The sequence below is a fragment of the Neolamprologus multifasciatus genome, chromosome 7 (genome assembly GCF_963576455.1).
Source record: "Neolamprologus multifasciatus chromosome 7, fNeoMul1.2, whole genome shotgun sequence".
NCBI classification, from domain to species: Eukaryota; Metazoa; Chordata; class Actinopteri; order Cichliformes; family Cichlidae; genus Neolamprologus; species Neolamprologus multifasciatus.
In genome coordinates this window covers 276,043-345,243 of record NC_140445.1, presented here as the reverse complement: position 1 = coordinate 345,243, position 69,201 = coordinate 276,043, and the positions used below count along the sequence as shown (strand labels likewise).

At 46.7% G+C, this 69,201-nt stretch overlaps 3 protein-coding genes, 3 long non-coding RNA genes and 2 pseudogenes across 9 annotated transcripts in view; 2 read left to right on the top strand and 6 right to left on the bottom strand.

The window, feature by feature from the left end:
- LOC146513343 (zinc finger protein 609-like) overlaps positions 1–3,631 on the top strand; it is a 7,821-nt pseudogene extending 4,190 nt beyond the window's left edge. Inside the window, exons 4-6 of the transcript XR_014875437.1 lie at positions 1,932–2,246; positions 2,469–2,547; positions 2,862–3,631. The product of XR_014875437.1 is annotated as a zinc finger protein 609-like (transcript). The remainder of the gene's footprint in view (positions 1–1,931; positions 2,247–2,468; positions 2,548–2,861) is intronic.
- A 7,763-nt stretch (positions 3,632–11,394) lies between these two features.
- LOC146513342 (uncharacterized) lies at positions 11,395–13,649 on the bottom strand. Its single transcript, XR_014875445.1, has 2 exons — positions 13,544–13,649; positions 11,395–13,289 (listed from the first exon to the last, which is right to left on the bottom strand). It is a non-coding gene; the product is annotated as an uncharacterized LOC146513342 (long non-coding RNA).
- LOC146513341 (zinc finger protein 277-like) lies at positions 12,098–19,515 on the top strand. The gene is made up of 12 exons (XM_085168986.1): positions 12,098–12,189; positions 13,603–13,816; positions 14,085–14,173; positions 14,287–14,369; positions 14,603–14,694; positions 16,624–16,734; positions 16,814–16,946; positions 17,071–17,138; positions 17,386–17,482; positions 18,542–18,587; positions 18,668–18,842; positions 19,037–19,515. Exons 1-12 carry the CDS (start codon positions 12,162–12,164, stop codon positions 19,224–19,226), a joined length of 1,326 nt encoding a protein of 441 aa, XP_085025112.1. The 5' UTR covers positions 12,098–12,161; the 3' UTR covers positions 19,227–19,515.
- On the bottom strand, positions 18,039–20,060 carry LOC146513340 (uncharacterized). The gene is made up of 2 exons (XR_014875439.1): positions 19,956–20,060; positions 18,039–19,916 (listed from the first exon to the last, which is right to left on the bottom strand). It is a non-coding gene; the product is annotated as an uncharacterized LOC146513340 (long non-coding RNA).
- Positions 20,061–22,195: 2,135 nt separating this feature from the next.
- On the bottom strand, positions 22,196–33,633 carry LOC146513339 (zinc finger protein 609-like; annotated as a pseudogene). Its single transcript, XR_014875275.1, has 9 exons — positions 33,486–33,633; positions 28,735–28,801; positions 27,377–27,429; positions 27,015–27,299; positions 26,287–26,758; positions 25,825–26,189; positions 23,549–23,863; positions 23,248–23,326; positions 22,196–22,965 (listed from the first exon to the last, which is right to left on the bottom strand). The product of XR_014875275.1 is annotated as a zinc finger protein 609-like (transcript).
- A 957-nt stretch (positions 33,634–34,590) lies between these two features.
- On the bottom strand, positions 34,591–40,429 carry LOC146513338 (uncharacterized). 2 transcript variants are annotated; one of them, XR_014875443.1, is made up of 3 exons: positions 36,629–40,429; positions 35,615–36,333; positions 34,591–35,480 (listed from the first exon to the last, which is right to left on the bottom strand). It is a non-coding gene; the product is annotated as an uncharacterized LOC146513338 (long non-coding RNA). The 2 variants fall into 2 exon arrangements; XR_014875442.1 differs by having other exon boundaries at positions 34,591–35,835; positions 35,919–36,333.
- Positions 40,430–45,050: 4,621 nt separating this feature from the next.
- On the bottom strand, positions 45,051–59,321 carry tph2 (tryptophan hydroxylase 2 (tryptophan 5-monooxygenase)). The gene is made up of 11 exons (XM_085168975.1): positions 58,774–59,321; positions 53,065–53,199; positions 52,796–52,979; positions 50,160–50,260; positions 49,578–49,645; positions 49,302–49,498; positions 48,949–49,084; positions 48,680–48,806; positions 47,924–48,019; positions 47,705–47,838; positions 45,051–47,588 (listed from the first exon to the last, which is right to left on the bottom strand). The coding sequence occupies exons 1-11, from the start codon at positions 59,206–59,208 to the stop codon at positions 47,414–47,416; spliced, it is 1,788 nt and encodes a 595-aa protein (XP_085025101.1). The 5' UTR covers positions 59,209–59,321; the 3' UTR covers positions 45,051–47,413.
- A 3,596-nt stretch (positions 59,322–62,917) lies between these two features.
- tbc1d15 (TBC1 domain family, member 15) overlaps positions 62,918–69,201 on the bottom strand; it is an 8,538-nt gene continuing 2,254 nt past the window's right edge. Inside the window, exons 5-17 of the mRNA XM_085168973.1 lie at positions 68,656–68,863; positions 68,034–68,136; positions 66,946–67,140; positions 66,296–66,424; positions 65,997–66,100; positions 65,813–65,907; positions 64,592–64,708; positions 64,412–64,512; positions 64,241–64,340; positions 64,061–64,158; positions 63,874–63,990; positions 63,713–63,799; positions 62,918–63,639 (exon numbers count right to left, since the gene is read on the bottom strand). Coding sequence (XP_085025099.1) covers positions 63,460–63,639; positions 63,713–63,799; positions 63,874–63,990; positions 64,061–64,158; positions 64,241–64,340; positions 64,412–64,512; positions 64,592–64,708; positions 65,813–65,907; positions 65,997–66,100; positions 66,296–66,424; positions 66,946–67,140; positions 68,034–68,136; positions 68,656–68,863 — 1,634 coding nt within the window. The 3' untranslated portion in view covers positions 62,918–63,459. The remainder of the gene's footprint in view (positions 63,640–63,712; positions 63,800–63,873; positions 63,991–64,060; positions 64,159–64,240; positions 64,341–64,411; positions 64,513–64,591; positions 64,709–65,812; positions 65,908–65,996; positions 66,101–66,295; positions 66,425–66,945; positions 67,141–68,033; positions 68,137–68,655; positions 68,864–69,201) is intronic.

The window sequence follows — 69,201 nt, the reverse complement described above, 5'->3', positions numbered from 1 at the left end:
AGTGCGAGGGCGGCGAGTGAAAACCAGCGAGGAGCGCGAGTGTTTTGGTTTGACCGAAAATTAAAAGCCGCGTTTCTTTGTGGTTCCCGAGGGACGAGCGAGCGCCAGCTGTTGGTTTCTGTTTAAGCTCGCCGGTCAAACCTGCCAGCTGTTCACGCTGATGAGACTTCAGGAAGCTGAACTTCAACTTCCTCTAAAATCCACCAATTTTCACTTTTTTCCACATTTCTGTGTAAACAAATGAGATCAGGCTGTTTTAGACCAGCCGACGCTTCAAATTCACTTCTGTTCATTTTCATTCACGTCATTAACCCTTTAAAGCCGGTCAGAGCAGCACGCTCTGTTTTACGTATTTTTAAATCCTTGTAGCTCTGCAACCACGTGAGCTAGCGCAATAATTGTTTTGCATATGAAACCGGAGGAGTTGTACTTACATCTTATGCCATCAGCTTGTCCTCGGTCACAGTTTCCTTCCACATATAACTTTGCAAAAACTGCATAAAAAGCACTTGCAGCAACAAAAACATAATATTCCAGAAACACGCTTTGCTGATCCGATCAGCTGTTTGTAATACTTCCTACGTTGGAATAGCCGTCAGCGTGAACTATCGCATGTCCGCCATGACCTGCCCGAAACCGGAAGTGACGTCATTTTGCAGAAATGTAGTTTTTTACCATCAGGGCCTCATGAGCCTATACTGGTGTTTTTAAAAGTTATGTTTGACTTTATGACTTTCTGTGTGGTTTCTGGGATGCTTAGGACTCATATTGCACTGCTGGAAATAGTTTATTTTGATGCATATGCTGCTTTTTAGCAAATTTGCATCATAATATTTCGTTTTTCCTGCAGTATATAAAAATTTGTGTATTTCAAAAATAAAACTATGAAGACACTCAAAATAAATTTCCTGTGGTGGGAAACTATTTTGTGCAACTTTTTTGTATTTACAGTTTTGAGGGATAAGCCTCTTAAATTTCTCTAACTAGAAATATATGTTAAAAAAACAAAAACGATTTTCAATTTTTTTGTAGTTTATTGCACTTTTTTGCAATTTATGTAGTTACTATGCACTTAATGCAGATATTATTAAAATCTAGGCTATAATGGTTGTATTTATGTATAGCAACTTGAAATGTTCCCAAAAATGGCTCCACAGCATGTAAACATATAATATAAGCTCTGGCAGACTTGGTTCTATGGTTGGTCTTAAAGGGTTAATATAAAATTAGACGAATGCGACGCACCCGGATGATCAGACTTTCACTGGCCCCCGAAAGAAGTGATGCTTTCAAAGCGCTGTAGAGGAGTCGATGCTGAGAGCTCAGCCGAACTCTGACAGGTTTAAAGATCTTTAAGCACCACTGCATGTGTAATCCTGGCTACGGTGGCCACTGTGGGACAAACATGCTGGTCAACAAAGACGCATCAAAGTCTCTGTTGTTGTCTTTACTCACACTGTAAGTGGAAACTGTTGCTGTGATCCGGCGCTGTAGACTGAGGTGAGAAGGAATAGGATGGCGTTTAGTTAAGGTGGCGTTGTCTCTTCCCTTCCTGTTGTGTGTTTGGTGAAGGATAAAACTCTCGTGTTTCATATCTCCAGTCTGAAGATGCAGGCATGAATTTAAACGCCTACGATTTCTCTCCTCTGCCTTTGGCGTCATGCATTTGTGGGCGGTCTCTAGCCACATGCATAAAATGTGATGTTTGGATCCGTCTCAGCCGTTGTGTTCACAGCTGGTGACACGGAGCTGCTGCAGTATTTTAGTGGATTCATTCTGAGTTTGTTGGAGAACAGTTACTCACTAATCACCTGAGAAATGGCGTACTGACCTTTAGAGCTGCTGCCTGAAACGTCACTGCCTCAAGCTGCCGCCACGCCATCACGTCGAACCTTTATGTTCAAACATAAACTTTATGTTTGTCTTTCCAGGCTCGTACCTGCCAGCCAGTTACTACGCCTCCTCGTACGGCGGGAAGGTGGGGGCGGGCGAGGACGGCGAGAAGCCCTCCAGGTCAAGTCCGTCTGTGAAGCCGTCCAGCGAGGCCAAAGCTCTGGACCTGCTGCAGCTGCACGCCAGCCAGTACAAAAGCAAGTCGCCGTCCATCCAGGACAGCAAGACGCCACATGACCGAGAGCGGGAGAGAGAAAGGGAGGGCGACCGGCCACGCTCCTCGCCCTCGCAGCGCATCATGCAGTCCCATCACCACCTGGGATATCCTCTGTACGACCTGTCCTACCCCTCAGGTGAGCCTCGCCTGCTGCCTGTTTAGCTCAGGTGTTCTCGGACTGGAGGACAACCTGCTCAGTTTAGTGACCAGCCACACAGCCGTGGTGAAGCTGACCTCCCATGATTCATAGCTGGAAAGGGATCCTCTGAGCCCGCCCACTTCACCCCACTGAGCCTGCAGCTGCTTTTAATGAGTGGCGTGTGCGAGTTTCAGTTCTGACATCCTGTCTTTGTTTCAGGCCTCTCGTCCTCCGCCATCGTCGCCAGTCAGCAAGCGTCCGCCCCGTCCATGTACCCGCCTGCACGGAGGTGAGAACGGTAAGACACACACACACACACACACACACACACACACACACACACACACACACACACACACACACACACAGCAGTTATGTGTGAGGCTGCGCAGGTGCTCATCACATCCATGAACATGCTTGGACCCTGCTTCAGGCGTCTCAGTGCAGCAGCTCCACCTACTGGTCAGATCAGTGAATCTCAGTGTAAAAATCCAGAGTTACTGAACAGGACATCAGCCTCCTCCTCCTCCTCATCACCTTCTTCTTTGTTTTAATTTCAAACCATTCCCTGGTAAAATCTTCTGACCCGTGATCTCCTCTCACTTTCCGCAGGCACACCTGATTGGCCAGCCTCTCCGCCTCTCCGAGTCATGTGACTGGATCACGTGAAGAAGCGTTTCTGTTCCTGTGACATCAGTTCAGTGGTGTTCTGTGTATGTTTGATATCTCTGCCTGGACGTCCAGCCAACTGCTCCGACCCTCGCTGGACCGGATCCTGGTCCCTTTGGGTTCTGCTGGTTCTGGGCGGTCCCGTTGGCCAACAGGTGCTGCTGGGATGCAGAGCTCACAGTGACGTACCTGCAGGGACGACTGGGTGACCTCTGACCTCTTTCAGAAGGACGGGCTCAGCTCCGGATGACATCACACCGTTACCTGGATGCGTCTCAGCTTCACGTGAAATAAAGAGAACACTGGATGAAGGAGGGCCGGCCAATCAGAGGCAGTATTCAGACTGCTTCCTTGTACTGACTGAGTGACAGGCTCCTCCTCCTCAGTGTGTAGCTGTAAACATGCTCTGTGTGTGTGTGTGTGTGTGTGTGTAAATACTGTACAGAGGAATTATTTTAAAGAGCTGTTGGATGATGTTGGATTTCCTACTCTTCTTTTTGTCTGGAGTCTCTGCCTCTGTTTTTCTACTGTTGTTGATCTGATATTAAACCTGTAGCTGGTGCAGCAGCGCTTGAGCTCAGCGTCCTCATTTATTCCCTGAAAACACCAGAGAGAAGCTGATGTTGTGAAACGTCTTCAGGTCCTGGGATGATGGGAGGCAGGAGGGAGTCGCTCAGATTAAAAAGGGTTCTTCTTTCAAAACAAAAAGCTTGCAGACTCTGGTTTCATTGTGTAGAATAAAATATTTCCTGGTTTAAAAACGTAAAACAAATGGAGAAATGTGCTTATGGATGTGGATCCATATATTATTCACTTTATTCAGTAATATGTGGCCTCGTTAATAAAGAACTGACCTGCCTAATGTACTGCAAAGCACATGCACATATAGTTCAGGATCACTGTAACCTCAGTGGCTTTTAAAAAACTTTATTTTGGAATTTCATATTTTGATTTTGATTTTTCTAGCCATTCACATTTACTTAATGTAATAAATTAGGTTTTGGGCATCTGTGGCACTATGACATAGATGAATACATGAAAATTGCAGCCTCCCATTTTATTTTTATGCTTCAAGTCTCTTTTGGGGAAAACTACTGTTAATGTCTGTAATATAAGTTCCGCCAGCAGATGGCGCTCGGTGTCTTACGCATCAGTAGCCGACACCTCGCTAGAAGAAGAGTGGTGCCGAGCTGGTGCACCGAGTAGTTCCTGTTACCTGCTGTTCGTCTGTTTTTACAGGTAAGCTGGGTTCCAAATAATACATATGCAATGCCGTTACAGTTACCGTTTAAAAAGGTGGTATTTAGAATACAGTTACTTTGTTGAAATAAATGGATTACACGGCGGTACTTCCCTGTTTCATATTGTGGCGGATCAGGACTGTTTGGGTTTTGTTTGACAGCTACGTTCTGTTGTTCCAGGCGGCAGCTTTACGGTTGCCATGGTTACAGGGTGACGCTCTCTCTCTGCGTGTTTCCTGGGTGAGAGAGCGCCTTGTTGTTGTTGTCGAGTTTAAGGGTTGATAACGATGAATCACCAGCAGCTGTTGCTAAAAGCACCTTTGTTAGATAGCAAAGTATTTACAAATAATTCTCCCGTTCATTGATCTGAGCATGCGCAGAATGAGCCACAGCGCTCCTTTGATCCTTTGATCTTCTCAAACGATCATTGTGACGTCACGGTCGACATCACATTCTCTGCCACGCCCACCAAGACCTTAAATAGAGCAGCTCGTTTAACAGTTTAATCAGAAGGAGCCAGTTGTTTTAGACAAAGCCAACCTTTGCATTTAAATCATTCACAGATTTAACTTTTTGACACTTTTGAGCATTAAACCTTTAAAGAAATGTCACAGGGAAGCGGAGATCACGCAGACCCACTGCAGCGTACGACAGATGAACTCAGGCATGAATACGCACAACTCAGGCTTGAAAACTTACGACTCAGGGAAATGAACGCACAACTCCGCGAAAGAAACACACAACGCAGACTAAAAAACACACGACTCAGGGTGAGAAACGCACAACTCAGTCAAAACTACACTGAACTAAGTCAAAACTACATTGAACTCAGTCAAAGCTACAGACAACTCAGTCGAGAAAACACAAAATTGAGCAAAGAGATGGAAGAACTCACACAAACTGTGGGAAATGTACAGCAGACAACAGAAAGAGAATCCTTTGGTTCGTGGTGTCTAAACCTACTTGGAGAAGGTTTAACTGTTGTCGCATATGTCTTTGCTCTTCCTGCAGCTGCTTTCTGGGTCGCCTGTAAGATTTTCGGCTGAAGCGAATGTCCCACTCTGTGAGGTCATGATTATTATCATGACCTCACAGAGCGGGGACCGCTTGCGTGTGCTTGCATGCACACGTCCCATCGACAATTGTGGATTGTTTATGTTTATGGAAAGATTTACGCTGTGTCACATGAAAATATTCCTTTGCAGCATTTGATTGGAAATAATTACTTTGATTCCATCACATCTTAAATGAATAGTGTTTAATGTCATTACTGTTTTTAAAGGGTAACTGGTCCACATCCACAATTACAGCTGTAATTGTGGATGTGGACCAGTTACCCTTTAAAAACAGTAATGATGTTTTCCAGCCACAGTCCACCGACCTGTCATAAATACGCTGTGCTCTCCTTTGTTTGATTTAATTTTGCCCCTCACCTCCCAACCAGTCATGGCAGAAGACCGCCCCTCCCTGAGCCTGGTTCTGCCAGAGGTTTCTTCCTGTTAAAAGGGAGTTTTTCCTCTCCACCGTTGCCAGAGTGCTTGCTCATAGGGGATCATTTGATTGTTGGGGCTGAATTTTTGGATTTCATTTAATTGGCTTGAACTGAAAAACCTAAAAATTCAGCTGAGGGGTTCACATAGTGCAGAGCACTACATTTGTTAACTGCACTTTTTTATTTGTAGATTTTGTAGTTCTTCCTACTACAAAAACTACAAATGAAAACAAGGCAGTTAGCAGCAAATGAAAATAAATAAAACATTTTAAAAAAATCTGCTACTGCTCTGTGTGTTTACTTCAGTGAACACTTGTATGTTTTTGTGTTAGAAGATTATAGATTGTCCAAAATATCCTACAGCTTGATGTTGGTGGGGTTCCAGAGGCACCAGCAGCTTCAAATATGTGTTTGCTGCTTTGTCTTTTAGCAGCTGCTCTCTTAATCGGATGTATTTGTCCTGCAGAAACCTTCCTCGTTGTGTCTTTATCTGCACGAACCCGTGTGTGCTCTGACTCGGCCACAGATCTCCTAACGTTACGGTGATCACGATGAAGTTTTCATGAAATATCTCAGGTTTTCACTACGTGTCCAAGGCATTTGGCTATTTCACACTTTTCAGCAACAGAGAGATCCTTTCATTTTTCAAACTGTCAGTTTGTTCATTTGCTCAGTGTTGGAGTGAAGCACAGCCGTTTCTGCAGGCACTGACGTGTCCACAGACGTGTGGATTTGTGTGCTGCTGTGTTCACTTGTGTGTTTTTGTGCACTCGGGAGGACGGTACCTGTCTTGTCGTCGTCTCGTAGACAAATATTTGACGACGTCTAGAAGACAAGTCTGAGTCGCCGTCCAAACGTCTGCCTGCAGCACAACCTCCGTCTCTCAGCGCTCGGCATGCACGCTGAAAGAGCCCTCAGGTGAACTTCTCTCACCTGCATAAACACTTTGCATCGGTTTCTCGGCTGCAGGTCCATGAAGGCAGTTTTGGAGGAATATTACGGTCTGACCTTCATCCTTCAGCTCACTCTGAACTCTCTGAGCAGCTCTCTGGCGTCTCTGTGAGGACCTGCAGGAACACTTCTCCAGACTTCTTGATTCAAAGCTCTTCTGCCTTCTGTTGATGATGTTGATGACTCCACACGGTTTATGTCCTGCTGAGCTTTGTGATCTGGGAATGCCAGACCATGACTGACAGTGTTATTGTCTTATATCACGTCACTGCTTATGTCTGAAGTCCTGCTGGCAGAAATGACCTTCAGTCAGAAAGGTTGATGGTCAGGATGAACCTGGACACTTCTTTGCACACATGTGTGTCGTATCTTTTGTATGATAAGTACTGATAGAGACAGACGTGAGTCAGTATTCATATTTCTTGCAGCCTGTTAGCACTGCACCTCCTGCCTTTCCAAACGGCTCTTCTGTGTTTCTGTCTCATCGTTCTGCTGATGAACATTTGTCGCCCGCCGTGACCTCAGCACGTCGTCCTGGTTCTGGAGAGCAGACGTGTGTGGATCTGAGTCCTGTGATTTCCAGTAGTGATTTCTTCCCAAGACAAAATCACATCGTCCTCTGCTGCCGTGTTGTTGCACAATAAAAATGATGAGGTGTCAGAAACGGTCCTGGTTATTGTCTCAGATGTGACGCTCGTCGTATCCTGTCTGCTTCTGTCGCTTTCCTTCATTTACTTCTTGTTATTTTCCTGAAATGTGCTCCAGAGTGACAAACATCTGCTGGAGTTTATGCTGCACTAAAACCTCTGTGACATCGTTGCACTCACTGCTAACAGGAAAGCCAGAGGAGCAGACACATCCCAGCAAAACACTGATGCAGCTTTTTTGCTGTGGTGCTTTATGGACAAACATTCACTTCAATTCAAAAGTTATTTGTGCAGCACATTTAAAAACAGCAGATGACGCGACGCCCGTCACGCTCGTGTCCTCTCGTGAAGAGAAAAGCAGAACTAATGCTCTACCTGACGCCCATCGCCATCACAGTCAAGGTTGGGATGATTTCTTATTGTTTTATTTTACAGGAATAAAGAATCCAAAAGAGATGAAGCAGAGCCAGAAAACACAGCTGCCCATCACTGAGTGAACATCGGGAGGATAAGCGAGCTTCTCTGGCCTCAGATCAGCAGTTTGGACCTGATGGCAGAAGCTCAGCAGGGAGCCGAAGACCTGACTGAGGTGGACACCATGACTCCAGGTTCTGTCGTCTTTCACCTTCTTAACCTTCCTCTTCTTCTTTCTTCTGTCTGAACTCAGACGCCAAACTTTTAGGTCAACTCTCACTCACATTTCAGACCCGAGTAAACAGTGACGCTGAGCTTTAATCTGTCAGGTATTCATGTGTTTGCAGCCAATGGTTCATGTCAGAAACAGTGAGGAGCTGGCAGGGAGGTGGGTTTCAAAGAGGCTGGCAGCTGCTAAAGCAGCACGCAGAGTCAAAGAGGCCACGCCCCTAATAATGCGGCCTTTCCACAGGTGTGCCAGTCCAGCAGTGGGTGCTGACTCGCTGTGTTTGCTGTTTCAGAGGACTTGCCCGGCTGTTCCCGTTTAACCACGAAGGAGCTGCAGCAGAACTGGAGGGCGGTGAAGCAGCGAGAGCGACCCGTCCGGCTGCTCTTTGAGATCCCCTCCACCCGCATCGTCGAGCACGTACTACACAAATACGTGGTGAGACACCGAAACACACCCACCAGCCGACTGCAAACACTCTGCTCAGCAGTTTTTATACTCTTGGATCCCTGTGATGTCATAGAGGTGAAATACCTTCTGTTTTTGAGGGACAGCCAATCAGAAGAGATTCTTTCAGACAGAGGATGAGGATGAGGGGCAAAGCGGCTAACCTGTAAATGTTCACAGCTAACTTTCAGTGAAGGTGAGCCCGCAGGAAGTGAAAGTTTAACCTGAGGAGGAGGGGCTTATTTTCCAAAGGTGTGGCTGTTGGAGCAGGAAGCAGTAAAGGTGAACTCTGGTCATAAGAGGCACTGGCTGAGCAGTGAAATCTTTATATGAAGACATATTTGAGATAATAAGCAACCCAAAGACCAGCTTTAACACACCTGCCTGCACTCACCTGTCCACCTGCTGTCAGGTGTGTTCATTATAAACCTCAAACATGTAAAACTCAGTCAGGGAGATGTTCATTGATGAAGGTAACCGCCGCTGTGCGGTCACAGAAGCTAATGTGCTCCATAATGAAGGAAATATTCAAACTGACACATCAGCAACTTCCTGCTCGTCTATGGTGCCCAGAGGACCAAAACACAGCATCATCATCAGGACGAAGCACATAGTTAGGGCTGGACCAGGTGACCCTGAATCGTCCCTTAGTTATGGTGCAATAGGTGTAGGCTGCTGGGTGATTCCCATGATGCACTGGGGGTTTAATCATTAGTTATTATTAATCTCTGTCTCTCTTCCACAGCATGTCTTTATCCTGTCTTCCTTCTCTCACCCCAACCAATCACAGCAGATGGCCCCGCCCCTCCCTGAGCCTGGTTCTGCTGGAGGTTTCTTCCTGTTAAAAGGGAGTTTTTCCTTCCCACTGTCACCAAAGTGCTGCTCATAGGGGGTCATATGATTGTTGGGCTTTTCTCTGTATCTATGAAGCGCCTTGAGGCGACATTTGTTGTGATTTGGCGCTATATAAATAAAATTGAATTGAATTGAATTGAATTGAATTAAATCAACGCACTGTTTACTGCAGAGTCCAGCATTTAGGTCCTTTCTCCCGCATCCTCACAGTCTGCCACACAGACCGCGACATTCTCAGGTCTCAGTGTTGCAGCATGCTACCAAACAACGAGTAAAACATTACAAATAACTACAATTAATAGAACAAGAAATTCTCAGAAATAAGTACTAAAATATGCAAAAACATAAATAACAATCACAAATATATAATATTTATATAAATATAATGGTTCTTCTTTATTTTAATGACTATTTACAGATTTTCACTGGAGGCATCAAAACTATGGATGAACACATGTAATTAAACCCTCGGCCTTCTCTCAGCGAGCTTCATGGTCACCTGACATGGTTTCACTTCACAGGTGTATTAACTCCAAAGCTGGAATCCTGGAATTTCTTGCCTTCTGAATCTGGTTGGGACTAGAAGTCAGGTTGATACACAGCAGGGCTGCACGATATTAGGAAAACCTGCGATGTGCGATAACTGTGATCAATATTGCGATAACGATATGACTTGCGATCGATTATTAAAAGCCACGCCTAGTCTTGCCGCATGTTTCGTACATTTGTGGAATGGCGACATGGGAAAAGTAGTTTCGTGAGGGGATGCGGTATCTCCGGTCCACTTTATGTATCAGACTGGTGAAGCCGTCTCTGCTAACTGTATTTATAGGCATCATGTCTTTGTCAAAAAATGTGTAATGGCCTCTGTTATTTCTTTGTAGCGCTTCAACGTTTTCTCATAAGGAGTTCCACTTGAAAAACTCTGATACAGAGACGGCTGTTGGGCTGCGGCGCTCTTTGTCTTAACATTAGCAACATTAGCTAGCCCTGTCTTTCTGGAACTCTTCAAACAGTTCTCTGTGGTTGTTGAAGATGATGGTGGAGTCGTGTTTCCTCTGGTGGTTGCCACGAGTGTTCGGCAAGTGTTGCAGAGCACCTGTGTTTGGAGAACGTCATCTTTACCAAATCCAAAGTACCTCCAAATAAGCGAGGTACTATTTTTTTAGCCACGAGTTCATAGTCAGTAGCGTTCTCGTCATGCGTCTCGCTCTCAGCCATTACAACTCCGACTCGTTGCTGCAGCGTTGTTCGCTCCCCACCTACATAGGAGGCGGGCCTCTAATCCATTTGATTGGTTAATGCCGTGAAGGGCTCTATTCGACTGGTCCAATGTGTAAAGGGGTTTCTTTGATTGGCAAATTCTTTAAAACACGTGTGTAAACATTTTAAGGTACCAAATTATCGCAGTTTACGCCGTCTTTTGCAACGGGCCCATCGCACAGGCTGATGTTGCGATGACAATAAATTTTAAATTTATTGTGCAGGCCTAGTACACAGCTGACAGCTCTATTTGGCAAGAACCAATCAGCGAAGGAAACAACAGTCTGTCAATCCAGGAAATTGCAAAAACTTCACAAAAACCATAAAGCGCTACGAAGAAACTGGCTCACACGAGGACTGCCCCAGGAAAGCAAGACCCAGAGTCCCCTCTGCTGCTGAGGATACATTCATCCACCAGCCAAGTTAACAGCTACTCAGATCAGAGCGCAGATAAATGCCACATAGAGCTCCGGTAACAGACACACTCGACATCAGCTGTTCAGAGGAGACTGTGTGAATCAGGCCTTTATGGTCAAATAGCAAGCAGAGGAGATTCGTTTGGGCCAAGAAACACAAGGAATGGACATTAGACCATCTGTGCTTTGGTGTGATGAGTCCAAATTTGAGATCTTTGGTTCCACAAAGGTGAACGATGGTCTCTACATGCATGGTTCCCACCATGAAGCATGGAGAAGGAGTGTCTGGTAGTGTGTGCGCCAGTGAACATGAACTTTTAAAACTCAAAAGATTTTTTTATATACTGGTCCAAAGTGTTTGTGAAATACTTTGTTTTTTATGCTGGACTAAAAAACAAAGACTGACTCTGAGCACTTTTCGGTGATTACAGAGTCATAATAACGTGTCATATATGAGATTATCACCATGGCATGACATCACATCATGTATGTATTTGCAATATTAAAAAAAACAGCTGACAGTGTGTTTTCATATTTTCATTCTGTGCTTAAAGGGAGAAAGGTTTATTATTTATGCAGTATTGCTGTCATTGCTTTTATCTATAGTTTTTTTTTTTTTGAGAATAACAGCACCAAACCTGAGAGTGAGTCAGACTGCAGGATGAACACCGAGCTGTTTGTGCCCCCCAGTGGTCTTTGACTAAACGTGCTTCCACTGAATTCCCGAATCCAAGCTGGATGATGAGCTGTGTGTCATCAGCAGCCACTCCACCTTAAAACTGACTTCACGTATAAACCTTGGGTCATTTATTTAAGAATTTGCACCATATCCAGCCTTCTTGTGCCCCCCTGTACAGAAACTCAAATGTTATTTTCAGACCAACCTTACACCTGTACACATGGTACACATTCACAAATAACGTTTCATTTAAAAAATTGTAATAGAGTGGAGGACACATATGCTAATGTAATGTTAATAAATGGGGATTTATGAACACTAAACTTTCATGTTCAGAGAACACTCTCAGGTATATCTTGAGGATCTGAGTGTTCATGTGATTTATATTATTTGCTATATATATGCAACAACGTCCAATGTTACATGTTAGTCAACTTCATTCACATTAATTAACCTTCAGCTTTCGAAACTTAAGTTTTTATATTTCCTTGAACCACTTGAATGCACCTTTTCTAATACGTGTTTTACCGGGGGTCCGCGAAGGCGCTTCGTTGGCATTTTACGGCCTGCGATTGGTTCGATTTGTGTTATTTGTACCACGTGACACCAGACATGGCCGCCAGTGAGCCGAGTAAAGACGGTAAGTGTGACTTTTTAAACGTGTCCGCGGCTTTAATGCTGATATCTGGTGGTCTGCGTGCAAAGGTTTGGGTGTCGGTGACTCTCCGAGTCTGTGGGAATTCACAATGAGCAGAAAAAAGGCTAAAAAAATCAGAAAAGCAGGCGGGAACCCGCCCGGCTAAGCTAGCAGGCTAGGAAATAGCTGGGCTGCTAACTCTGATTATACAGCAATCTCTATAGCTGTGTCCCATTTCAGGGTCTGCACGCTTGAAGTACGCGCACTACGCGTACTACGCGTACTACGTACGGTGCGTACTATAAGTACGAGAAGTGCGGAAGTGAGAGGCTTGTGAAATGGGACGGTCTAGCCCTTCGTTGCGCTGTTCAGGTTGCCTAGCAACCATGATACTAACCGCGAGGAACGTTACATACAGCTTTGTTTGACAGAAATGAAGGAGAAAAATGTTTTGTCATGACATCACTTTGATTAATTGAGTATCTGAGGCTGAGACCACGGGACTGTAAAACATGATTGTTGGGATTCATTTCTGTACTGACCAGTCATTTAAGATTAGTTAGTAAATAACAATTAGCTCTTGTTGTTCATGAGACTAAAATCATCTCACTGTGGTAATGTAAATATATTATGGCCAATATTATATTATTGTCAGATTATTATGATATATATATATATATATATATATATATATATATATATATATATATATGCTTTAAAACCAAGTAAACACTGAAAGTACAAACATCACTAATGTCACACAACTTTGCCGACATGTGGCCAATAGTAATGTTTTAATGTTCTTCGTTATTAAACATTCGCACATGATTAAGTGACGTCACGTTCAGTACTTACTTTTGACAGTTCACTCTTGGCCGCTCCCTTCTGTCGTATTTTGCGGCAAAATTATCCACACCCACCGTCGCGCTATGAATTGTGGGATATATGGGACCACGAAGCGTGCACCGGACCACGCTTGATATTTGGAGAAATCGACGGCGCATTTGGAGTATGCATTTGAAGTACACTTCGAATTGGGACAGCCGTCGTCGCGTGGCGGTGACGTAACCGCACTTAAAATGCGTACTTCAAGCGTGCAGACCCTGAAATGGGACACAGCATATATTCAGTCAGTACACTCAGTCTGACAGCTGTGAAGTTTATTCAGGATTTAACAGCGTGTAAAGTCTGAGCTCGATTAATGAGTTAATTAATTATTTTTTTTTAAACTTTTAGATCATAGTTTTGTCCCCACGGTGATGAAAATAATTGTATTCAGACAGATTTTTGTAGATCAGACGGAAATGCTTCTTCATGCCAGGCTGTACATTCTCGCTTCCACTTGGTTTTGACTCACCTGGTCTGGAGTAGAGTGTGTGTGGTATATAAGGTGTAGTCTCTCTTCTGCTTTCTCAGGTAAGGACAGCATTCTGGAGCCGCTGTGTTTCCCCGATCAGCCGGCTGACACCTCCAGCCCTCCCGGTGTTCAATGTCCCGGCTCCGAGCCGCTGGTCTGCCTGTTCTGCTCTGAGTCCGTCCCACCGCCGCGGAAAGACGTCCTCCTCAGACACCTGCTGATGGAGCACAAGCTTGTCATCGCCGACGTCAAACTCATTGCAGACGTCCCAAAGTACGAGCCACACATGCTCCGGCTCACTCGTTTAACTCTCGGGAACACGTTTGGATGTTTTTAGCATTTGGAACTCGATCATTTCACCAAAGACTTAATGTGATTATTTGGGGTGATGGGGGAAACCCTTACCTTACAAGTATAAATATATACAACAAGTCCAGCATGTCCACGCCTGTTAGTGTGCTGCTTTTATGAACCGTGACGAAGTGTTTCTGTGCGCCTGGATACCTGGCTGCGGTTTTTACTGACGAGTTTCCTCCATCAGGTACTTGCTGTACTGGAAGGGCAGATTCCTCGAGCAGCCGGTCACAGATTTCTGCAGCGTCATCAAAACCAACTCCACGGGCCCAGTCGGTGAGTTCACTCAAACCCACAGAGGACCTGACCTTTCAAAGTGAACCACGTACACTTCCTCCAGCTCTGATTAATGACTCATTAAAAACTCGTCTTCCTCGCTGACCTGACAGAGAAGCAGGAGGACTACTTCCTGCTGTGTGACGTCCTTCCAGAAGACCGAGTCCTCCGAGAGAAGCTGCAGCAGAAACGACTGGTGAGGAGACGTGACACTCGGAGCATCCTGAGTGAATCTTGTGCTGCTGGAAGTTTCGTTTCTTTTAAACTTTATTTTGAGGTCTGAAAATCAGGAAAAATCAGAAAAATTGCAGATTTGAGTGATGATTTTACACACTTTGTGTCGTTGTAACCTCTGCACTTTAAATATCTGAGCACTCTGAGGTAGTTTTCTGAAGAATTCCTCTGAGCTCTTCTTCTGTGCTCCCACAGGAGGAGGTCCTGGAGCAGCAGCAGAAGGAGCGAGACGACAGCAGCTTCCATCGTCTCTGCATGTTCTGCAGCGAAGAGTTCACGGGGAACAGGTAAAGCGCCGCAGGATTCCCATCAGTCCTGGAAACCTCACGTGTGTTAGATTAAAGCAGACAGAAGGTAAAGCTTCCTGAAATCATGTGACTAAAAGCTTCTTTGCTTCCTGTAGTCATCCTCTTATGATCCCAAAAAGCTGCTTTGACGCATAATTCCATAAACATCATTCAGTGACATGTCTGAGTCTGAACCAAGAAGCTGATCTGAGACCAGTGCAGCTCCTCATCCTTCTTCCTCTTCTGCTAAGGGTCAGGTCTCAGACCTGTGCAGGTGTGCACTGGTTCATGAATGGCATGAAGGTGTGACTGGCTCCTCAATTTCAATTTTCAATTTTATTTATATAGCGCCAAATCACAACAAAAGTCGCCTCAAGGCGCTTCATAGATACAGAGAAAAACCCAACAATCATATGACCCCCTATGAGCAGCACTTTGGCGACAGTGGGAAGGAAAAACTCCCTTTTAACAGGAAGAAACCTCCAGCAGAACCAGGCTCAGGGAGGGGCGGGGCCATCTGCTGTGATTGGTTGGGGTGAGAGAAGGAAGACAGGATAAAGACATGCTGTGGAAGAGAGACAGAGATTAATAACAGATATGATTCAATGCAGAGAGGTCTGTTAATACATAGTGAGTGAGAAAGGTGACTGGAAAGGAAAAACTCAATGCATCATGGGAATCCCCCGGCAGCCTACATCTATTGCAGCATAACTAAGGGAGGATTCAGGGTCACCTGGTCCAGCCCTAACTATATGCTTTAAAGGAAAGTTTGAAGCCTAATCTTAAAAGTAGAGATAGTGTCTGTCTCCTGAATCCAAACTGGAAGCTGGTTCCACAGAAGAGGGGCCTGAAAACTGAAGGCTCTGCCTCCCATTCTACTTTTAAATACTCTAGGAACAACAAGTAGGCCTGCAGAGCGAGAGCGAAGTGCTCTAATAGGGTGATATGGTACTACAAGGTCATTAAGATAAGATGGGGCCTGATTATTTAAGACCTTGTATGTGAGGAGCAGGATTTTGAATTCAATTCTGGATTTAACAGGAAGCCAAAACAGGAGAAATCTGCTCTCTCTTTCTAGTCCCTGTCAGGACTCTTGCTGCAGCATTTTGGATTAACTGAAGGCTTTTCAGTGAGTTTTTAGGACTTCCTGATAATAATGAATTACAGTCGTCCAGCCTGGAAGTAATAAATGCATGAACTAGTTTTTCAGCGTCACTCTGAGACAGGATATTTCTAACTTTAGAGATGTTGCACAAATGGAAGAAAGCAGTCTTACATATTTGTTTAATATGTGCGTTGAAGGACATATCCTGGTCAAAAATGACTCCAAGGTTCCTCACAGTGTTACTGGAGGCCAAGGTAATGCCATCCAGAGTAAGAATCTGGTTAGATACCATATTTCTAAGCTTTTCAGCGCCGAGTACAATGACCTCAGTTTTATCTGAGTTAAGAAGCAGAAAGTTAGTGGCCATCCAGTCTTTATGTCTTTAAGACATTCCTGCAGTTTAACTCATTGGTGTGTTTATCTGGCTTCATGGCTCCTCACTGGTGTTTCCCACAGTTCTGTGTGGATCTGTGTCTTTACCTCCAGTTAAGCTTCCATCCATCCATTTTCAGTCACTGTGTTGGTTCGCAGATGCTCGGCCTCCCTCTGCACAGCCACCATCTCCAGCTCCTTGCGGGAGGACGCCGAGAGACATAACCCGTGTCCGCTCCGGGTCTCCTCACATTTGGAGATGCAGCGTCCCATGGCGAGAGAGGCTGCTTCCCTCTGTCTGCCACTATGGGCACGCTGTATGGATCTTGAAGTCTTGTCCAAATGGGAACTTGTGGACGAAGCCCAAAGGACTGCAGCGCAGTGCTAACAGTGATGATGTCAGCTGATGTTTTCTTTTGTTTATTAAAAATGGCTCCACGTGCTGTTTCCAGGTCGTCTCTGCTGAACCACATGGCCAGAGAGCATTCCTTCAGCATCGGACTGCCGGACAACATCGTCTACTGCAGCGAGTTCCTCGACACGCTGCAGGACAAACTGGACAGGTACGCTAATCGTTGCTTTTTACTACACAGCGTTAAGTTTTGTTTCGCGCGCCTTTTCATTTTGCTCCCCTCGCTTCAGTCTGCAGTGTCTGTACTGCGAGAAAATGTTTCGAGACAAAACCACGCTGAAGGATCACATGAGGAAAAAAGCTCACCGCCGCATCAACGCCAAAAACCACGAGTACGACCGCTTCTACGTCATCAACTACCTGGTAAAAGCCAGCGACGCGCTCGCCACACGCTTCCACGTCAGGATAAACGAAGCAGTTCTGTAGAAGCAAACGCACGACCTTAATGTATTGTTCTGATTTTAAAGCGTCCTTCCTGTCCTGTCAGGAACTGGGAAAAACGTGGGAGGAGGTGCAAAGCGAAGATGACCGTGAGCTGGCGGATGATGAGGATGAGTAAGTATCCTCGTGTAGCTCTGTGAGGACGGCATTAACTAAAGTGTCCTGATTCGTATCATACAGACTGCTCGGTGTCGTGTTAAAGGCAAAAACCGGGCCGGGCTGCACGTGCATGTAATACCAGTTTCTACCACCAGATGGTGCAGTTAGTGCATGGATGCAAAAGTTTAAATCGAGTCCATTTCCTCCTCCTCCTCTGATCCTGTGTGAACGTCTGCTCGTGTCATCTCCGTATCGTCCGCAGTGATTGGTCGGACTGGCAGGCTCATCCGGTCTCTGCAGTGTGTCTGTTCTGTGAACACCAATCGGAGACGTTGGAGCAGATCTACGCGCATATGAAGGTACGGGAACGTAGAGGTTTCAGAGAAGGAAAATATCGTTTTCTGCTTTTCTTCCCTGAAACGATTCTGCAAAGGATTCTGGGAGAACGGAGACGGTGCACGCTAACAGGAAACGATCTGCTTCCTGAGGTCTCTGCAAACATGTGAATCCATCGTTAGCACAAAACATGGATTTTACTTAAAAAGTGCCCTCACACACAGATGGACCTGAAGAGCTTTTAAAATGAAGCGCCTTTTATTTTGAAAAGTTTCCAAATAAATACATGACTAAAAATAAAATGTTTCCTCGTCGTTGGGCCTGTGTTTCCACATGCCCGCTAGTTTAGAGACTTATTCATCATGAAGAAAACAAGACATAACAGAACATCTTCCAGTTTTTCACTCGCGAACGAGGGAAGTTTTTGGTCAAGAAGCAGCTCTTGGAGCCCCCGCTCCTGTCTCAGGTAAAAATCCTTCAAAGAGCAGCTTCCCCGTAGCTATTTATTAACATCACAGTTACAATACAACACAAGCACCTCCCACCATAAAACCCCCCAATGGTTCTAAGACAAGGCAGTGTGTGTGTGTGTGTGTGTGTGTGTGTGTGTGTGTGTGTGTGTGTGTGTGTGTGTGTGTGTGTGTGTGTGTGTGTGTGTGTGTGTGTGTGTGATCATAAAAGCAGGAAGCAACAACAGAAGAAGCAGATCTGTCAGGATGCATCTGCAATAAAAGCTCCAGCACAGAGAGGCTGGAGAGCTCAGAGACAAAGTCTCGATCCTATAGACTGAACTCAGACCGTACAAATTTAAGAAACACAATGACAACATTCAACAATTAGACTGAACACTCGTGAACAATAAATCAAATCTAGGATTTGACGTCGACTGCAGTCAGATTTTTGTCGTCGATTAAACGTTCTGGTTTAAAGTTGGAACCAGTTTCCCAAACGTGACTTTCTGCTCACGAGTGACGAGTTCACCTGAGAGGCAGAAACGTTTCTCTGCTTTTGTTATTTATCACGTCTGTAACGAGCGCGCGTGCGTGACCCTGACATCTTTCTGTTTTGTGATTATTTTGCAGGAGGCTCACGGCTTCGACCTCACCTCCTTAAGACCGAGCTCAGTGAGTGACATCTCCGTGGTAACCGAGCGCAGTCTTCTTCTATTTCTTCCTTCTGAGTGTTTCTAATGTTCTGTCCTCCCTCAGACCTCAAGTTCTACCAGCAGGTCAAACTGGTGAACTTCATCCGGCGGCAGATCCATCAGAGCCGCTGCTACGGCTGCACGCGGACGTTCGACTGCCGGGCGGACGCCCTGCGTCACATCGCGGCTGAAGGTCACGTGATGAAACTGCCAGAGATGTCCGCCTGGGACCAGCCGCAGTAGGTTTAACGAAGCGCCTGTGATCCGCAGTTAACCAATGAGAGCGCGGGCTTTAAAGCTGGCGTACAGCAGCTGATGAACGTGGTCAACGCCACAGCTGTTTACAGTATTTTTATCAGCTGATGAAAACGGCGTCCCTTTTTAAGTTGGGACTAATTTGAGCCTGAGCGCTAAACTTCGTCTCGCTCTGCAGGTATTACTTCCCCACGTACGAGAACGACGCTCTCCTGTGCACGCTCTCTGACAGCGAGGAAGGCGACGGTGACGAGGAGCATCGCGGCGAGGAGATCCCGGTCATCGCGGAGGACATCTCTAACCTGAGAGCGCTGAAACAGTCCAGCGTCCTCAAGCAGCTGCTGAAGGAGCGAGGAGGCAGCAGCTAGGACCACAGACGCACACGTGTCGTACGTTTGACTCCAAGTCGTCTCTGACGTCGGCTGAGCTCATGGTGACCACATCCCACATGGCTGGAACGCAGCCAGGCTTGAGTCCGGCCCGTGGTCTTTCCCTCAACTATTTCCTGTACGTCTCTACTTAGTAAAGATAAGAAAGTCCTCTCCACAGCTGGACACGCGGACGCCATGATGTCCGCTGAAACGTAATTGCTCTGCCTCGTGCAGTGAAGCTGAAAAATGCGTTTATTACTCGAGTAAAAATGATTTTCCTTTGTAACTTGTAATTGTTGTTGTCCCCTCAAAAAGGCGTCTCGTGCCTGAAACATCTGTCCTATTTGGCGTTTCTGTTGTTTTTCTGCATCGCTTTGCTGAGCGACACCTGCTGTGTGGTGGAGCCGAACTGCAGCGCGCTCAGAGTTTTCACCGCGTCCTTCGCGTCCAGGCTCACGTTCACGAACGTGCAGCACTGAGGAAAGAAACGAGAGGTCGCTGCAGGAACTCACTGCTGCCAAACTTCCTGTTTTATCCTCATTTCGGACTCTGGCAGGCCGTAGGATATTTTGGACAATCTATAATCTTCTAACACAAAAACATACAAGTGTTCACTGAAGTAAACACACAGAGCAGTAGCAGATTTTTTTAAATGTGTTTTATTTATTTTCATTTGCTGCTAACTGCCTTGTTTTCATTTGTAGTTTTTGTAGTAGGAAGAACTACAAAATCTACAAAAAAAAAGTGCAGTTAACAAATGTAGTGCTCTGCACTATGTGAACCCCTCAGCTGAATTTTTAGGTTTTTCAGTTCAAGCCAATTAAATGAAATCCAAAAATTCAGCCCCAACAATCAAATGATCCCCTATGAGCAAGCACTCTGGCAACGGTGGAGAGGAAAAACTCCCTTTTAACAGGAAGAAACCTCTGGCAGAACCAGGCTCAGGGAGGGGCGGTCTTCTGCCATGACTGGTTGGGGTTGAGGGGCAAAATTAAATCAAACAAAGGAGAGCACAGCTTATTTATGACAGGTCGGTGGACTGTGGCTGGAAAAATCATTACTGTTTTTAAAGGGTAACTGGTCCACATCCACAATTACAGCTGTAATTGTGGATGTGGACCAGTTACCCTTTAAAAACAGTAATGACATTAAACACTATTCATTTAAGATGTGATGGAATCAAAGTAATTATTTCCAATCAAATGCTGCAAAGGAATATTTTCATGTGACACAGCGTAAATCTTTCCATAAACATAAACAATCACAATTGTCGATGGGACGTGTGCATGCAAGCACACGCAAGCGATCCCCGCTCTGTGAGGTCATGATAATAATCATGACCTCACAGAGTGGGACATTCGCTTCAGCCGAAAATCTTACAGGCGACCCAGAAAGCAGCTGCAGGAAGAGCAAAGACATATGCGACAACAGTTAAACCTTCTCCAAGTAGGTTTAGACACCACGAACCAAAGGATTCTCTTTCTGTTGTCTGCTGTATGTGTCCCACAGTTTGTGTGAGTTCTTCCATCTCTTTGCTCAATTTTGTGTTTTCTCGACTGAGTTGTCTGTAGCTTTGACTGAGTTCAATGTAGTTTTGACTTAGTTCAGTGTAGTTCTGACTGAGTTGTGCGTTTCTCACCCTGAGTCGTGTGTTTTTTAGTCTGCGTTGTGTGTTTCTTTCGCAGAGTTGTGCGTTCATTTCCCTGAGTCGTAAGTTTTCAAGCCTGAGTTGTGCATATTCATGCCTGAGTTCATCTCTCGTACGCTGCAGTGGGTCTGCCTGATCTCCGCTTCCCTGTGACATTTCTTTAAAGGTTTAATGCTCAAAAGTGTCAAAAAGTTAAATCTGTGAATGATTTAAATGCAAAGGTTGGCTTTGTCTAAAACAACTGGCTCCTTCTGATTAAACTGTTAAACGAGCTCCTCTATTTAAGGTCTTGGTGGGCGTGACAGAGAATGTGATGTCGACCGTGACGTCACAATGATCGTTTGAGAAGATCAAAGGATCAAAGGAGCGCTGTGGCTCATTCTGCGCATGCTCAGATCAATGAACGGGAGAATTATTTGTAAATACTTTGCTATCTAACAAAGGTGCTTTTAGCAACAGCTGCTGGTGATTCATCGTTATCAACCCTTAAACTCGACAACAACAACAGGCGCTCTCTCACCCAGGAAACACGAGAGAGAGCGTCACCCTGTAACCATGGCAACCGTAACGCTGCCGCCTGGAACAACAGAACGTAGCTGTCAAACAAAACCCAAACAGTCCTGACCCGCCACAATATGAAACAGGGAAGTACCGCCGTGTAATCCATTTATTTCAACAAAGTAACTGTATTCTAAATACCACCTTTTTAAACGGTTACTCATATTTTGTATTTTAAATACGTAACGGCGGTACATGTCCCTGTTACCCCAACACTGCATATGTATTATTTGGAACCCAGCTTACCTGTAAAAACAGACGAACAGCAGGTAACAGGAACTACTCGGTGCACCACTCTTCTTCTAGCGAGGTGTCGGCTTCTGATGCGTAAGACACCGAGCGCCATCTGCTGGCGGAACTTATATTACAGACATTAACAGTAGTTTTCCCCAAAAGAGACTTGAAGCATAAAAATAAAATGGGAGGCTGCAATTTTCATGTATTAATCTATATCATAGTGCCACAGATGCCCAAAACCTAATTTATTACATTAAGTAAATGTGAATGGCTAGAAAAATCAAAATCAAAATATGAAATTCCAAAATAAAGTTTTTAAAAGCCACTGAGGTTACAGTGATCCTGAACTATATGTGCATGTGCTTTGCAGTACATTAGGCAGGTCAGTTCTTTATTAACGAGGCCACATATTACTGAATAAAGTGAATAATATATGGATCCACATCCATAAGCACATTTCTCCATTTGTTTTACGTTTTTAAACCAGGAAATATTTTCTTCTACACAATGAAACCAGAGTCTGCAAGCTTTTTGTTTTGAAAGAAGAACCCTTTTTAATCTGAGCGACTCCCTCCTGCCTCCCATCATCCCAGGACCTGAAGACGTTTCACAACATCAGCTTCTCTCTGGTGTTTTCAGGGAATAAATGAGGACGCTGAGCTCGAGCGCTGCTCCACCAGCTACAGGTTTAATATCAGATCAACAACAGTAGAAAAACAGAGGCAGAGACTGCCAGACAAAAAGAAGAGTAGGAAATCAGACATCATCCAACAGCTCTTTAAAATAATTCCTCTGTACAGTATTTACACACACACACACACACACACAGAGCATGTTTACAGCTACACACTGAGGAGGAGGAGCCTGTCACTCAGTCAGTACAAGGAAGCAGTCTGAATACTGCCCTCTGATTGGCCGGCCCTCCTTCATCCAGTGTTCTCTTTATTTCACGTGAAGCTGAGACGCATCCAGGTAACGGTGTGATGTCATCCGGAGCTGAGCCCGTCCTTCTGAAAGAGGTCAGAGGTCACCCAGTCGTCCCTGCAGGTACGTCACTGTGAGCTCTGCATCCCAGCAGCACCTGTTGGCCAACGGGACCGCCCAGAACCAGCAGAACCCAAAGGGACCAGGATCCGGTCCAGCGAGGGTCGGAGCAGTTGGCTGGACGTCCAGGCAGAGATATCAAACATACACAGAACACCACTGAACTGATGTCACAGGAACAGAAACGCTTCTTCACGTGATCCAGTCACATGACTCGGAGAGGCGGAGAGGCTGGCCAATCAGGTGTGCCTGCGGAAAGTGAGAGGAGATCACGGGTCAGAAGATTTTACCAGGGGATGGTTTGAAATTAAAACAAAGAAGAAGGTGATGATGATGAGGAGGAGGCTGATGTCCTGTTCAGTAACTCTGGTTTTTTACACTGAGATTCACTGATCTGACCAGTAGGTGGAGCTGCTGCACTGAGACGCCTGAAGCAGGGTCCAAGCATGTTCATGGATGTGATGAGCACCTGCGCAGTCCTCACACATAACTGCTGTGTGTGTGTGTTGTGTGTGTGTGTGTGTGTCTTACCGTTCTCACCTCCGTGCAGGCGGGTACATGGACGGGGCGGACGCTTGCTGACTGGCGACGATGGCGGAGGACGAGAGGCCTGAAACAAAGACAGGATGTCAGAACTGAAACTCGCACACGCCACTCATTAAAAGCAGCTGCAGGCTCAGTGGGGTGAAGTGGGCGGGCTCAGAGGATCCCTTTCCAGCTATGAATCATGGGAGGTCAGCTTCACCACGGCTGTGTGGCTGGTCACTAAACTGAGCAGGTTGTCCTCCAGTCCGAGAACACCTGAGCTAAACAGGCAGCAGGCGAGGCTCACCTGAGGGGTAGGACAGGTCGTACAGAGGGTATCCCAGGTGGTGATGGGACTGCATGATGCGCTGCGACGGCGAGGAGTGTGGCCGGTCGCCCTCCCTTTCTCTCTCCCGCTCTCGATCATGTGGCGTCTTGCTGTCCTGGATGGACGGCGACTTGCTTTTGTACTGGCTGGCGTGCAGCTGCAGCAGGTCCAGAGCTTTGGCCTCGCTGGACGGCTTCACAGACGGACTTGACCTGGAGGGCTTCTCGCCGTCCTCGCCCGCCCCCACCTTCCCGCCGTACGAGGAGGCGTAGTAACTGGCTGGCAGGTACGAGCCTGGAAAGACAAACATAAAGTTTATGTTTGAACATAAAGGTTCGACGTGATGGCGTGGCGGCAGCTTGAGGCAGTGACGTTTCAGGCAGCAGCTCTAAAGGTCAGTACGCCATTTCTCAGGTGATTAGTGAGTAACTGTTCTCCAACAAACTCAGAATGAATCCACTAAAAATACTGCAGCAGCTCCGTGTCACCAGCTGTGAACACAACGGCTGAGACGGATCCAAACATCACATTTTATGCATGTGGCTAGAGACCGCCCACAAATGCATGACGCCAAAGGCAGAGGAGAGAAATCGTAGGCGTTTAAATTCATGCCTGCATCTTCAGACTGGAGATATGAAACACGAGAGTTTTATCCTTCACCAAACACACAACAGGAAGGGAAGAGACAACGCCACCTTAACTAAACGCCATCCTATTCCTTCTCACCTCAGTCTACAGCGCCGGATCACAGCAACAGTTTCCACTTACAGTGTGAGTAAAGACAACAACAGAGACTTTGATGCGTCTTTGTTGACCAGCATGTTTGTCCCACAGTGGCCACCGTAGCCAGGATTACACATGCAGTGGTGCTTAAAGATCTTTAAACCTGTCAGAGTTCGGCTGAGCTCTCAGCATCGACTCCTCTACAGCGCTTTGAAAGCATCACGCTTCTTTCGGGGGCCAGTGAAAGTCTGATCATCCGGGTGCGTCGCATTCGTCTAATTTTATATTAACCCTTTAAGACCGACCATTGAACCAAGTCTGCCAGAGCTTATATTATATGTTTACATGCTGTGGAGCCATTTTTGGGAGCATTTCAAGTTGCTATACATCAATACAACCATTATAGCCCAGATTTTAATAAAATGTCTGCATTAAGTGCATAGTAATTACATAAATTGCAAAAAAGTGCAATAAACTACAAAAAAATTGAAAATCGTTTTTGTTTTTTAACATATATTTCTAGTTAGAGAAATTTAAGAGGCTTATCCCTCAAAACTGTAAATACAAAAAAGTTGCACAAAATAGTTTCCCACCACAGGAAATTTATTTTGAGTGTCTTCATAGTTTTATTTTTGAAATACACCAATTTTTATATCCTGCAGGAAAAACGAAATATTATGATGCAAATTTGCTAAAAAGCAGCATATGCATCAAAATAAACTATTTCCAGCAGTGCAATATGAGTCCTAAGCATCCCAGAAACCACACAGAAAGTCAAAGATAACTTTTAAAAACACCAGTATAGGCTCATGAGGCCCTGATGGTAAAAAACTACATTTCCGCGAAATGACGTCACTTCCGGTTTCGGGCAGGTCATGGCGGACATGCGATAGTTCGCGCTGATGGACGTAGGAAGTGTTACAAACAGCTGATCCGATCAGCAAAGCGTGTTTCTGGAATATTATGTTTTGTTGCTGCAAGTGCTTTTTATGCAGTTTTTGCAAAGCTATATGTGGAAGGAAACTGTGACCGAGGACAAGCTGATGGCATAAGATGTAAGTACAAACTCCTCCGGTTTCATATGCAAAAACAATTATTGCGCTAGCTCACGTGGTTTGCAGAGCTACAAGGATTTAAAAATACGTAAAACAGAGCGTGCTGCTCTGACCGGCTTTAAAGGGTTAATGACGTGGAATGAAAATGAACAGAAGTGAATTTGAAGCGTCGGCTGGTCTAAAACAGCCTGATCTCATTTGTTTACACAGAAATTTGGAAAAAGTGAAAATTGGTGGATTTTAGAGGAAGTTGAAGTTCAGCTTCCTGAAGTCTCATCAGCCGTGAACAGCTGGCAGGTTTGACCGGCGAGCTTAACAGAAACCAACAGCTGGCGCTCGCTCGTCCCTCGGGAACCACAAAGAAACGCGGCTTTAATTTTCGGGTCAAACCAAAACACTCGCGCTCCTCGCTGGTTTTCACTCGCCGCCCTCGCGCTCTCTTTGCTGCTGCGCCTGCTTCATGTTTGCGTTTCTCACCTGGGTAATTCTGCATCATGACCGAGGGCATGCCTCTGTACCCGGGGTGGCCTCGGCTCGTAGCCCTGGCTGTAGGCGTACGGTCCGTGAATGTAGGGCACGTAGCCCTGATGCTGGGCCAGCGGCGAGGGGAATTGCATGTGAGGCGGGCGCGCCTCCTTCCCGCCCCCGCGGAGCTCCTCGGGGGGCAGCTGTGTCCTACCCTCCGCCGCCTCCTTCGCCGCCTCGTCTTTCTCCTTGGGCCGCGGCCTCTCTTCCTTCACCTTCCTGTCCCGCTCCTCCTTCCACCTGTCGTCCTCCTGAAGTTTCGGCGCCTCCGAGTATTTGCTGGGGTAGACGTAGGACCACAGACGCGCGTCGGGCTCCTGCAGAGGGAGAAACCTTCATCAGCATCAAACTAACCTCAATCAATCTGAAAACACAAGCGAGGAGGAAAGTGTGACAGAGGAGGACGCCCGCTACCTGTCTGTACCACATGGCGGCTTCGACGCTCGCCGCTCGGCCCCGACTCCACCCCCGACTTTGGCTCTTCTTTCCCGTGATGCCCTCCTTCACTCAGCTTGATCTTCAAACCCTCGGGCTGGGCGCCGGGCGCCTTGGAGTCCTCTCCCTTCGCCATGATGACCGACTTGGCCTGTTCCGAAGCCGCGGCGGGCTCTTTGGCTTCGCTGGGTTCACGCCTCCCCTGGCGCCCAGATCCGTGAGGCTGGGCGCCCTTGACAGAGTGGGCGGGTTACCGATGCCTTCTGCTTCCATGCTTCTTTCACGGAGGCCTCGCGCTCTTTGCTCTCCGCCTTCTTGTCGGCGTGGCGCTGTCGCTGCTCCTCGTACTGTTGACGGTAGGCGGGGTTAGAGGCCAAGAGGTGGGCGTGGTAGGCCCTGCTCGTGGAGTAGGAGTAGGAGTAGGGAGGGCACGGGTTTAGGCTGGACGTTTTTCAGCTGGGGGCTTTTGGGTACGGACTGTACCACTGAGCCCAGAGCGGGGGGAGGATGCTTGGAGGGAGTACGGCGAGGAACTCCGGGCGCGCCGAGTCAGCTTCAAGCCTTTCTGTCCCAGTTTCTCAGCTTTCGTCATTTTCTTGACCTTCCTGTCGTCCCATGCCGTCGTTACTGGCCTCGTCAGTCAAACACGCCCCCCTCCTCGCCGCCGTCCGTCACCTCAGGCTCGGCCTCGCTCGTCTTCTTTTAACCTTTGATGTCAGCTTGCCTGGTGATGGGGCGTCGAAGCCCCCGACCCTTCGGTGTAGTGGAGCGACGCGGGCGAGATGGTGGCGCCGTTGCAGGAGGCGGGTTTGGGGTATGGTCGTCCCCGTACTCGCTGTCGCCGTCCTGGTCCAGTCGGACGTCGTGGTGGGCGCGGGCCTGGTGGTACTTCAGTCCGTTGATGTGCTTGTACTTCTTGTTGCAGTGGGGTGGGGGCAGTCGATGAGGACGGGGGAGGGGCAGGTCCGGTCCATTATTTATGAGACTAAAGACTTCAGCCAGAAACAACCCAAAGCAGAGAGGCTCCCACCACAGGAAACGTGCAGTCTGAGGAGGTTAGACGAGTCACGAGGTCCGCCTCTTCTTCCAATGTCTGTCTGTATGACAGGAGCGCCGCACATCCTAGAGACGGAAAAAAACCCGTTAGTGACACGAGCAGAAACGGCGTTCTGCACACTTTAACTGTTGAAGCATAACGAACATGAGATCAACGAGGGCCTTTAATGTCTGGAAATCTTTGTGATTCAAGTATGTTTTTAATAGGAAACAGACCCACACATGAAGCACTGATCAGGTGAACAGCGGCGCCGTTGGGATCAGAACACGTAGAAACGACACGACAATCTGTTTGAGACTTTTTCCCAACATCCACACCGGAATAATAAAAATATAAAACCTGATCTGATGACTTTGAAAGAGCGATTTCTTTCTTAGTTAATTTTTTTAAATAACTGTCACAGATTCAAATTTAACATCAGGGCGACGTTGAGACAGGAAGTGATTCAAGTCATGCTTCGTTTTTTGCTCACAAACGTCGCAGGATTCAGCTGCCAGATTAACCACAGCGTCATGCCCATCAGTGCTATTCTGCACTCTCAGCTGAGGCAGGATCAACTCAGGACCCGCCCATGTCGCCAGCGGTTATTTCATTCATCTTCATGTTGGACTGGACGCCTCTCGAGATAATGTCGACCTTCTAACATCGGGTTTAATTTTTTCTTCTTCAGACTCGTCATTTAAAACTTTGCGTTATCGTTGAATCCGTGTTGTGGCTCCTTCATATTGCTCAAAGAATTTTAGGGGTTTCGAGTTTGGATTTTCATTCTTAAATATGATCAGTTTTGTTACATTTTTTATTTAAATTCCATTTAAAGTGATTTTATTATAGGCTGCGTTTTCATGTTTTGGCTGCTGTAACAGGAAGTCTTTTGGATAACAGACGTCTTCATCTCATCGTAAGCACATGTCATACTTTGAACTAAAATCTTCACTTCAGTTTCTGAAGTTTGAGGGCATTTTAAACATTCAGTATCAACAGGTACAGGTATAAAGTTTTAAGCCACTCATTTCTTAAAGTTTTGCTTACTGGGAGCCTCCAGATTTCTGAAGGTCTTTTAAAGTTTTTTTTGGACATTGGCTGCTTTTTCACCTCACTTTCCAGTCCAGTCCTTGTACCTGAGATTTTTGTTAAGGACTCTGAACTTTGACTTATGAATCACTCAAAGATAAAAAGGCTCCTGACTCAAGGGATTGCACCAGTGCTGTGTCCACACATAATAGGAAAAAGTTTGATCTTTAGGCTCTTGTCACCAGCTGCCTGTCACAAAAAATACATTTGTTCTTATTTCATTGGCTGAATCTAAAGTACAGAAGATATCACGATTTGAAAGACAAGATGGTGTTTTTGCATCTGGACCTTCAGCTGACCGTCTAACGTTCACTGCAGCCTCATCAGAAACAGTCTCATCAGAGGGCTGGCTGTCCAGAATCAGTTCTTAAGGGAAAGCAGGGAGTTAAGGCTGAGCTATGCCACATTACAATAAAACACGGGTGGAGGGTCTCATTTGTATTTTAGTCAGTGGTCGTTTGAGATCTTTGAAAAGCACCATCAGAGTTTGATCAACCGTGCAAAACCATCGGGAAAAATGATTTTCAGCCTGACAAAGATGCCAAAAACTGCCTGAAGAGAGCAATAGTGGAGTATTATCAGTCATGGATCAACATTACTGAAGCAGTCTGGGATCATCCTGACACAGAACAAGAGGCAGAAACATCCAAAAGAGCTTTGAATATCCTTCAAGAAGCCTGAAGAACGATTCCTGAAGCTCCTCACAGAAACGTCTGGCTACGCTGAAGAATAAAGCGCTCACACCAAACACTTACTTTCAATCTCACTAGAATTACACTCCCATTTTTGGCTTATTAAACTACATTTCCATGTATGCTTGGCACACGTTTTTCCTACAATATATAAAGACATGAGATGATTTAAGACTTTTGCCACACTCCTGTCCCAAGGACCAAACGTTCCAGTCTTTGTATATTAAAGATTGTTTGCTCACAGGGTTCTCAAAAACTGATTTATTGATCATTTTATTCCTAAAAACATCATTAAAACTGTTTTTTTAGTATCATTTTATTTTGGCCGCTGTTACCTTTCACCTTAATGACAAAAAGACACGAACACTTCCCCCAGCACCTGATTATTGATTACAGATTATTGATAACAGAGCGTCTCACAGCAGCGTTAGGTGGCTCGTTAGCATGCTAACATGAACTAGCAGTGTGCTCATTCAGCTTCTTTAAAGACGTGCAACGTTAGCTGGCTAACGTTAGCCCCACAGTCGCGCCTGTGTTCAGTCAGCTGTTGCTGGTTTAAGTGGTCAGAGAGAGGATGACCACACACTGAATCATCCCACAGCAGTTGTAGCCAAACATTCCGCGAGCTAAGCTAACCGTTAGCCAGCTAGCTAGCTATTAATAAACCTAGCTATCAGTGTTTCCTGAGCACAGCGCGCGGCGTCTCGTGTACCTGCAGATCACAGTCCCGTGTCTCCATCGTGTCTTTGGCTGAAGCTGGCACCATGCGTTCATCTCTCCTCCAGCCTACATAACCGGACAAACAGCTTCTTGTTGTTATTATTGTTGCTGCTGCTCGTGCTGCTAAATATGAATATTGCTATGCCTTGCCTGGACCCGTTCTTCTCGCAGTGGCCAAAATCTCGCGATCGTTGGTAGGTCGACGAGTGCAGCCTTTATATGACAGCGAAAACAGCTGAACTCAATAATGAGGATTACTTTCAACAACAACAATAAACTTTAATTGTTCTAAATCGGAATTAGAAAAAATTAAAAAGCGATATTAAACATTAGAAAATACACGAAATACAAACTAAATATTTTAAGACATCGATAAAACGTTATGGAAAAAAGCCAGTCTATTGAATTTAATTTGTGTATTTCTTTTAATAAAAAACTGCTCTACTAGTAAGAGAAAGATTTGCCATTTACTGTTACTGTAGAAGTGATATTACTATAAGACTAATATCTATAACTATAATTTCCCATATTTTCAAATTTAACATGAGAAAAACTGTACCTTTAACTCACCATACAGCCACTAGATTTTCATCAAACAGCTGATAAAAAACGTATAAATAAACGTAAAAAGAAAAAATAAATCAACGTCTTGATGCATGCTCAATCATTCAGGTAAGGAAATCCCAAAAGGTTGATTCTGTTTATCTGCACGTAGCGTCACTGAAAACACTACGTGCAGAGAGACAGAAATCAAGCTTTATTTTCATATATTATATTTTTTTAATATTTTTTTAATATTTTTTAAATATTACAACAGTCGCCACAAGGCGCTCTATATTGTAAGGTAGACCCTACAATAACACATACAGAGTAGGGCTGGGCGATATGACCAAAATTCATATCTCGATATTCTTTAGCTGGATGGTGATATACGATATATATCTCGATATTTATTTTTAAGCCATAAAGTCAGAACAAACAGAGAGTTCTTAGTCACAGCTGTGTCCCAGATGTCACACAGGCACTTTTATTAACATACAAGAAACAATTACTCAGAAATATCAGCCTTTATTAAATAATAATGCTCCATAAATAAAAGAAACTGTTGTTTTGTGCATAACAAAGAGCTCACAACTGTGCAGTCAAACTGTAAACTAACAGACGCTGAGCAGAATAACAAGCAGCTGCTCTGTTCTTAACCTTCACTGCGTGACCGACAGCCTGGAGTTTGAATCCTCTTCGTAACCACGTCTCTGAACAGGCGCCATTTATGGTCCTTATACACACACAATACGGTAACATTACGCTGAAGCACAGCACGTATCACTCCGCGAGGCTCCGGACTACGGCGGCTGTAACGCGGTGCGGCTCCGTAGCAAAGTCGAACTCAAACAGTTTTTGACAGGTTGCTGAGCGCCGTGCTCCACAGAAAAGAGGTTCGTGGTCAGGAGCACAACCAGGACTCACACATAAGACGCGCTGTCAACTTTTGAGAAAGTGAAAGGATTTTAGGCTGTGCAGCACCTCTGGGCTGCACGGCGTTTAGCGTGGTTAGCTTGTTAACACGTTGACGCCATCCAGCCCCACGCACGGGGCGATGCGCAGTAACTCGTTAACGGAGATTTGCCGTGTCCATCTTGTCGCTGCCTGCAGGTGAAGCGATGGGGGAGGAGGGAGGCCGAGTAACGCAGCGTTGAGACAAAAGTGGACGAAGAGAGGCAAACTTGCGGCTCCACAAGTATAATTATAACGTAACTATATCGATATAAAGGATATTGTCACATCTTATATCTCGTATAAAAATATATCAATATATTTAAAAACTCGGTATATCGCCCAGCTCTACTGCAGAGAAAAAACCCAACAATCATATGACCCCCTATGAGCAGCACTTTGGCGACAGTGGGAAGGAAAAACTCCCTTTTAACAGGAAGAAACCTCCAGCAGAACCAGGCTCAGGGAGGGGCGGGGCCATCTGCTGCAACCAGGAAGACGGGACAAATGCAATTTTGCAGTTGCTATCAGAGTCGCCCCCTGCTGGTCATTAAGAACAAACTGCAGGTTGAGACATTTAAACAGCTCTGGGCCTGATTTGGTCCTGCAGACCAACACTGACAGTGAGCTTCTGTCTCTGCAGCTGCATTAACTTTGTGCCTCGCTGTCATTAGCATGCAGCACCTCCCCTGCAGGCCTCAGTGTGTGTGTCTGTGTGTGTGTCTGTGTGTGTGTGTGTCTGTGTGGTGTGTGTGTGTGTGTGTGTCCTCACTCAAACACCTCTTTGAGTGAGGCGCTGCAGAGCGAGGCCGACTCACACAACAACCCCACAGCCTCACAGCAACAAAAGGAGCTCCTCGTTTCTACTTTTACTCATGTTGATAAAATCCTCATCACTCTTTCTTTCAGACCCTCCTGAGCTTCTGTGCAAAGCTTTTCATGAAGGTGGAAATTACACTTGTTGTTATCTGTATTTCTCACTGAGTCTTTATTTCAAATGTAAAGCACGACACCTCAGAGGCCGACGCTTTTCTTTGTGAGCAGCGCTGGGAACAACTCTGACTGTAAAACCTCAAAGTTGTGGAATAACCCTGGGATCCAATCATATTACTGATAATCTGATAATGAAGTGTAACCTGATTACTTCACCTTCTGCAAACCAAGCACAGCTGATCAGGCTGAAGACGGGTGCTTCTCGAATGAGCTCAAAATCAGTTTTTCCCAGAAAATCTGCGACTTTATCACTTTAAACTTTTACTCTGAAGGTCATTCCTACATCATCACGTCCTCCCTCCAGATTCCTTTTCCTTCTTTCCTCCCTCCCCTGTCTTCCATCCTTCCTGACTTTTTTCATTCCCTCTTTCCTTCATTCCTTCATATCTTTAACATCCCAGCAGCATGTCTCTGTAGAAATCAACTCTTTAAATTTATCCTCATTTTCCAGATAAAAATGAAATTCACACATTTCTTTCAGCGCCCTTTAAGACGAGCCCGAGAGCGCCCGTTAGCTCGCTTCTTTGGTTGGCGGATGTAGACAGAAAGAAAAAATAGTTCCTCTGTGAAACGGCCCGGGGTTTGTTGGCTTAGTTTGGTGGATTTTGTGTTGAGGCGTGAACGATCACATGTGGAAACAAAAGTCAGGTCAAAGTGCTTAAACGGCGGCTTCACAGATGGGTGATGTCATGTGGTTACTTCTGCTTTTTTATACAGTCTGTTGATGCTTCCATCTTTTATATACAGTCTGTGACCACATCTTTTATTTAAGGTGGTGTTTGTAACATAGCTGCTGGTTTTTGGTGAGTTATTTATTTAAATAGATTTTAGGTGGAGGAGGGTGGAGGGTTACCTCCGCCTGACGCGTTCACGTGCATCAAACTCACATTAAGTTCAATCAGAGGTTTCATTGATATCTGACATCATTTAAAGCTTTGGTTCAGTCCGTATCCATAACAGACGGTTTATTACAGCAGTAATGTGATTACTAACGTGTGCACGTGCTATTAACGCACACCTATGGAAACAAAGCTGCTGCATATAAAGCAGTTTATCACTTATGAAGGCAAATATTAAAATAAGATCTCATAGACTCAACAATAGAAACCAAATCCCCGCAGCACGAGCGCGTGACTCGAGCACAGACTCACCTTTACCTGCGAGGCTCATGCGGTCTTCAATCACGTCCGCCGGAGTCCCGGTCGGTCCGGTGGTCGGTCCCTGAGTCCGTCCTTCAGCACCGACACAGGGCGCTCCCCTCTCTCTGTGCACGAGCTGCTCAGTCACGCTTGGCAGCATTCGACACCAGCGTGTGCAGGAAGTGAGCGGAAGTGCCTTTCAAAGTAAAGCCTGAATGAAAGTTGAGTGTTTAAACGGGTTTCACTCGTGACATTTAAAAACGTTTCTCTGTCGGTTTCTAATCCAACCAACAGATGTTCCTGATGTTTCTGCTGCGTCATCATCACCTGTTACCTGTCTGCATCTCACCTGTCTGGATCACCGTTCATCAGATCCAGTCTCTGAAACACACCTGATGACATCATCACATTTTTGGTTAAATCATTTCTGTTTGTTGGAGGGGCTGATGCCCAGGTGTGTTTAGAGAGGTGCGGGGAGTGGGGTGGCATCTCCTCCTGATGTGTGACGAGCCAACCCGACTCATGTGATTGGATTAACAATCACAGTCACATTTCTTTCCCTGAGTGCAGCTTTAACATGCCGGCACTTTTTTAAAATGATGAAAAGTTTTAAAGCTTTAAAGTGAATTCAAACGACGAGCAGGTTGTTCAGCAGAAGGAATCTGAGTAGAGGAGGAGACCCGATCCCAGGTGAGTCCATCCCAACCATCACACCTCGGCCCACATGATGACCCTCAGGACCTCCTCCAGGCTGGGGACGCCGGGCTGAGAGGTCAAATCTTCATGAGCATAACAAGTCGTCAAGGTGCCTTCACCTCAAACAGGAAGCGAAGAAACAGCCACTGTGACATCACTTCCAGGACACAGGTGTGTTTCATTGCACAGAAGTTAAAGCTGTGCTTTGGTGTCATGACGTAAAGAGGTCTGTGAATTCATGAAGACTAAATTCTTGTTGTTCAACCTCCTGAAGACTTAATGCACCTGTGGGTCTCTTTACACTCCGGTTTACCTGTCACAGGTGAGTCAGACACCTGATGTTAACCTGAAACCCTCCGTCAGGTGTTTAAAGTGGATGTTTTTTATTTTCCTGAAACACAGTCAGGGATGGTTCCTTAGAAACCACCATCATCCCAGCCTGCACGTGATGCGTTCAGTGGACATCTGTAAACGGCACGAACGAAAAACAAACTCCACATCATTCCTAGAGTATTTAAAAGTAGAATGGGAGGCAGAGCCTTCAGTTTTCAGGCCCCTCTTCTGTGAACCAGCTTCCAGTTTGGATTCAGGAGACAGACACTATCTCTACTTTTAAGATTAGGCTTCAAACTTTCCTTTTGCTAAAGCATATAGTTAGGGCTGGACCAGGTGACCCTGAATCCTCCCTTAGTTATGCTGCAATAGACGTAGGCTGCCGGGGATTCCCATGATGCATTGAGTTTTTCCTTTCCAGTCACCTTTCTCACTCACTATGTGTTAACAGACCTCTCTGCATTGAATCATATCTGTTATTAATCTCTGTCTCTCTTCCACAGCATGTCTTTATCCTGTCTTCCTTCTCTCACCCCAACCAATCACAGCAGATGGCCCCGCCCCTCCCTGAGCCTGGTTCTGCTGGAGGTTTCTTCCTGTTAAAAGGGAGTTTTTCCTTCCCACTGTCGCCAAAGTGCTGCTCATAGGGGGTCATATGATTGTTGGGTTTTTCTCTGTACCTATGAAGCGCCCTGAGGCGACTTTTGTTGTGATTTGGCGCTATATAAATAAAATTGAATTGAATTGAAATGTTTCTGTTGAGCTATTTGACAACTCAACAGCGCCGCCGTGTGGCCAAGCGAGTGCACTGCATCAGAAATCAAACAAACTTCCAAACCACCAGATTTTTTAGCATTAAACAAAACACTTTTTTTAATATTGGCTTTTATTTCTTCATATTCCATCAAGCAGAAGCTTTTCAGTTATCTTCAGAGGCATTTGTGAGGATGAGGAAACATGAATCCTGATGAACAGGATCTGAGAGTCATGAGAAAAAAAAATCCAACAAAGAGAAAAACAACATAAAATAACCAACGTGGAAGCAAAATGACCCGAGTAAATAAGTGAAACTAAAATTCTTTGTCAAACTGATGACATTTATAAAAACTTACATGATGGAAAGGTGGAAAGTTTCCTGCAACAAAACGTGAAAGATTGTGCTACTTGACCTGCCAGAAGTTCTGGGTTAGGGTTCTGGCGCAGAACCTCGTCGATCCATCTACGGTACTTTGAAATGTCCGTATAGACGTTGGGTTTATCAAGGTAGTTACAGTTACGGTAATAGTTGAAGGAAACGAGACCAACAGCCAAACCGTCGCACACCAGAATCACCCTGTGAGCATTTTAATTTGTCAGATTATTTTTTTATACGTTTGTCAACAGAACAAGTTTCCACTGAAAGCACAGAAAACTTACATCCACCTGCACAGGTAACATTGGCAGGAAGACCAGACCACTGTTCCTCACAGACGTGTCGATCAATGACAGACGTGTCCACCACCCTCACTCATCGACAGGTTCACCATCCAGCCACATGACAACGTGATTTCCTTGTAGGTTTATTTCAGCAGGAAGCTGAATTGTTTGTACTCTGTGGTCTAATCGAACTTTCTCAGACAGCTGGAGACAGCATGGAGTAAAAATAGAAACATAGAAGCTTTTATTAAAAATATAATTATACCACAAATACGTCAAATGAAACTGTTGTTCTTATAAATATGGACTTACCTTGAGTAACATGATGTCATTACCAAGTCCAACGTGTTGGTAATTTTCATGGATTTTACGGTTCTTCAGATTGTGGTTGCCGAGAACGACGTGTGTGAGGCCTCTGAGGGAGTAATCAGCGAGAGGGAATTTAAAATTTAAACTATTTTAAACCTGATCTCTTGATTTCTCAGCAAGCAGTCGTTACATGCAGGCTAATGTCAGCAGTGCTGTAACAACAGCTGTCAGGTTTGTTGTTACATATTCCAAAGGTCATTAATATTTGATGATGTTAAAGTTAATCATCTTTTATTATCCTTTACAATAACACCTGCCTCATCAATAACCTGTATTTATTCATCAGATCTAAGTTTGAAAATGTTTTTGTATAAACTCGATGAACAGGAAATCAAACTCACGAGTTGCCACAGCGTGCACCAGTGAGCACAAAGAGAAAACCTCCACCCTCGTCGACCCTCGTTGTCCTGCACTGACACCACGTACGGCATCGAGTTCTCCGCAGCTTTTTCTCCAGGAAAGATTCCCGTTGCAAACTCTGATAAAAGAAGAAGTTAAAGTCAGTGTGGCGTTTAAGATAAATCAGGTATATTTGATGTCTCGCTGATGTCTCGCAGACATGGACGAAGACAAAGAAGCAGCTTGTGCAGACAGTGCATGGTGCAGGAACCTCAAACAGACTTTTATACATCACGCGTCTTAGTTTGAAGGCTGGACCATCTTCATCATCTCGACTTCCTGTCATGCTAACAGGCTTGTTCTTAGCATTAATAATGTTGGAGTCTTGTTGGTTATGATCTGCACAGCTGTCACATCTAGTTTTGTTTTTTCCTGCTGGTACATTTGGACTTTGTTGGCTCTCATTCTGCAGTTTACAGACATTCTGATCCACCTGAAGCCTCCGGCACAACCATTAGTGACCTCACGGTGTCTGCTGTGAGGACGGCTCTGGAGACCAGAGACAGCACAACACTTATACTGCAAAATGATCTTAACGAGTTGTTAAATGAATTTAGTTTGACAGAAAGTTCTGAGTAAAGAAGAGATGTGTCTGAAATTCTCCAAGCCCCTCCCCTTTTCTTACAAGAGTGGTTAGCATCATGGAGAACACAAAAACACGCTAACAGCAGAGAGAAGAGATTACAGCTGTTCAGTGTGCGATTCAGCAGCAACATCATCACACAGGCCTGCAGGTAAAATAATCCAACAGAAGACAAACTGAAGCCTTGCTGTTAGTCAGACCGTGCATGCAGCAAGGCCACATCAGCATGAGCAAAATACAGGATCAGATGTGCACACCGGATGGGTCAGGTTATCAATGAACCGCTCCGGTGCTGCTAGCTAACAGGGTGAAACTGTGCTGCTGCCGGCAGGAGGAGAAAGGGGGATGGTGCGTTAGAGTCGGGACTTTAAATGCAGGGACTGTTAGAGAGACAGAAGGAAGGTAGACAGAGTCCCGATCAAAAGTTTAAGACCACTTGAAAAAATCCTGTTTTTCATGGTTGGATCTTAACAGCTTCAACAGGCAACAGGAAGAAATGGGAGTGAGACAGAACATTGTTTTGAGCATGCACAACAACTTAAACTGAAACAGGCTGTTTCACAGTCCAATGTGGTGCCTTTAAAGTCTGAAGTGAACTCTGGCTCATTTCCATTCCTCAAATTTACAGTAAAGAACAAAAACACAACTGAATGATGGATTACATAAAGTAAAGGCATTAAAACCTCGACAGGTGCACAGAAAACGTACCTGTCCAGCCAGTTCAAGACATTTGTTGCCATGGTAATCTCCGTCTCCCCTGGAGCCAGCATCACCCTCGGTGGGAGTTATCGTCTGTTTGCACACGTGTGAGAGAAGGAGAGATGCTAACAGCTCTGTGGCCTAAAACGATTTGTCACCTAGCGTAAAATATTACGCTTAGGGAGAACGTGTTGCCCCACATCTGCTGTGTCCGCGCTTTATTCCCAGGATACCTCAGAGCCTGAAGCAGCCAAACAACAACATTCGACTCCACCGTCTGAGGGAGATCAATACTTTGGCCAAAAACTTTATTGATCTTATACACAAGGGTGCAAAAAGCAGCCCACCCCACCTGAACTCATGGATAATTAAAAAGATGGAATCTAATTCCATATTTAAGTTTATATTCGAGAATAGACTCAATTAAAATTAATATTCTTCCTAAATTATTATATTTATTTCAAACATTACCAATAGAAATGAACCAGAAACAGTTTAATGAATGGGATAAAGATAAGTCAAGATACATATGGCAAGGAAAAAGATTTAAAACCCTACAACTTAACAAAGGAAAAGGGGGTGGGGCTTACCTTCTCTTAGGGAATATTATTGGGCAGCACAATTAAGGCCTATGATATGCTGGTGTGATCCTTCATACGATGCTCAATGGAAAGCCATTGAGGAGGGTCTGACTTCCATCCCCATACAAGCTGTTATAGCAGCCTGCAAGATTTAATAAAAACTATTGAAAATCCATGGATCAAGTTGACTTTTAAAATTTGGGAAACAGTAATAAAAGAATATAAACTAGAAGAGGATGTAGCGATTCTTAAGTGGTGTGCATACGACACACATTTTGCTCCAAATAAATTGGACACCAGATTCAAAGATTGGACATATAAAGGATTAACAGCTTTACGTACGGTAATGGAGGAAGTGAGACTAATGAGTTTTGATAAAATGAAAGATAAATGTTCATTAGAAACACAGGATTTTTATAGATATCTACAGATGAGGCATTTTGTCAATAAAAAGATAAAAGCTAAGGCTGAATTAAGTAAACAGCTGCTGGACGTGTTTAAAGTTTACAGTTCAAATAAAAACAGAGGTATTATAGGTGACCTCTATAAAGGATTAACAAATATGACATTACACTCAACCTTATATATCAAAACAAAATGGGAAATGGAGGGAGGAATAGAGATAAAGGAGGAAGAATGGACAACATATGGGCATATCAATGGAAATGTAGCAGCTCACAGAGCTGATAAGATATTTTATTACACCAAAAATCTCACTATGAAGGTAACCCTCCTGCTTGCTGGAGAAATTGTGGAAATACAAATGCAAATCACTATCACATTTTCTGTCATGTTAAACTTATTGGAAGGGAATACATGCAGCAATACAAGAGACATTTGGAAGATATTTACCTTTGGAAAGTAAAACTCTATTTTTTGGATATGCCAGAAGGACGGACAACGAACGATAAATACTTGTTTAATATTTTACTGGCAGCAGGCAAAAAAGCATCACAAAAAACGTCTTTCTTCAGAGAGCCCAACTATGAACATGTGGATGAACATCACAGTGGACATTTACAGGATGGAGAACATGACAGCAACTACAAGAGGGAGCTGTTTGTATCACGATGGAAGAAATGGATGGACTACATTAAAAAACGCAGGCCAGCTTTTGCTTTAGATTTGGACTTTGTTAACTACTAGAAGACTATAGAGGAAATATTAGTTACATTAATGGAAACAAAAACACACTCCCTACATTTATTTATTTATTTTTCTTTCCTTTTTCTTTTTCCTTATGTATTTTTTATTTATTTTGTTTGTTGTTTCCTGTTTTGCTTCTTTTTCTTTTCTTTTTTTCTTTCATTCTTATTGTATGGATATTTTAGTTGTTTAAATATAGAAAAAAAAAAAGTATGTACTGACAGATAGCTGAAGTTGATGGTGTTGTATAGTCAGTGTTGGGAAGGCTACTTTAAAAATGTATTCCATTACAGATTACAGATTACATGCCCCAAAATGTATTCTGTAACATATTCCGTTACGTTACTCAATGAGAGTAACGTATTCTGAATACTTTGGATTACTTAATATATTATCATGCTGTTTACAACTACATGAATGTACTATTGCTGTGATTTATTACTGTTACTGAAGGTCCGCGGCTCCGAACCGTAGTAAAGGGACCTCTGGCTAATACGGTGGGTTCTGTGTCGGCTCGTAGCTGAAAACTAGCTTTACTTTGTTGTCTGGGTCAACTTTGCTAGCAGAGACAGAGAGAGGCGTTGAAAGGCTGCTCCAACAGAACTTATTGTTTCAGAGGAAAACACGAACACGGTGTACAGTCGAGTCTTAATAGCTTACTTACAGCTGGGCTCGTCAGGCTCTCTTCTTGGCTGCAGTGGTTATTATTATATTTACATGCTTCCAGCTCCCGTTTTTGAATTCAATTCAATTCAATTCAATTTTATTTATATAGCGCCAAATCACAACAAATGTCGCCTCAAGGCGCTTCATAGATACAGAGAAAAGCCCAACAATCATATGACCCCCTATGAGCAAGCACTTTGTCGACAGTGGGAAGGAAAAACTCCCTTTTAACAGGAAGAAACCTCCGGCAGAACCAGGCTCAGGGAGGGGCGGCCATCTGCTGCGACCGGTTGGGGTGAGAGAAGGCAGCTCGTACTTTTCCTTTTTCTCCCTCCCTCGCTCACAGACACATAACGGGTATGGCAGTCCATTCTCCCTGCAGCACGGACTACACTGCCTATGATGCTACATTCTTTAGAGCTATACCTGTAGCATTCTGCCTGTTAGCTTAGCACAACAACAAAAAGGCCTCTCTCACCCAGGAAACACAGAGAGAGCGGCACCCTGTAACCATGGCAACCGTAACGCTGCCGCCGGGAACAGCAGAACGTAGCTGTCAAACAAAACCCAAACAGTCCTGACCCGCCACAATATGAAACAGGGAAGTACCGCCGTGTAATCCATTTATTTCAACAAAGTAACTGTATTCTAAATACCACCTTTTTAAACGGTAACTGTAACGGAATACAGTTACTCATATTTTGTATTTTAAATACGTAACGGCGCTACATGTATTCCGTTACTCCCCAACACTGCTCATAACTTTGCTGACATGTGGCCAACAGGAATGTTTTAATGTTCTTCGTTATTAAACATTTGCACATAAATAAGTGACATAATATTCAGTATTTACTTAAAGTTTACTCTTCGGGCGCCCCTCATCCACCGTTTTTTTTTTGGCAAAATTATCCACACCCACCGCCGCGCTATGCATTCTGGGATATGTTGGGCCACGAAGTCTACACCGCCACGTCCTTAAAATTCAGGGAAATGAAGGACGCATTTGAGGACCGCATTTCGAGCAGCCCTTGGATTGGGACAGCCTTCATCGCGTCGCTGTGACGTAATCGGCCTTAAAATGCGGCCTTTAAGGCTGCAGACCCTGAACTGGGACACAGCCGTTGAGGAGGTCATTTAGCCATTTAATCAGCTGTGTTGGATCAAGGACATGTCTAAAGGACACCGGCCCTCGAGGCCTGGAATTAGACAGCCCTGATTCAGAGGCTTCCCTTCACTCAGATCTCAAACTGTGTGACTCTGGTTCATGATGGCTCACATGGTTTCTGCCTGTTTATGTTGTCCTAGTAAGGCTACCATAGAGGTGGCCACTAGAGGTCGCTATAATACTGGTGTGTATATGTGTTTTTCTGAAACTGATGTAGCCACGTACACTGCTGCTACAATTCAATAAACGCAGCTCGTGCTTGCCTCTGATCATGACATGGTGTCAGAATTGAGGACTTCACGCCGAGTTACACGAAGAAATGGCTAAATTTGGACCTCCGGAGCGATGCGGCCTTTAAGGCTGCAGACCCTGAACTGGGATACAGCTGTTATTAGATTTACCTTAACATGCTTCACAGTGTTAGAGAGGAACTCCGACACTCAGACCTCTGAGCAGCTTCCTGTGACAGAGGGGAGGAAGAAGAGCTCCAGACGACGCTTGCTGTGGTTTAACAGGATAAATCAAGCTGTGACTCATCTGCACAGCTGAACTTTGACCTATGGTGCTCAGAAAGAACTGAGACTAAAGTAAAAACAAAACCAGTCTCAGTGACGGAAATAAAAATGAAAGCCAGACTTTAGAAAAACAGGAAACCTGACCACAAAACAAGTTCTGCAGCAAGAGGTCAAAATGATGGAGAAGGTGAGTGAACAGGTGTTTCTCTGACGTCCTGTCCGTGTCGAGGCTCAGACTCATCACGCTCAGTTTGTTTCTCAGGTGAGTCTTCCACCTGTGATGAGGTGCACAGCAGCTGCTCAGTACCTCAGCGCACATGGATGCTGAGTGTCCAAAGCGGCAGCAGGACGGGTATGTTGTCTCTGTCCAGGCTGAAGCTTTCAGCATCGACGGAGCCGCACGAACCTCAGAGGACTCTCCAGGTGGAGGTCACCACGCTGTGAACGTGTTTGAGCCATATTTGTTTTGTAAAAGTAGAAGTTTTAGAAATAAACTTTTGAAAAACACACATGCTGAGTGTCACTGACAGTCTTTGTAAACCGAGAAGTTCTTGAATTACACCCATCAAACTCTCGCTCCGCCTTCCTGGACAGTCAGTGACCTCGCAGCAGCCATGTTATTGGTCACATGATGTCATTACAAATACTCCAAAAGGCTCCAGCAGCACAAACGCGGTGCAGAGCTCTCCTGAATCCAAACTGGAAGCTGCTTCCTCAGAAGAGCCTCCTGACTGAAGGCTTTTCAGGGAGTTTTTAGGACTTCCTGATAATAATGAATTACAGTCGTCCAGCCTGGAAGTAATAAATGCATGAACTAGTTTTTCAGCGTCACTCTGAGACAGGATATTTCTAATTTTAGAGATGTTGCACAAATGGAAGAACGCAGTCTTACATATTTGTTTAATATGTGCGTTGAAGGACATATCCTGGTCAAAAATGACTCCAAGGTTCCTCACAGTGTTACTGGAGGCCAAGGTAATGCCATCCAGAGTAAGAATCTGGTTAGATACCATATTTCTAAGATGTTCAGGGCCGAGTACAATAACCTCAGTTTGATCTGAATTAAGAAGCAGAAAGTTAGTGGCCATCCAGGTCTTTATGTCTTTAAGACATTCCTGCAGTTTAACTCATTGGTGTGTGTTATCTGGCTTCACTGCTTCCTCTGCTGGACGTCAGAGGAACTGCAGGTTTTGGTGTTGAGCTCGTGCTGAAGAAAAAAAATATTGTTGATCTTTTAAGAAAAAAGTCCAAATGTGGAGATTACGGTTGTTTCAGCGCCGACAGGTCAGTGAAACTAAGTGATCAGCTCTTATTGTGATGCAACATAAATGCTCTTTATTGCACGAGGCTGTAACATCATCACTACAGCTAATCCAGCCAACTCTTCCTGCTGACCAGAAACAGCTTCCTGCTCTTCAGCCTCCGTATTACTAGCCCATGTTTAGTATTTTGTACAGTCGAGTATTGCTTTCAATAACGAGGAAAAGCCACAGTGTGACGGAGTGTCAGAAAGCTGAGGAGCACATCGTGTCTGTGGGTCAGCGTATACGCACGTGTTTACACGATGGAGGCAACAGGATGAGACTGCAAGCTAAAATAAAGATCGGGGCTCAAACATGAACCCAAATAACTGCCCGGAGGTGTTTCTGTGCCGTAGCTGACTGTGACACATCGTGAATGTCTGCCGTCACTGAAACTACAAGTCAACCACCTGATTCTTTATTTTACCAACAAAAACAGTTAGTTTCTGTTATTTGTTAATGACCCTTCAGAGCATTGTCTCTTTACTTTTAAGTGTTTATGAGTCACATCTTTAAAACCCTTTCACCTCTTTCACGAGACCAAACCGCGTGGAAGGAGGTCGGTTTAAAGGAAACGTCCCAGTTTAAACCGTGACGCTGCAGACAGTGGCGGTCCTAGCCCGTTTGGCGCCCTGGGGGAACACTCCCTCTGGCGCCCCCCCCCCCCCCACATACACACACACACAGACAAAACATATTAAGGACTGTACATTAACATAGCTGTTGTACACACACACACATGAAGAGAGAGAGTATGCATAGTATGCAAACATCATAATTCATCACACAATGAGAACAGGACAAATCAACAATGACTCATTAATATTAAAATCTGTAACATAATGTATTGTTTGGAGGTTATTCTGTTACTGTTGCTATTTTTACCATTTCTTCTTGGAGCAACTGTAACTCACATAATTTCCTTAGAGATTAATAAAGTATTCTGATTCTGATTGGTTCAGGATGACCTGCCATTATCCAATCACACGTCTGCTTAACTGCATCTGTTGCTCGTTTCTCCTCCTCTTCTTTTCTCTTTTTTCTAAACTGAGCATCTGATGGCTTTGAACTTTTCTTGTCCATCTTGGTTTTAATTTTGCACTCCAGTATGAACACAAATCCCCCAACTCGAGGATCACCACAACATACAACAGACCTACACCTTAGTTCACAGATTCACTTTGTCTTTATTTCTGGGATTTCACACAACCCAGGATTCAAATCATGAATCCATGATGGGCTTGGATTTACATCATTATGAATGAAATGTGCTCTATTTGGAAGCCCCTCCCCTTTCGACGGGTTGTGTGAGACTTTAAATCATCAAACTGTAAATCATAAATGTTAAATTGTTATTGATCCCTTTACCCCGAGTCCTAAAGTGTATATTTATTTTCTTACTCCTCTTATATTTATTGTTTGTTTACTTGCACTGCTGTAACTGGAGCCTCGTCGTCTCGTCTCTCTATAAACTGGACTGTTTGTAGCGGAGATGACAATAAAGTTTACTTTGACTTCAGCAGCGAGCAGGCGCACCGAGGGCTCTCGCTCACTTTTCACGTTTTGAAAAAACGTCGGTGCAAATTATAAGTCTGTATGATGATGTCTGGTGTTTTCGTGCTTGTTTGTTTTTATTTTGTTTTATTTTGCGAGTTGGTTATTAGACGCTGCTCCAGCCACCAGAGAATCCCCCGCCGCCCTGCCCCCTCCTCTCTGCGTCGCCAGCAGCAGGTGCACCTCACAAACGGAGGCGCCCTTACTCCCAGCAAATGGGCGATAGAAAACCGATCGGTGCCTGTGACATTCCCAATATGCGCTGGCTGATGTCGGGGCAGCATGAGTACGAGCAATTTTTATTTTTTTTTGCCGATGCCCGTGAAGCCGCCCCCCACCACGATGCCGCCCCGGGCAACCGCCCGTGTCGCCCGTATCTAAAACCACTACTGGCTGCAGAAGCTGAAAGGAGGCGACTCGGTAAAAGAAGGAAAATCACTAAGTAGGAATTATTAGTCCGAAGAGCCAGGGGGGGGACTTTTTTCTGGGCTCATCAGAGGATCTGATCAGGAAGTAAACACCTGTGTCGGGCTCTTTTAACGTCATTGACAGGAAAAGTTTTATTATGTTGCTTCTGATGAGTTTCTGGATGAGTTCCAGTCTTTAAATCCAGTTTGAAATGCTGCTGCTGCAGGAGGTCGCACGTTTTGCTTGCTCTCCATCACTTTTAAAAACTCGGCCTTAACTTTTGGCGCTGTGCACAATCGTGCGCCGCCGTATTTTACAGACATGTCCTCGCCATCTCAGCTCTTCGGGTCACTCATTACAGGTCGTAGCACCTACTCTGTGTGAGCATCTCCCCTTTATTATCAACTCTGAGGCTTGTGCTTTCTTTCTCAGAGTAACCACCACCCAGTGTTTAGTTGTAGGTTGTTTACTTCATGTCTTCTCTGTGTTTAGTCGTCAGTCTTGTCCCCGTGTTGGTTTACCTTTCTGTTGGTATTGAAGTGTCACCTGTTCAGTTAGTTCCTGTTTTATTTTGATACTTATTTGTGTCGTGTGCAGATTCAGTTCACCTGTGTTCCCCAGGTGTCTCCACTTTCGCTCTTGTGAATTTAAACCCTTTGTTTGTCGTGTTGTTCCTCATGTTCCTGCTGTCTAACCTCAGTTTCATGTTTATTCTCTTCTTCATAAGTTCCCAGTAACAAAGCTGAAGTGCTTCGTCCTGCACTCTGTCTGAACATGGTTAAAGAGGGAGGGCATTTCTACGAGCAGCAGATTCAAACCTGGCTTACAGCTGGGCGTGGGGCCATGAACGGACAGGATCACGTCCCACCGACACAAACTCACTGAAAACTCAGATGGACTTTGAGTCTCAGTTAAAAGTCAAACATCTAACACCCTAAAGCCCCCAGCTGTTCCCCACCCACAAACATCTGGAGGACACACTGATACCATGGTGGGGGGGAGTGTCAGAGGACTTCAGCAGACTGTAACCACAGGTAGCCCCACCCATCGGACGCCCTCTGCTCGTGCAGGTACGACGCTCTCACTGCAGGTAAAAATGAAGACACAGAGACCTGCGACACTCGGGAGCTTTAATGGTTCATCATTTACAGGCGTGTACAGAAGCAACACAGCAGCACAGGAAGTTCAGTCAGCCACGGCCAATCAGCTGAGAGCGCCGCCTGTTCAGTCCACCCTCAGTCAGATCACATGACTCACTGATGCTCTATAGTCACGTGACCTCAAAGCTCATCAGAGGGGAGGACCTTCAGACGGAGCGTTCACGCTGTGACATTGAAAACGAGATAACACGAGGCGAATGCGTTTTATTCACCCGACCCTGCTGGCAGGAAGTATGGCGAGAGCTCAGACGGACGCCAGAGGAATCGCAGCGCGAATGAGGCGGGAGACGCACGATTTCGCTTCTTGTTCACTTTGAGCCAAACTGTGGATCCATCGCACAGCTGAGAGAGCGCCATGGTTGCCTGTGCAGTTTGGCGCCAAAGTAAAGGAGAAACAAGTTCATTTCTACGATGGATGGCGGTTGGCTGAAGGGGAAAGAGGTGAGTCAATGTGCAAGGGTCTTATTGGACATCCTTCTTACTCATGACATCTGATGAGCTGATCGTACTGAGCTAACCGCCGCCATGCTTTGCAGCAGTTCAGCCCGAAATGCAGAGACGGGATTCAGACGAACGTAGAAAGCGTCAAAAACAGGCCTTTGACTCTTTGCAGGCAGTCACACGGACACGGGGACGTGAATGCTGCACACAGCGAGGTGAAACTTTGCTCTGTGGTTTGTGTGAACGCAGCTCTGGATCGGCGTGGGGAGCCTTACAGGGAGCGCTCCTCGTCCTGGATCTGCCTTCATGAGGAAACACCTGCAGGGTCTCGGTGACCTTTGACCTGATCAGTAAGTCGTCATTGATGGATTTGTGGCGCTGTGATACAGACTATGAGCCGGTATGATAGCTAATGACTTCCTGTGGTTGCTACATTGGACTCGGAGGCGTAGATGGACGCGTGACGGCGGCTGATGTTCTGCAGAAGCTTGGTGGTGCGTCCCCGGCTTCAGATGCCCATGTAGGTGTTCATCTTCCCCAGGGCATCGCACACAGTGGTGAGGTCGCTGCGCAGGTCCTGCACCACGTCCTCGATGCTGCGGGTGTCTTTGAGCAGGTCGACGCTCTGAGTGTACGGGTTGTAGTACACCGAGAACGGGCGCTTTATCGTCTTTGCAAACTCTCTGCGGGAAAGGAAGCACGCACAGGAAGTCACGGCGGGCTCGGTCCAGGCAAGAGTGTAGTTCCTGTTCAGACTTTAAAACACTCACGATGCGTTCAGGGACTACTCGCTGCTTACCTCATCTTCTCCTTGGCCTCCTCGAAGCTCTCCGACACGAAGTAAACCTCTTGGAAGGTGGTGATGAGACACTCCTGGTTGCAGGTCGTCTTCGGATCAAACATCTTTACACACGCCTTTTCAGACAGGGCATGCTGGGAAAAACATCAGCAGACAAACATCACTTCCACCGTGCATGTGCGCGTGCATGTGTGCATCTGTGTGTGCATTGTGTGTTACCCTCAACTCTCCAATAGACGACAGTAGACCGGCTCCATAAGCTCTCAGCTGACCGTCCTGTTTGCACAGTCCGAACTCGATGGTGAAGAAATAACACTGAAACACACGAGGCTCCATCCATGATTGATCAGTGATCGATCAGTGATCAATCACTGATCAATCACTGATCAATCACTGATCAATCACTGATCAATCGATCAGTGATTGATCAGTGATTGATCACTGATTGGTGTCTTTAAAAACTGGTTTCTATCATCAGCTGTTCAGATGGCCTGTGCTTTCATGTAATACCATTTTGCACCACAGGGGGTGTAACCACGCTAACCCTCACAAACAGAAGCTCTGAGCAGCAGCAGGGTGGGGCTTCTGTCCCATCTCTGTGATGTCATGGAGATGTATGACTATAAAAACTGTGTGAAACTGAGTCTTTAGAGCACATGTCTTTGCGTTGTTACAGGGCTTGTTCTTCTAGCGCCACCATCAGGTGACACTTCATCATTAAACAAGGTGAGAATAGGACTCTCATCGTTCTCAAACAAAACATGAAAAAATAACTTTCTAAATTAATATAATTAACGTGTAATAGGGTGTAAAATATTTAATCTCCTACAGCTGCTGTTTTTAGTACCATTACTCTTAAAGAGATTTATTTATTATTTTACTGGCTTATTTCCAATTCTTTTATCCCAAGTCTTCTGTAAACCTCCCACAGCTGGATTCGAACCTCTGCAGCGTTACCATGACGATGAAACTCACTGTGGCGAGTTTCTGAACGTCCTCGTCAGACGCTCCCAGGGAGGCCAGACCGATCTCCTGAGAGAACTGGGCAAACTTTGGATCAGCCAGTAGGGGGACGTGACCCAGCAGCTCGTGGCACGTATCTCTGAGAGGAGGAGGAAAGATGGATCACTACAACTACTGAATACACAGAGTGGATTTCACCTCTTTGTCTGCGTGATGCTGAGATCATCAAACTCATCAAACTAGAGATGGATGAAAGGTGGGTGTGAGGTGGAGGTACTCACGGCTCGGGGGTGTAGAGCGGGTCGGTGCTGTGCCGGATGTACTGAGTGCAGTTGAAGACTCTGTAGGCCAAACCAGCCAGGAAGTCTCTGGGAGACAGATAACCTGCCACCGGGCGAACGGTGAAGCCAGAGCGCTCTGAAACACACAGGAAGCCACACAGGAAGTGAGGTCATCACCCTGTTCAGCTCTGGCCCGTTCTCATCCATCAAAAAACGTCACCGCGGAGGGATTATGTCATCAAAGAGGCGGGGCAGCCACCAACGGCGCTTCATGTTTCAGCAGAATCTTTAATATGACTCATGGGTCACCTGAGTCCAGGTAAGCCGCTCACCTGGACTCAGGTGAGACGTACCTCTGAGGAATAGTGAGACGTCCTCCAGCTGCGGGATGTTGTCCTCTCTATAGCCACAGTGCTTAGTGAGCAGCGGCAGGTTCTTCAGGTACTCTTTGCAGGCGTGAGTCGGGTACAGTTTGGTCAGCTCTCTGAACACAACGCCCCACGTCTTCACCTCCTCCTCCGTGTACTCGATGCGAGGGATGGGCTGCCCGCTGTGGGGGGAGGGGCACGTGAGACGTGAAACACGTGAGAGGTGAAACACGAGAAAACACAACGGACGAACATACTTACAACTTATAATTCATGGCCACTTCCACAAAGTACTTCCTGCGCTGGCGATAAACATTATCTTTAAACCCCTGACAGGAAGGAAGAGGACACACAGTCAGGGTACAGATATCCCATCATGCCCAGCTTTCTGCCACCTCTGCGTGCACCTATGGGCTGCTCGCAGCTTTGCTGCCGCTCGTACGTCCCACCAAGAAAGGCTGACATCTGACACGTTAGCTGGACCTCCTCCAGCGTGTCGAAGCCCCAAAGACGAATTTATTTTGTGTGGATCGAAGAGCGGGCAGGTTTTCGTAAAAAGCCCCGCCTCTTCCACGTGAGGGGAAGGGAGGAACTGACTCTGCAGGTCTCACTTCCTGATGCCACCTACAGGCTGGACAGCTGCACTCAGTTAAAGTTTTCCTCTTGAATGAAAACAGCTGTAGGAGGTCCAGAGGTGAACTCAGAGATGAGCCTGAAGGCCCGAACTTAACACCCTGACCTGCACACAAAGGCTCTAAACAGTGTCTCGAATGCAAGATGAACTCACGCTGCAGGCGTCTGTGAGCTGTTCTTTATAAATAAAGTTGAACTGAAACAACTCACGGGATGGTCGGCGTCCAGCTCGGACCCGTACATCAGCACTCTGTGAGAGCACTGATCCAACTCGGAGATCTTCATGGGAAACCAGGGAACCTCGTCTTCATCTGAGAAGAACACAGAGAAGTCTCACAATGCTGAAACACTGCGGCCTGTCAGACCTTTACATCCTGTATGATAGCTTTTCATTTTACAGTGTGTATGTCAGTCGATTGCAGACTGAGTCAGTTCTATTTTCTTGGGTACATAAGTGTGGCGGAGGTGTGGTCCCGGGCGCGGCTGCAGGGGAGGAGTGGTGCAGTGAGCTCAACGGGGCGGTGCTGGAGACGCAGGTGAGAACAGCTGATGGCGTTTGGACTGATGATGGTTTCCTTCCCCTTTTTTAGTGAGACGGGAGAGGAGCGGAGGGGAAGCTGGAAATCAGCTGAGACCGGAGCTGTCAGGCTGTGGACGGTCATAACAAATGAAAACTAAAAATAAACGTGGCATCTGGTGACAAACAACTGTGTGTGTGTACGTGTGTGAAGTGCATTTCACACCAAGCGAATCCTTTAGTCAGCAAAGAGAAAATATTACATTAATCAATTTATATATATATATATATATATATATATATATCATTATTTATTATTTAGACCGTACTGTCAACGGTGGCCAGCGTGTTCTGAGACTGTTTGTGTATCAAAACATTTTTTATTCACTATTTGAATAATATCGACAATTAGCAATAAATTAGGAAATAAAACATGGATACAGTTGATTAAATACTTTGCAATATTGTTTTTGTTTTTAAGTTTTACCCCTGAGTTTCCTCAAAAACTCTGGCCAACAATCATCTGTAGTGAGTCATTCCCGACAGGATCTGGCCAGCTTTTCCTGTATCAGTGTTTACCTCAGAGGTCAATGCTTGGTGAGAAGCTTCGCCTTCATTTAGTCTTGACTTGTTAAAGGAATCTGATACAAGTCGATTAAACAGGCTCACTTCTGAGGATGGCGATACTGAGCTGAGCTGTTGAGGATATCCTGAACTTTAAAGTCGGAAAGCGCTGCTATTTAAGCTGCTCTTAGGCTCTGTTAGTTTTTGATATTGTCCACTACCTGCTGTTAGTGTTTGTTAGCCTCTGTTAGCTGCAGTTTTAGCTGCTTTTAGCTTGTGTTGGCTGCTTTGTTAGCCTCTGTTAGCTGCAGTTTTAGCTGCTTTTAGCTTGTGTTGGCTGCTTTGTTAGCCTCTGTTAGCTGCAGTTTTAGCTGCTTTTAGCTTGTGTTGGCTGCTTTGTTAGCCTCTGTTAGCCTGTGTTAGCTGCAGTTTTAGCTGCTTTTAGCTTGTGTTGGCTGCTTTTTTAGCCTCTGTTAACCTGTGTTAGCTGCAGTTTTAGCTGCTTTTAGCTTGTGTTGGCTGCTTTGTTAGCCTCTGTTAGCCTCTGTTAGCTGCAGTTTTAGCTGCTTTTAGCCTTTGTTGGCTGCTTTGTTAGCCTCTGTTAGCCTGTGTTAGCTGCAGTTTTAGCTGCTTTTAGCTTGTGTTGGCTGCTTTGTTAGCCTCTGTCAGCCTGTGTTAGCTGCAGTTTTAGCTGCTTTTAGCTTGTGTTGGCTGCTTTTTTAGCCTCTGTTAACCTGTGTTAGCTGCAGTTTTAGCTGCTTTTAGCTTGTGTTGGCTGCTTTGTTAGCCTCTTTTAGCCTCTGTTAGCTGCAGTTTTAGCTGCTTTTAGCTTGTGTTGGCTGCTTTGTTAGCCTCTTTTAGCCTCTGTTAGCTGCAGTTTTAGCTGCTTTTAGCTTGTGTTGGCTGCTTTGTTAGCCTCTTTTAGCCTCTGTTAGCTGCAGTTTTAGCTGCTTTTAGCTTGTGTTGGCTGCTTTGTTAGCCTCTGTTAGCCTGTGTTAGCTGCTCTTTTACAATGTGAAAATGTCAAAACTGTTTATCAGGGGAAAAGTGTGATTTTTAGGACACTAACTGGCAAAATGTGACAATATCAGGAATGAACGAGCGAGTTTATGCATGTTTTCATGTATTAGCTCCCTGACTTCAGCTCAGGAGATGAACTTGAGCTGCGGAGGAAGACAATATGATTTTGCTTAGATGTCGATGACATAGTCTCTTTCCTTCCTGTTTTTGTTTCTTTGGTGAAGGGGACGTCTTCTCCAGCGGTAAAACAGGCGTGGTCATTTAAATGTCGCTCCACGGCACGTGAACACCTACGACTTCTCTTCTCCTCCACCTTTGCCGTTTTATGCACGTGGCTAGAAACTGGCCACTTTAGTCAAAACAAGATGAAGAGATCCAATCAGAACTAATCAGGTACTACAGAAAAGGTGGGGCGAGTGTGAAGTGATCCAATCGGAAGTGACCTCATTGTGCAGCGTTGGATCTGCTCCTGATAAACAGCGAAGGAGGGGCGGTTCAGCCCACTCCCATGAAAACGCAACAGAAGAGGGAGAGAAGAAGAGACGCGGTCTTTGTAAACATCATGGAGAATCACTCACCGCTCAAAACACAAATTTTACATTTTAGATTTGAGTCACTGAATCAACTTCAGGTTACGTCTGCTGTAATCGCGTCACATTTAGTCGACTAAAACTAAAGCAGTAGCTGTAAAGACAAAAGCAGAAAGCCTCCAGAAATTCAGGTGTGCGTCTGAGCGTGCTCATACCTGCTTCGGCACACCACACATGTGCTGGCGTATTGAAGGACACGATGTTGACGTGGTCTTTGAGATGCTCCAGCAGCTCGTTGAACTCTTTCTTGCTGCAGCTGCAGTCTGCAAAGATCTCCACCTCGTTAGGAACTCGCTTCGACATCCGAGACTCGATGTGGTTCAGGTTCACGTGCTTCTCCTGCAGGAGGACGTGAGGACAGAGAGGGTGAAGATGGAGGTGGGGCAGAGGTTCAGGCGTGATCTGTTTTTGAGGGCTTCCTGACCTGAAACAGTCTGAGAGCTTTGACCAGACAGCCGACCTCGTTCTTCAGAGAAAACACCACTGCCGTTTTCCCAGAATCCTCTGTGCCCTCTTTGTCCGGCTTCTCGTTGATGGGACAGAAGGACGGACGCCTCGACTGACAGCAACAACAAAAACATGACAAAGAACGTGAGGTTATTGTGACAAAATGAAGCGTTTCAATCAATCAATCAAAGCTTTATTCACCACATGCAGGTTGCCCTGCAGTGAAATGGGACCCCCCCCCCCCGACCTTACACACACAACACAGACATCACATGGGGATACAGGTCGGAGATCGGTAGCGTTACAGAAAAAACACTGAAATATACACTACAATGGAAAAGTACAAGAGGAAAATAGAGACCTCTACTCATGCTGGGCTTCCATGGTAGGACAGCATGAGAGCAGGAAACAAAAAAACTCCTCTGCACAGAAAGCACATAAATGTCCACAACACAACTTTGTGAAAGACATGACAACCCACAGGATTGGGTGGGGGGTGAGGAGTAATCCGAAGTGAACACAGCAGCCGCCCTGCACAGCGCTACCATTCCAGCGCGGCACACAGACCCGCCGTGTTCCCCCGCAGGAAACAAGCATCGAAGGCGTTTGGAAAGGGAGGGGGATGAGTGCGTGCTTATCTCTTGGCGAAGGCGGTCACACTTTTCTCCTCTCCTCCTTCCCCTTATCTTCCCTGCTTAGCCTCTTGTGTCCTTGTCTTGTCTTCCCTGGAACAGTCTCTCACAGTCTGTTTCTAAAACCTAAAGAGAATTATGGATTTGATCAACTGGTCTCTGAATGCTATTGACACCCTTTTCTCAACGAGAAGTCTGGGCTCGGGAGAGCCCGAGTGCCCTGGAGGGACTTTCCCTGCCGGATACACGATGGATGGGTGGCAGACATGGAGGATCGTGTGCCTGGCGGGACTGTGGATCGAGGACGCTGAAGATATCTACCTGTTCGGAACCATGATAGCAGGGTTCTTGCTGATCGGAGCTGTCTTGGCCCTGGCTTATCGGAGAATTAAGAAAGCAGAACCAGCTGTCAAACCCCCCCAAGGCTGCCCGCTGGGATTGAAGAGATGGGACGAGGCGCGACTTCTCACAACAAACGCAGCGTGGTTAACACCTTGGAGACGCTTACAGCTGCTGTGAAGACTCAAAATAACACCATTGAGCGTATGGTGGGATACATCAGAGAGGGCCCTGCTCAAAATGAGACCCTTGAGCGAAAGTTGGATCACATCGCAGAACGGATCACTGCAGTTGTGGGGTCTCAGAATCAACAGAATGACAACACCACGGATCAGAAGTTTGATACCATCATGGGGAAGCTCGCGGCTCTCCAACGGGAGATCGAGAGACCAGTGTTGGAGTGTTAAAGAACAGCTTTGAAATTCTCCTGAGCTGCTCGCATAAAAGAAAAATCAACAACATCAACATGCGGACACCACGGCACCAGCTGCGTGTCCAAGGCTGGAGCTGAACAAAACACCCTGATAACGACTGTGTTTAGTCTGTTCCTTCCCATTCTATGCAAGGCCACCTGGGTTGGCTGGAAGACTGTTTACTTAGCCTGGCAGGACGAAGGACACTGTCTCAGCTGAACTCTGGACACGCACACTAAGTACGCTACGCTAAGTAAACAGTCTGCCAGCCAACCCAGGTGGCCTTGCATGGAACGGGAAGGAACAGAACAGTAAACACAGTCGTTATCAGGGTGTTGTTGTTCAGGTCCAGCCTTGGACACGCAGCTGGCGCCGAAGGGGTATCCGCATGAAGTGATGATGGTTTTTACTTTAGTGCGAACAACTCATATGAATTTCAAAGCAGTTCTAACAGTCCAACACTGGTCTCTCAATCTCCCGTTGGAGAGCCGCGAGCTTTCTATGATGTTACTTACGCTCCGTGATGTTGTCATTCTTGTGCTCAAAGAGCAGGTTCTGAGAACTCACGACCGCAGTGCACTTCCCCAAGATGTGATCCAGTTTTTCACTCAGAGGTCTTATTCTGAGTGTTCACGGCAGCCGTAAGCTTCTCAGATCTTCTCCATGCTGCACTCAATGAGCCCATTAGAGAAACTCACGCCTTGTCCCATTGTTTCAATCCCAGCGGGCAGCCTTGGGTGGGTTTGAACAGCCGGTTCCACTTTCTTAATTCTCCGATAAGCCAGGGCCAAGCCAGCTCCGATCAGCAAGAACCCTGTTATCATGGTTCAGAATAGGTAGATATCTTTAGCACTCAGGCTCTCCCGAGCCCAAACTTCTCGTTGAGAAAGGGGTGTCAATAGCATTCAGAGACCAGTTGATCCAATCCATAATTCCTCTTTTAGGTTTTAGAAACAGACTGTGAGAGAGTGTTCCAGGGAAAATACAAAAAAAACCCCACGACACTAGACAAGGACACAAGAGGCTAAGCAGGGAAGCTAAGGGAGAGGAGGAGAAAAGTGCGACCGCCTTCGCCGAGAGCCAAACGAGATGTTTAGAAGCATCGACCAATCAGGTCTCTGACTCTGCGATGGAGGTCTCATTAGCAGGGGCGGATCTAGAGAAATTTTCTTAGGGTGGCAAAGAAATCAAATGGGGTGGCAAAATCAAAGCCTCCCCCCCCCCAAACACTCCTGCAGGTGGTTACATGTGGTTAAATGATTCAAATGCAGTAAGTATAAGTTTTTCATATAAATAAAGTCTATAACTTAATTATTGTCTGTAGCCCACATGATTACACACTTTAGTTACATAAAACATGTCAGTTTTGATGCTATGTACTGTACAGCCTGTATGATAAATAAATATGTAGCTCAATGAGTATAAACTCCAGAAAGCTACACAACATGGGGCGCTTCATTTACAAACACAAGTCTAACTGAAGTTTCACTGTTTTTGTTAGAAAACAATCACATTGTTACAGCTTAAATTACACAAAATGTCAGAAATCTGCACTGAACAAAAATTAAACCTAATTTTTCATGATTGGTTGGATTAAACCTCTGAGGTCTGAAATACAACCGGACATTTTTCCTTTTGAGTTTACGTTTGTATTTCACCCTCAGATTGTTTCATTTTATTTTCCCTCGTTGCCTTGTCTGGTGTCTTTTCTCGCTCTCTCTCTCCCTCTCTCTCTCTCTCTCCCCCCCCTCTCTCTCTCTCTCCCTCTCTCCCTCTGTTCCTCTCTCTCTCTCTCCCCCTCTCTCTCTCTCTCCCTCTCTCCCTCTGTTCCTCTCTCTCTCTCTCCCCCTCTCTCTCTCTCCCCTCTCTCTCTCTCTCCCTCTCTCTCTCTCCCCCTCTTTCTCTCTCTCTCCCCCCTCTCTCTCTCTCTCTCCCTCTCGCTCTCTCTCTCTCTCTCTCCCTCTCTCGCTCTCTCTCTCGCTTTTTCTCTCTCTCTCTCTCTCTCCCTCTCTCTCTCTCTCCTGTTACCGTCACTCCCCAAACTTTTCCCTCTTCCTAACCAAATCCCACATGTTGACTATTTTTAAAATTGGTCACATGGTCCATTTTTCCACCAATAGGAAAGAGGTGCTTTTTTCCTTTCTTTACTGTTTTCTGTCCTTAGAAAACGCTTAAAACACACAAACGTGACGACTGTTTAGAACAAAGCGTGGCTGATATTTATCATCATAACTCTGATTTACTGGCCTGTAATTAAAATAAAAACTTTCAATGTGGCTGAAACAGAGACTCAGCGTGGCTGCAGCTTGTTGCTGTGTCAGCTGACATCAGTCATGTGATTTGCAGGTGCAGCGTGTCCGTGGACCACAGAGGGTTAATAACACTCACCTTCCTTCATTTCCACAGTGTAACATCCACCCACCTGTGTAACATCCACCCACCTGTGTAACATCCACCCACCTGTGTAACATCCCCATGGTGTTGTTCACAATGTGCTCTGGCACAATCATGAGCATCGCTGCTACTGAAAACAAGAAAAAAGCCGTCCTGCTGTGGGCTGAACCATTTGTTACTGGTGCAGGGGGGTAACACTCTGCAATATATTCAGTTTTAGCGTTTATATTCACTGCTGACTGTAACTACGCTCAAACTGTTAATGCTGTATTATTTTAATAAACAACACTGTCACATGGCAAGCGATCATTTTAGGGTGGCACTTGCCACCCCATGCCACCCTTCTAGATCCGCCCCTGCTCATTAGGCCCTCCAACTACGCTACAACTGTGGATTTTAATGCCACCCTGCACCTGAGGGGGTGATAGTGAGTCAGCCCTCAGTCCAACGGGACAGGAAGCAGCACCTCCAGGTCCAAGAGGAGCGAGCAGGCAGGGTGGAGTGGGTGGAGAAAGAGTGTCAGGGGTTTGGAGATGTGGAGATGCTCAGATGTTTGTTGGAAGTGAGCAGTGTGGACAGAATCCTGTCATCAGGGGAACGGCTCAGACTCAGAGAGGCTGAGATGGTCTGAGCCTGTGCAGAGGAGGAAAGGTGAAGCTGCAGGAGGAGAAGAGCTCAGAGGAGGTTCATGGATGCAGTGAAGGGAACATGCAGAGGGCCGGAGTGACAGAGGAGTCGTCTGTGTCCTGTGCAGATTTAGCTCACACTCCCACCAGCAGGGGGCAGTGTTTGAGCAGGAGTCAGGCTGAGGTGCTTCTGCTGCTGAGAATGAATTTAAACTGTACCAGTGTGTCTGCAGGTCACCTGACCTCCATCAGCTGATGGAGCCTTTTCTCCACCCTAAACCTTTTTACCTGCTTTTGTTTCCGCTGCGTAAACTAAAGCACAGTTCTGTTTCTGGTTGGCTGACTTCCTCTCAGTAACGCCATCAGTATGATCGCTCCCTCTGATAGGCCGGCCTCATAAAGGCGTGGAGCGTTATCTGATGCAGACGGCGACAAATTTCCCCAGAGCTGCTGTTCAAACACACGGCGGCGTGAAGCAGCTCGCTCTGACAGCTGTTAGTGTCATGAAATAAAGATGTGGAGCTGCCGACGGCAACCGACAACACGCTGTTTACCCAGAACTCTGAAAGCAAAGACCCCACCATGAGCACGGACACACAACTCTGAGTCTACTCTTTACCTCATGCTGAGCCTGGACATTATCTGGATAGTGGACGAACTTCGATCCCTGCGAGCCGACTGGCAGGAAAATGCTGCCTGCAAAGCTGCATGGAGGGAATATTTAACGTGTGACGTAAACGATGCAGAGCCATCAGCCTGACTGCAGGTTTTCATGTTGGCCCAGAGAAAAAGAAGAAATATTGCTTAAATACAGTCCAGAAACATCACTTTAGGCTGTTTCATGCTGGGGTTTAAATTGTATTTGCATTTGTTCCTGTCATTAGAAAAAGATGTAAATAGGTGCAGAGATAAAAACAGAAATCAAAGGAATAAAGTGAATGTAAATAACGAGTATCACAGAAAGAACTCTGTAACATTCATTCATGTCAGATTCATTGGTTCCCGTAGATTTCTTTTGGCACATTTGTTCCTCCATAAAGCAGAGGGTCGAGTGTGGATCTTCAGTTACTGATCGTTTGATCTGTTTCTGCTGCCTGGATCAATACTCTGAGCTGGTGGGATTACTGCCTTGCTCAGAGGCTCTTCAGCAAGAAGGTTGTGTGATCAGCCAATTAAGGTAACAAAGTACTGAAAGTAGAAATAGTTTGACTTTGAGCGATCAATAAAGTCCTGAAGCTGCTCTCAGCTACAGTACTCGAGTAAAAGTACCCAGACTCCTCACCATCTGTCCGCCGGTGTGCCGCTGCCGCTGATGCTGCTGGTCAAACATGGCCGAGTCCAGCGACAGCCCGCGCCGCGACCAGTACTTGCTGGAGAACATCATCATGGCCGGTTGCATCCTGGGGATGGGCTCGCCGTCGTCCTTCATCACGTGGCCCGACGCCATCGGGAACCAGTGAGTGTACGAGTACCAGGACTCCAGCCTGTCGCTCTGCCGCCGCTCAGGAGCACGAAGAGGAGGATGCTGATGCTGCTGGAGCTGTGAGCCGCTGCCGACCCGCCTCCTCAAAAATACTCCCCTGGGAGGGGGAGGGGGGGTAAGCTCCACCCACACAGACACCCACAGCAGTCTCCAGGTGGGCGGAGACTTTGGCTGCAGAGTGACATCATTAGAGCACACATAGCAGCTCAGAGACACCTGAACACACACAATCATTGAGCTGATGTAACACTTCACCTGCTGATCAATAGGAGCTAATAACCCCAACAATGACCACAGCTGAGGACCGCCATTTGGTCCTCCCAACGACTGGTCCCCACAAAGATGTTTAAACAAGCACACACGAGTGTTTAAGAGCGGTGAGATTGTGACGTTATCTAAAGCCACGTTATGATTAATGATTGTGCAGTTTTAGTTTTATCCTCCTGAAGCAGAAGAAGGTGAAACGATCACATGAGGCTGGTTTACTGTGAATGATGTTTATGATGCTGAGCTACAAGAAATACTGTCGTCAGAGTCAGGACCTTGTTTTCTGATAACGGAGGAGACGGAGAGCATCTGTCTGGGAAAAGGTCAGAAGGGTCAGCGGGCGGGGTGAGGCCGAGTGCGTTGGAGGTCGAGACACAAACAGTAGTTGGACTCATGTTTAGGTAAGAGTTCAAGTAACAGTTTGCAAAAGCTTGTGGCTGCAAACTGTGTCTGGCTGAGGGACGGTTTGTTCCAGGAGATAAGCGAGAGTTACTAACAGGAAGCGCCAGGAAGCGCCCGGCCTCGAGATGCAGATGTCGTCCTTTTAAATGTGTCAAAAGTCGTCAACAGAACATTTGTGGTTTTGAAACTCATGCATGTATCTGCTTTGACGCACGAGGGGGGGTCATAAATAATTATAAAAACAGCTGCTTGTGTGTCAGTGGGCGGAGCTTGATGCTGTCGCTGTGCGTCTCCCCACGCCTGTGTTCATTAAATCATATGAACTCTCCTGTTGTTGTGTTTGTGCTCACCCTCCATATTTGAACTCGTAGCACCCTGACACACCTGGTCACCCCACCTGAGTGATTTCCCGCTGATGTCGAGTGTCATGTGACAGGTAGGACATAAAGAGTAAGAAAGGCTCCGCCCTCTCTGGCTTGGACGGCCCACAGGTGAGGTGTTTCCTGCTCTCACCTGCCTATGTTCATAAGTCCTGTCACACAGCTGACCTTCACCCACAGAAAGTCACGTGACCACAAATCAAACTGATCACGTGTGGCGACTGGAGCCGATCAGGTGCTGACCTCTGACCTCTACCTTACTCATAGCAGCTGATGTCATTCCAGCTTGGGTCACATGATTCCCACCTGTACATCCCGCTGTGGCCCCGCCCCCGACTGCCAGACAGAGAGGGCGGTCTGGTTCGACCGTGAACATCTGCAGCTCTCGGCCTAATGAGCTTTGAGTCTGGAATGGCGCCGTGCTCTGATTGGTCGTTTCAGATCTTAAACTTCAGTTTGAGGTTTCATCAGCTGTGGGCACAGAGGAGCGGAGTGGGCGGGCAGGTGATGGACGGCTGATGGTTGGCTGATAAGCAGCCACGATGGCAGCCGCGGTTATCAGCGTGCGGAGACAATTTCCTGCCACACAGGAAATGAAAGCTGCATCAGGAGGAGCCGCCGCTGCTTTGTTCCCGAGGTTTTATGAGCTGATTGCAGGTGATACCTTCATCTTCCTCCTCTTCGCCTTTAACACCAAACTTCTCCGATCTGAGGAGGCGAGGACGAGGTGGTGGTGAGGGGGAGGCGGGGGAGGCCAGGAGATATCTGACAGTCACATGAAAGCAGCGGAGGTGACATTTGGAGCAAACGGGAGGAGGCGTGACATTTATAAAGATGAATCGCATCATTTCCAAGCAGACCAGCTGCCCCCCCCCTCCCTCCCCCCTGACTGTGCAGTGGCGCAGCTCTCTGATTGGAGCTCGGCCCTGCAGGTGTGTTTTCCTTCTGCGTGTGACACAAAGCGAAAACGTCCGCGCCTGATATTCAGACGAAGCCGAGCATCATCGGAAATGATCTGGCCTCCTGTGTCCAGCTGCGGTCTCCATGGTTACCAGGTCAGAGACGGCAATCGGTCCTTAACGTATTTTGAGGTGGAAGCAGACCTACAGCTGCTGGTGTTTATGAGCTCAGCGTGTGGGTGGAGGCGAACACGTGTGCTGAACTGTCCCAGCAATCACAACACGCGCAGGATGTTTGTATTCGGTAAACTGAGTGTTTGACTCACAGACTTCAGACACACTGAGCCTCAGGATTAAAAGAAGCGTTTGTGCTGACGGCGGTGAATACGAGCCCAGACGCTCCGCCTCTCAACGCCAGCCTCGTTCATATCATCGCCACAAACCAAAGAGGATTTAGTTTCTGTCGTCCGCCTTCAGCACCCTGTGGTTTCAACACGCGTCACGTTAAAGAGCGACGGGTGTAGTGCACCGCTTCACCTCACGACAAGCAGCAGGTAGACCCAGACACGCCGCAGGGCTGCGTGCTGCTGCGGCACTGAGGCTACAGGAAGTGGAGGCCCTGAACCTCTCAGGACTCCACCCAGCCACCTGGGTGAGGCTACAGCGTTACTGAGCTGTGTCCTCGTTACATCAGGCAGGCGGTGCAGACTCTGCTGCTCCACCTGTCAGTGTTCTTCAGGTGGAGCCGTGCTGGAGGTCGTCTGCACTCACACCATAAACCAGATTCAGTGTTTCAACCCTGAGAGTGTGACAGTGTGTGTGTGAGTGTGTCTGTCTGTGTGTGTGTGTGTGTGTCTGTCTGTGTGTGTGTGTGTCTGTCTGTGTGAGTGAGTGTGTGTGTGTCTGTGTGTGTGTGAGTGTGTGTGTCTGTGTGTGTGTGTGTGTCTGTGTGTGTGTCTGTGTGTGTGTGAGTGAGTGTGTGTCTGTGTGTGTGTGAGTGAGTGTGTCTGTGTCTGTCTGTGTGTGTCTGTGTGAGTGAGTGTGTGTCTGTGTGAGTGAGTGTGTCTGTGTGTGTGTGAGTGAGTGTGTGTCTGTGTGTGTGTGAGTGAGTGTGTCTGTGTCTGTCTGTGTGTGTCTGTGTGAGTGAGTGTGTGTCTGTGTGTGTGTGAGTGAGTGTGTCTGTGTCTGTCTGTGTCTGTCTGAGTGAGTGTGTGTCTCTGTGTGTGTGAGAGTGTGTGTGAGAGTGTGTGTGTGAGAGTGTGTGTGTGAGTGTGTGTGTCTGTGTGTGTGTGAGTGAGTGTGTGTCTGTGTGTGTGTGAGTGAGTGTGTCTGTGTCTGTCTGTGTGTGTCTGTGTGAGTGAGTGTGTGTCTGTGTGAGTGAGAGTGTGTGTGAGAGTGTGTGTGTGAGTGTGTGTGTTCGTGTGTGTGAGAGTGTGTGTGAGTGAGTGTGTCTGTGTGTGTGTGAGTGAGTGTGTCTGTGTCTGTCTGTGTGTGTCTGTCTGAGTGAGTGTGTGTCTGTGTGTGTGAGAGTGCGTGTGTGTGTTCGTGTGTGCGAGAGTGTGTGTGTGTGTGTCTGTGTGTGTGTCTGTGCGTGCGTGTCTGTTCGTGTGAGAGTGTGTGTGTGAGTGTGTGAGAGTGTGTGTGTGTGTGTGTGTGTGTGTGTGTCTGTCTGTGTGTGTCTGTCTGAGTGAGTGTGTGTCTGTGTGTGTGAGAGTGCGTGTGTGTGAGAGTGCGTGTGTGCGAGAGTGCGTGTGTGTGAGAGTGTGTGTGTGTGAGAGTGTGTGTGTGTGTGTCTGTGTGTGTGTCTGTGCGTGCGTGTCTGTTCGTGTGAGAGTGTGTGTGTGAGTGTGTGAGTGTGTGTGTGTGTGTGTGTGAGAGTGTGTGTGTTCGTGTGTGCGAGAGTGCGTGTGTTCGTGTGTGCGAGAGTGCGTGTGTTCGTGTGTGCGAGAGTGCGTGTGTGTGTGTGTGTCTGTGTCAGATCCACAGCTGAGACGGTTTCACGCTGCAGGAAACAAACTTTATTTCTTTGGTTCGTTCGCCGTCGTCATGGTGACAGAAGCTGATGACGTGGAGTCTTTAATCTGATCTCAGTACAGAGAAAAACGTCAGAGCGCCAACAGGAAGAGGAACACAGGCACCTCCTGTCGGCGAATAATGCGAGCGCCATCATCCAACAGAAAGAGCTCCTCCCTCTGTCACTGCGTGGCCAATCAGGGCTCTTGTTGGCAGAACTTCCTGGATCTGAAGCCTCATTCATTCAAACTACAGCCAGACAACTGCTCCACCCTGACCCCCATCTTTAACATATCTGGAGGCGGAGCCAACAGGTGAATGGTTGCTCAGTCACTGGTTGGCTCCGCCTCCTCTTCATCAGGATGAATGAGGCTTCAGAGCGGAGCGAGGAATGCCTGATCAGAGCCGCACGATACAAGAAATTACAAAAATAAGATTCTCAATAATCTCTTTACACACACCCTCCTCCAGTGGGCGGGGCCACAGATTCGCCCCGCCCACACACAGTCCATCGCCACTCTTCACTACGATACAAAGGCCCCTCTGCCACTCTGCTCGCAGCTGCTTTCTCTCGAGTGTCCGTTGGAGACGCCAACCTCCCGCCGAGCCGCTCCGGAAGTCGCCGCCGAGCCGCAATCGGTCGAGCCTGCACGGCGAGACTCGACATCAAAGCCCAAGGTGGTGGCGACGGGGCGAGGGAGGTCCTGAGGAGGAGCAGACAGATCAGGGCGAGGGGTCAGGTGGACGTACGCGACAGAAGACGCTCGCTGCACTCACCTTGCAGCTCCTGATCTGCAGACAGATGCCCTCAGCTTTCTGCAGGATCTCCTCGACGTCCAGCTTCATGGAGAGCTCGTTGATGTGCTGCAACACACACGGGCTGGTCAACAACCTCAGGTGTGCACTGACCCCCCCTCGCCGCTTCGGGTGATGCTCACCTTCAGGATCTCGTTGAAGCCGTAGTTCTCCTCCATGATCTTCTGCTTCTCCGAGTCCAGGATGGCGCAGCACACCAGCAGGTGAAAGTTCTCGCAGGGCAGCCCGGTCCACATCACCTGAGGAGGAACCACAGGTGAGACCACAGGAAGTACGGCACCGTCAGCACCTCCGACCCCGCCCACCAACCTCCCAGAGCCGCAGCACGTCCACGAAGCTCAGCTCCCTCTTGAACCTGATGAGCAGCCAGCGGAAGCAGAAATACAGGTATCCTGAATCCTGAGACTCTGAGACACAGACAGAGGGGGCGGAGTCATTCAGAGCCGCTGTTACTCACAGCAAACACATGCACGGCTGCAGGCGGCGTACCGAGGTAGTTCCAGAAGGCGAGGTCGAGCAGCCGGAGCAGCGAGCTGAGCTGGATCAGCTGCGTCTTCATGCCCTGCATCTGCTCCTCGAAGTTCTCGTGCTGCAGGACACACGGCGGCGAATCAGCGCACAGCTTAACGTGCGAGCGTTCAGAGCAAAGATCAGACTCACCATCTGGTCCATGAAGGCCACAAAGCACCAGAAAGCCTCGACCTCGTTCTCCATGACGTAGAGGATGGGCGACAGCAGGTCGCTCATGCCCTGAACGTAACCTGCAACACAGAGAGCTTCCCGTCACCACCAGGAAACGGGAAGTGGCGCCGTACCTGCGGAGGCGAAGCGTTCGCTCACCCAGGTCGAAGTCGTACATGCAGTAGGTCATGAGGATGTCGTGCAGCAGCACCAGGCCCGGGTTGTCGATGCCCTCGTAGAAGCGGTTCGTCCGGTCTGTTCGGTTCACGTCCTTCTCTGAGAGCAGACACATACGTCACATGACCTTTGACCTTTACCCCCTCACGGCAAGCTGTCACTCAACTCCTGCAGCTCTCCCTCCACCTCAGCTGTGCGTTCACTCCCTGTACTGCAGTATTTCAGATGAACTGGACTCTTTAACTCTACAGGCCTCAGATCTGATCGCTGTGACAGCGTTACGACCTCGCCCACCTGCTGCGCCCACCTGCTGCGCCCACCTGCTGCGCCCACCTGCTGCGCCCACCTGCTGCGCCCACCTGCTGCGCCCACCTGCTGCGCCCGACTCCACACTGACATCATCTCCAGCATCAGAGCAATAATCAATCGCTCATCAATACTTCTGATTGACATTCACATCAAACATCACAAACACCTTCAAATGTGACGTCATCCACTAGAGGTGGGAATCACCAAACATCCCACGATACGATATTATCACAATACTTAACGCACGATACGATATTATTGCAATTTTAAAAATATTTTGCGATATTCAGATTCTGTACATAAAGGTAAACTTTATCAATATTCATTTTCTCTAATATCAAAGTCTCACACTCAGTCTTTCTCTCATTTCAGTTTGATTGTTGACAAACTGAACGGTTTGTATTACAGTCTAGTCCAACTTAACTGAATCAACCATCTGGTACAATTATAGCTATTCTGAACTATGCAGTTTATGAAAACTATGCAGCCCCTTCAGCAACTGAAGAATTTGAAAGTAAATTAAAACAAAATATAATTTTACATTAAATAAAAAAGTTTTAAACTTCATTAAAATAAAACATGTCTTAAATTAAAATAAGTAAACTGTCATGTTTATTGCTGCCAAAAACAAGTGAAACACATTTGGACAGTGAAGGAATGTCAGGATTCTTGCTCAGAAAAAGGATCAACATGCTCTGAAGTCAGAGCACAAAAACCTTTTTGTAACAAAATATCAATTTCTGCTGTCCCTGTATCCATACATTAAACAAACAAAATATCACCATGCTACACAGTATCCATTTTTCCCCACCCCTATCATCCACCGGCTACACTGGACTGTTCTCCATCAGGAGCCCCGCCCAAATAACCAAACAAGGCTGAGGTCGTGCTCACCGATCAGACTGCGGTAGTCTCTCAGTCTGGAGTTCCTCCTCTCCTGCTCCTCACTCACAGACTTCCACTGCAGCTTCATCCTGAAGTATTCATCACTGACACACACACACACACACACCTCATGTTAACATGATACACACACCAGTCAGGGTAATCAGGTGTGTGTGTGTGTGTGTGTGTGTACGTTTTCTCTCTCTGCAGCGTCTTCCTCTCCTCGTGCGTGCTCTCCCAGGGGTAATACCCCAGCAGGAACTTCCAGGCCTCCTTCCTGAGGGCGTGGCACAGACCCTGCAGACGACACAGGCGCGTCAGGACGTGGCCTCTGCTCGTGTCACAGGTCAAAACACCAACGAGTGCTTCACAGTAAACTCAGGCATGAAAGTGAAGATCAAACAGCCCAAAACTGAACAAATGAGTGATGCTGCTAAGAATCACGTCAGCTGATTGGCTCAGAGCTGGACACGCCCACAGACACGTACGTACCCCCTTGAAGACGGCGTGTTTCAAGTCTGGGACGTCCTTCATCCTCCCGTCTGCATCCTGGTGTCGCGCCCAGTCGTCTGCAGTCAGCGGCGACTTCCTGCTCACCTCGGGTCTCGTGCCCAGGTCGATCTGACAGGGTCAAAGGTGAACAAAGAGCATCACACGGCTGACACACCTGCTGCCATGCGCCTGCCTAACAGCCAATCACATTAGACTAGGGATGCACCGGGGCCGATACTGTAAAATGTGTGTGTACTCATACTCGTAAAAGTTAACCGATACCATGAACCGATACTAACTTATTTCATTAATCAGAGGGTGGCTTGTCATTTCTGTTGTAGTTTTTTAGATTGGCCACTAGGGGGACATCCCGCGCTAAACAGGCACAGGGTTAGACGAAACTTGAACTTTTTTTGTGGTTATTTTTATTAAGATTTTATTTTTTATCGGCAGAGAATAAAATAAAACCTGTCTTCCAATTCATTGTATTTGTGTGTGTGTGTGTGTGTGTGTGTGTGTGTGTGTGTGTGTGTGTGTGGTAGAAGTATCGGTTTTTGTACTCTGTATCAGCAAGTACTCAGCTCCAAGTATCGGTATCGTATCGGTTTGAAAAAATTGGTATCGTTGCATCCCTACATTAGACCCCTCACCCTGGTGATGACCTCGAAGCCCGGCTCCTCCTGCTGGTCGATCTCCAGCCCCGGGATGACCTCGCCCAGCAGGTCGGCCACCTCCTCCGGGGGGCGCTGTTGCTGCTCCTCCATCCCCCGCAGCGCGTCGAATAAGTAGTTTGTGACTTTGGAGAAGCCGCCGAGCGTGGTGACGTACGGGTCCCGCTTGAACTTCTGCAGGAGACAAACGCAGAGCTCATCAGCCGACGGACGCCGGAACGAGACGTGAACGCAGCACACGGGAGCGCCCGAGTCCAAACGTCATCTGAACATAAATCCTGCGACGTGTTTTCACAGCAATGAGAGAAAAAAGATTCTGTGTGAAATCAGAGCAGCGAACACGGCAACAGCAGCGAGCTCACGAAACGAACACAGATTTATTTAGCTTGAAATAAACGCGCTCTGATGCACAGCAGCTGCGTGAAGATCACACGTTTACTGTTAAATCACCATGGTAACAGCTGCTGAACCCCTCACTGCGAGGACCATGTGATGTTCAGACTTATGTGCAGCATGTTTCAGTCCCCGTGCGCACGCCGCCACATCCCATGACGTCGACACGTCGCTAAAACCTCATAAATGTGTTTTTGTACCTGCAGTACACCACAGGAAGCTGTGGGGGCAGCATCGCGTCACCTGCCACGACTGCGTCGGCACAAATAATCGAAGAAATCAGGTTAATCGACGACCAGATAATCTATACTCGCACCCCCTGTGCGCGTGCATGTTTGTGCGTGCATGTGTGTGCGTGCATGTGTGTGCGTGCATGTGTGTGCGTGCATGTGTGTGCGTGCATGCATGTGTGTTTGTGCGTGCATGTTTGTGCGTGCGTGCATGTGTGTTTGTGCGTGCATGTGTGTGCGTGCATGTTTGTGCGTGCATGTTTGTGCACGCTGAAATGTTGTTTTGCACAATTCTGATCTGCTGCCGAGTCGCCGTCACGCTGCTGGAAAACGAACCAATCACATTCATCGCTCTGATCTGGTGTCCGTCATCAGGCAGTGGGACGAGCAAATCCAGATGTTGGAGCCCAACAGCTGGCAGTGAGAGATGGTTAAACGTCTTACGTGAACCAGGCCGAAGTTGTTGTCGTCCAGAAGGTTCTCGAAGGACTGCGACAGAGCTTTGTTTGGCGTGCTGACCAGCAGGCACGTGTGGTCGCTGGGACACCTGCAAACAGGAAACACGTGACCTCAGTAACAGCTCGCAGGATCAACGCCGGCCTTCTGATAACGAACGGCTGCTTATCATTCACGGCGCGAGCGGCAAATCAGACATCAGAGGAAGCGCTCGTCTCTTTGGGGTGTACAGATCCTATCAGCCAATCAGCAGGCAGCGCGTGGGCGGGACGTCATTATGAAGCCTGATAAGAACTTTAATAACAGCTATCTGCCCCCGCCTCACCCGATATTTGGATCAGAGGGACGGGAACGCTGCCTGTGGAAACCAGCCATTAGCATATAAATGACCCGAGAGAGCGGCGCCGGCGCCAAATCCCCCCAGCAGCCCCCACCCCCACCCCAAGGTGGAGTAACATTGATATGTCTTCCTGACTGAGTAACTTGAATAAACTGTGACACAAACACCAATAACTGATCTGTATGTGAACCTGATCAGACCACCCCCCAAAAAAAACCACAACCCTCCTTGAGGTGGAGGGCGGAGCTTAACATCAACCGCTGGACTCACTCCGTGAGCAGAGCAAACCTCCTCAGGCTGTCCAGGAACGCTCTGCTGCCGCCCTGGTGGAAGTGCAGGTGTGGCAGCGAGGTGGAGGAGTCCTTCAGCTGCAGGACGATGAAGGTCCAGCCCTCCTCCCTCACCGTGACGGAGCGGAGGTCGCTGACACTGACGGCGAAGGCCAAGCGGCTCCTCTCGTGGCTGCTGTTGAGAGAACCTGGAGACAGGAAGCACGGATTAGAAAACACAGGGATTTCAAAATAAAAGCTCAGATCAGCCGATGCACCCGTCTGGCTCAGGCTGCTGAGATTCTTCACGACCTGCAGATCCAGCCCGGCCGCTCGAGGCTCGTGCCTCGTCATCTCTGAGTCACGTGACTCCAACATGCCGAGCAGGTTAACCCTTTAAAGCCGGTCAGAGCAGCACGCTCTGTTTTGCGTAACTATTTTTAAATCCCGGTAGCTCTGCAACCACGTGAGCTAGCACAATACTTTTTTTTGCATATGAAACCGGAGGAGTTGTACTTACATCTTCTGCCATCAGCTTGTCCTCGGT

Coding starts and splice junctions, on each gene's coding strand:
- tph2 (XM_085168975.1), bottom strand. CDS start 59,208: ATGATTGTGTGTGTTCAGGTGTCTCTGAGCTGCTATGTGTGCTCTAAT. Junction 49,085..49,301: donor CGTCTCACTATTCCTCAGAG/GTACGTCTCACC, acceptor TGTGTGTTTCAG/AGCGCTCTGGCTTCACCGTT. Junction 48,020..48,679: donor ACGTTCAGAAACTCGCCACA/GTGAGTTTCATC, acceptor CGTGTGTTTCAG/TGTTATTTCTTCACCATCGA.
- LOC146513341 (XM_085168986.1), top strand. CDS start 12,162: ATGGCCGCCAGTGAGCCGAGTAAAGACG. Junction 14,370..14,602: donor AGCTGCAGCAGAAACGACTG/GTGAGGAGACGT, acceptor GTGCTCCCACAG/GAGGAGGTCCTGGAGCAGCA. Junction 17,483..18,541: donor AGATCTACGCGCATATGAAG/GTACGGGAACGT, acceptor ATTATTTTGCAG/GAGGCTCACGGCTTCGACCT.